The sequence below is a fragment of the Lipotes vexillifer genome, unplaced genomic scaffold (assembly GCF_000442215.2).
Source record: "Lipotes vexillifer unplaced genomic scaffold, Lipotes_vexillifer_v1.1 scaffold902, whole genome shotgun sequence".
NCBI lineage: Eukaryota > Metazoa > Chordata > Mammalia > Artiodactyla > Lipotidae > Lipotes > Lipotes vexillifer.
This window is the reverse complement of record NW_006794304.1, coordinates 25,991-98,079: the sequence shown is the minus strand read 5'-3', so window position 1 is coordinate 98,079 and position 72,089 is coordinate 25,991. Positions and strand designations below refer to the sequence as shown.

Genomic DNA, 72,089 nt, shown 5'->3' with positions numbered 1-72,089 from the left:
GGTCATTATTCCCTATCTTTCCATTTATATGTTGTTTGTTGTTAAAAAGAGGGATCCTTGTTTGAAAAACTTTGAGAGAATTGTTGGACTTCACCCTTTTGTTTTTGTCCTACAGGAATTAGATTTTGTTCTTTGTGTGTATGTTTGCATTTTATCTTGTGTGTAAGTGTGCCAGCTGTGGGAAATTCAAATTTGTTTCCCAGATGCAGCCCCTTGAGGTGCATTCTTCAGAATTGGAGAATTTCATTTATAAGCCAGTGATATATAAAAAGATGATTTTACCTTGTAATATGGCCTAGCGGTAATACTCCTAAGATTCAGGGGAAAAAGTGACCCACAAGTAGATTCCTGAACTATGCGACTTATGCAATTACAGCTGTTTTACAATAGAGAGGGAAGTAGGTAAAATTTATAAACTAATAAGTTTTATATTAAAATATCTGATTGATGATTAAATTTTAAGATGAGGCTATGAGATCTCTGTCTGGATATATGTATGTCTCAAAATGATTATGTGTCTTTGGATAATATTGTTGAGGTTAATTTGTAAATGAGCTCTATTTAATTAGCTTAAAGAAAAGTAAGTGTTTACAAATCAATCATTTTAAAATACAACTGAAGAGACCTTCAAGATGGCAGAGGAGTAAGACTTGGAGATCACCTTCCTCCCCACAAATACATCAGAAATACACCTACAAGTGGAACAAATCCTAGAGAACACCTACCTAGTGCTGGCAGAAAACCTCAGATTTCCCAAAAGGCAAGAAACTCCCCACGTACCTGGGTAGGGCAAAAAGAAAAAAGAAAAAACAGAGACAAAAGAATAGGGATGGGACCTGCACTTCTGGGAGGGAGCTGTGAAGGAGGAAAAGTTTCCAGACACTAGGAAGCCCCTTCACTGGCAGAGTCGGCGGGTGGCGGGGAGAAAACTTCAGAGCCACGGAGGAGAAAGCAGCAATAGGGGTACAGAGGGCAAAGCAGAGAGATTCCCACACAGAGGATCAGCACCAACCAGCACTCACCAGCCTGAGAGGCTTGTCTACTCACCCACTGGGGCGGGTGGAGGCTAGGAGCTGAGGCTCGGGCTTTGGAGATCAGATCCCAGGCAAAGGACTGGGGTTGGCTGCATGAACACAGCCTGAAGGGGGCTAGTGCACCACAACTAGCCAGGAGGGAGTCTGGGGAAAAATCTGGAACTGCCTAAGAGACAAGAGACCATTATTTCAGGGTGCTCGAGGAGAGGGGATTCAGAGCACCCCGTAAACAAGCTCGAGAGATGGGCGCCAGCTGCAGCTATCAGCGCGGACACAGAGATGGGCATGAGACACTAAGGCTGCTACTGCAGCCACTAAGAAGCCTGTGTGCAAGCACATGTCACTATCCACACTTCCCCTCCGGGGAGTCTGTGAAGCCTGCCATGGCCAGGGTCCCGTGATCCAGGGACAACATCCCCAGGAAAACACACGGCGTGCCTCAGGCTGTTGCAACGTCACACTGGCCTCTGCCGCTGCAGGCTTGCCCCGCATTCCGTACCCCTCCCTCCCCTCAACCTGAGTGAACTAGAGCCCCTGAATCAGCTGCTTCTTTAACCCCGTCCTGTCTGAGTGAAGAACAGATGGCCTCAGGAAATCGACATGCAGAGGCGGGGCCAAATCCAAAGCTGAACCCCAGGAGCAGGACGAACAAAGAAGAGAAAGGGAAATTTCTCCCAGCAGCCTCAGGAGCAGCGGATTAAATCTCCACAATCAACTTGATGTACCCAGAAACTCTGGAATACTTAAATAGACAATGAATCATCCCAAAATTGAGGCAGTGGACGTATGGAGCAACTGTAGACTTGGGGTTTGCTTTCTGCATCCAATTTGTCTCTGATTTTATTTTTATCTAGTTTAGTATTTAAAGTTTATTATCATTGGTAGATTTGCTTATTGATTTGGTTGCTCTCGTCATTTTTAAAATATATATAGATATGTAATTTTTTCCTTTTTCTACATTTGTGAATGGGTATATGTATGTTTTTTGTGTGATTTTGTCATATAGCTTTGCTTTAACCATTTGTCCTGGGGTTCTGTCTGTCTGTTTTTGATTATTTTTTAACTATTAAAATTTTTTAAATTTTAAATAATTTTTTCTATTTTAATAACTTTATTTCATTTTCTCTTTCTTTCTTTCTTTCTTTCTTTCTTTCTTCTTTTTTTCTCCCTTTTGTTTTGAGCCATGTTGCAGACAGGGTCTCAGTGCTCCAGTCGTATGTCAGGTCTGTGCTTCTGAAGTGAGAGAGCTGAGTTCAGGACATTGGTCCACCAGAGACCTCCCGGCTCCATGTAATATCAAATGGTGAAAGATCTCCCTGAGATCTCCATCTCAATGCTAAGACCCAGCTCCACTCAATGACCAGCAAGCTGCCATGATGGACACAGTAACTTGCTGTTATGGAAATTGAGACTGTGATTAAAAATCTTCCAACAAACAAAAGCCCAGGACCAGATGGCTTCACAGGCGAATTCTAGCAAACATTTAGAGAAGAGCTAACACCTATCCTTCTCAAATTCTTCCAAAATATAGCAGAGGAGGAACACTCCCAAACTCAGTCTATGAGGTCACCACCACCCTGATACCAAAACCAGACAAAGATGTCACAAAGAAATAAAACTACAGGCCAATGTCACTGATGAACATAGATGCAAAAATCCTCAACAAAATACTAGCAACAGAATCCAACAGCACATTAAAAGGATCATACACCATGATCAAGTGGGGCTTGTCCCAGGAATTCAAGGATTCTTCAATTTATGCAAATCAATCAATGTGATAAGCCATACTAATAAATTGAAGGAGAAAAACCATATGATCATTTCAATAGGTGCAGAAAAGCTTCGACAAAATTCAACACCCATTTATGATAAAAACCCTCCAGAAAGTAGACATAGAGGGAAATTATCTCAACATAATAAAGGCCATATATGACAAACCCACAGCAAACATCATTCTCAGTGGTGAAAAAATGAAACCATTTCCTCTAAGATCAGGAACAAGGCAAGGTGATTCAGTCTCACCACTATTATTCAAAATAATTTTGGAAGTTTTAGCCACAGCAATCAGAGAAGAAAAAGAAATAAATGAATCCAAGTTGGAAAAGAAGAAGTAAAGCTGCCACTGTTTGCAGATGACATGATACTATCTATACATAGAGAATCCTAATGATGCTACCAGAAAACTTCTAGAGCGAATGAATGAATTTGGTAAAGTAGCAGGATACAAAATTAATGCATAGAAATCTCTTGCATTCCTATACACTAATGATGAATATCTGAAAGAGAAATTAAGGAAAAACTCCCATTTACCATTGCAACAAAAAGAATAAAATACCTAGGAATAAACCTACTTAAGGAGACAAAAGACCTTTATGCAGAAAACTATAAGACAGTGATGAAAGAAATCAAAGATGATACAAACAGATGGAGAGATATACCATGTTCTTGGTTTGGAATAATCAACATGGTGAAAATGACTATACTACCCAATGCAGTCTACAGATTCAATGCAATCCCTATCAAACTACGAATGGCATTCTACACAGAACTGGAAAAAAATTTTTCACAATTTTTGTGGAAACACAAAAGACCTGAATAGCCAAAGCAATCTTGAGAAAGAAAAATGGAGCTGGAAAAATCAGGCTCCCAGATTTCAGACTATACTACAAAGCTAGAGTAATCAAGACAGTATGGTACTGGCACAAAAACAGAAATATAGGTCAATGGAACAGGATAGAAAGCCCAGAGATAAAAACACACACATATGGTTACCTTATTTTTGATAAAGGAGGCAAGAATATAGAGTGGAGCAAGACAGCTTATTCAATAAGTGGTGCTGGGAAAACTGGACAGTTACATGTAAAAGAATGAAATTAGATCACTCCCTAACACCATACACAAAAATAAACTCAAAATGTATTAAAGACCTAAATGTAAGGCCAGACACTATAAAGCTCTTAGAGGAAAATATAGGCAGAATACTCTATGACATAAATCACAGCAAGATCCTTTTGACCCACCTCCTAGAAAAATGGAAATAAAAACAAAAATAAACAATTGGGACTCAATCAATCTTAAAAGCTTTTGCACAGCAAAGGAAAACATAAAGAAGATGAAAAGACAACCCTCAGAATGGGAGAAAATATTTGCAAATGAAGCAAATGAGAAAGGATTAACCTCCAAAATTTCCAAGCAGCTCATGCAACTCAATATCAAAAGAACAAACAACCCAATCCAAAAATGGGCAGAAGACCTAAATAGACATTTTTTCACAGAAGATATACAGATGGCCAACAACAGCACATGAAAGAAGGCTCAACACCACTAATCATTAGAGAAATACAAATCAAAACTACAATGAGGTATCACCTCACACCAGTCAGAATGGCCATCATAGAAAAATCTACAAACAGTAAATGCTGGAGAGGGTGTGGAGCAAAGGGAACCCTCTTGCACTGTTGGTGGGAATGTAAATTGATTCAGCCACTATGGAGAACAATATGGAGGTTCCTTAAAAAACTAAAACTAGAACTACCATATGACCCAGCAATCCCACTACTGGACATATACCCTGAGAAAACCATAATTTAAAAAGAGTCATGTACCAAAATGTTCATTGCAGCTCTATTTACAATAGCCAGGACATGGAAGCAACCTAAGTGTCCATCAACAGATGAATGGATAAAGAAGATGTGCACATATATACAATGCAATATTACTCATCCATGAAAGGAAATGAAATTGCATTATTTGTAGTGAGGTGGATGGACCTAGAGTCTGTCATACACAGAGTGAAGTAAGTCAGAAAGAGAAAAACAAATATTGTATGCTAACACATATATATGGAATCTAAAAAAAAAAATTGTTCTGAAGAGCCTACGGGCAGGACAGGAATACAGATGCAGATGTAGAGAATGGACTTGAGGACACGGGGGTGGGAAGGGTAAGCTGGGAGCAAGTGAGAGAGTGGCATGGACATATATACACTACGAAATGTAAAATAGATAGTTAGTGGGAAGCAGCCGCATAGCACAGGGAGATCAGCTCAGTGCTTTGTGACCACCTAGAAGTTTGGGATAGGGAGGGTGGGAGGGAGACGCAAGAAGGAGATCTTATGGGGATATATGTATATGTATAGCTGATTCACTTTGTTATAAAGCGGAAACTAACATGCCATTGTAAAGCAATTATACTCCAATAAAGATGTTAAAAAAGTTTTTTAATAAATAAGTAAATAAAATACAACAGAAAATAATCCAAATGACTTTCAGCTTCACGTGATCTGGGAAATATTCAGTATTTAACTAATATTTGGTATTAAATTTTGGTTAAGTTTATTAATTAATACAGACATGTCTTTAGAGTCATCAACATTAAGTATAATACATTTTTACTGTACCTAGCTATGCTGAAAGTCAATAGTTCATGTTATATTTATTACAAAATTTGTCAGCAAGAAAATTACCTTGATATGATGATATTGCTATAACTAATGAAAAAGAGATAAATGGTAAAGATGTCTTACATGAAATCTTTAGAAATAATTATGTTTTAGTTTTTCTAGATTCTTAGTAACTTGAAACTTTAGGGTTTTGCTAAGTTAACTTCAATAAGAATTCATTGATAGTCTAGTTCATTTTAATTAGGATAAAATACTAGAACATTGTTTGCTAGAGAAGCCCTTTTATTAAGAGAAAAAAACTTAAAGATATTTGGGTTTATTAGGTACATGTCTTGTACCACATTAAAAATTATGCTATAAAAATGTGTGTTTTTATAGGTTATGGTAAATGTTGTTAAGTTCTTTGTTATTCAGGAAATATTGGTATGACATACAGTTCACAATTGCTTGTTTCTTGATTTTCATTTGAGATTAAGGTTTTTAAGGGTTAAAAATGGTAATATATGTAATTCAAGCTACTAAAAATGACAAAGGAAGAATTTCAGTGTGTAAAGAATGTAGGAAATAGGTTGTCAGTGATATAAAATATGAAGACTAGATATACATTTGTTGGAGAAAAAGGAGAATAATTTTTTCTTAGAGTTGGTTATTTCTGAGTGGAAAAATGGGACAAATTAATATGGATTCAGAAAACTATGAAAAATTGTAGAAAAAGAACCTTGAAAACAGAGTTTTGTACATGGTCAGGATTGATTAAGATTTTAGTGAATTTAATTAGTTAAATGAATTTTCTTATTAACAGTAAACTAAGGCTGGAATCTGGTTCTCTCTCTCTGTTAAGAGAACAAAGTTTCCTTAGAATGCTGCTTTTGATAACAGGCTAAATCTAGCTAACTTTAGGATGCTTTGCAGGGCCCCTGAAGCATCTCAGAAAAATATTAAACTAACTAGGATTATTTGGTAGATTGGATTACAGGGAAAGCATTGTCAAATAAAAGGTGACGTTAAGCCTTCTTATGTTATGTCTATATAAATATATATTATAGGTGTTCCAGAAGTTATATGAAGTTCCTGGAAATCATATATGTCCTAACATAAAATGTTATCTGTCATCAAGACTGAGGCTCACTCTAAAGGGAACTGAACCCGAGTATTAAGGAAATGTCCTAGCTGACTTTCATGTAAAGGCAACAACAACAGAATCTATAAAGATTATGGCACATATAGATAAAGTCCATTCTACTTCTACAAAAAATTAACCCCTCATGTCAGACTTTTGCCATCCTGATATACTTGTGTCATGGCAACAGTCTGCTCCTAAATCAGAGAAATTAAGATGGATAAACAGTAGTTGTGGATTAAATAATCAGAGCTATGGGAAACCCAATACAGCCAATTGGCTCTTCCCGGCTCCCTGGAAAACCCTTTTTCTATTTGGTGGGTTAAAGCCTTCCCTTCATGTAACGCTGATGCTCTCACAATGAAAAAAAGAAATGGTTAAAAATGTATTTTCTACTTGGGGTATACTTTCTACAATCTCCGGTGATCGAGGCACCCACTTCACTGGACAAAACATACAAGCCTTAAAAAAATCCCACAAACTTGTTGAAATTATCACTGTCACTATCATTCTCAGTCATCAGGCAAGGTCAATAAAACTAATGGAAAAAATGGACTCAAACAGAACAAAAATTAATTACATGGGACTAAATGAACTGAAAAATATGATTATAATTTTTATGACTTTTTGTCTGACATATTACTGGCTTTCAATCTTTCTTTTTCAGATGTAAGGAAACCTTTCCCCTTAAGCTGATTATGATTTATAACAATTTGGTAAATTATACTTTATAAATTGAAATATTTATCTTTTCTCTATACCTGATCCCTCCAGAAATTAGAAACTCTCAGGTTCCCAGAAGCCTAATCAGATGAATAAGGAAGGCCACCTCTTAACAAGTTCAAGAATCTCAAGGGAGTTCCCTGGTGGCCTAGTATTTAGGATTCAGTGCTGTCACTGCTGTGGCATATATATGTGTGTGTGTTTATGTGTGTGTGTGTGTGTGTGTGCGTGTGTGCGTGTAAAATCTCAAGCTATTTTGGGGACCTTGAGAAGAGAAGAATTCACCCAAATCTATAGATATTGCAGGCAGAATCTGTGACAGCCCTTGGTGTGGCTTTACTGGCCTTGAGATTCCTTCTAAAAGTTCAGTCTGAGATTCCTTATGAAAAGTTTAAGCACAGCCAATTTTTTAAAAGCCTATGTGATCAATGAGTCAGACTTATTTTACAAATAAATTAATCTTAATTTGACTATATTTGGTAAAAATGAGGGTAATTTTAGAGAGAAAAAGATTGTGTTTTGTTATATATTAAATTCTAGTTTTGTTAAATGACATCAGTATTTACTGTCTAAAACTCATTTCCCAAATAGCTCTTTGTTGCTATGTTATATTATTGTAAAGCTTAATTGAGTTATTAAGAAGATATTCTAAGCTTGTTTCTGATCACTGTAATCTATTTTTGGATGAAGATCAGATGCCCCACGATCTATAACCAGGGGATTATGCATACCGGAAAAAGCATCATTTAAAGGACTATCTCCAAACTAGATGGAAGACTACTTATCAGGTATTCTTAAGTGCATATCATGGACAAAGAAACTGAAGTGAATTAACTCAAATTCATATTTCTTACTTAAGAAAGGCCTCTGCATTGGACTGGTCTATAGAAAGGACAGCTGACTCCAAACAATATTAATACCAGAATGAGAAGAAGACAACAGCAGTGGTAGGCAGTTGAACCACACTGGACCTGTAAGGCCTATCATACAAATCTAATGGAACTGTTTACCAAATGTTTGTCTCCCTATCAACATCGAAAGTTACTGCTTTACTTTTAACCACACTGTTGCCCTCAGTGTTTAAGATAGGAATATAATTCTCTAATTGAGCTTTCACAGAGTATAACAACTCATGATGTGTAAAACTGCTGGATTAAACCTATTGCTGAAAGCACATGTACAATGCTTATGTGACAATTGGTTTTTTGTGACAATTATTGATAAAATGTATAACCTATAAAATGCTTCTCCATTAACATACCTCTCAGCCTGTTCTCAATATCTGATTAGTTTCCCTCAATGTGCATAACTAGGCAAATATAAAGGAGGCCTAGCACCTAGGGACATGATCTAACCCTGGGGCAGGCAGCTGAACCACCCCAGCATCAAGGGACAGATATTCTAATTACCAATACTTTCTATTGAAAGATTTACCATCAAAAGTTGAAAATAATGAAAGAAATTTTTACATATTGAGGTATGTGGAGGTCATTCTGGCTTTAGGCTAACCAGAACAGCCTGTCTGTGGGCTATTAAATATACATTGTATATCTGCTTTAGCCATTAAGGAAACATACATTAAAAAAATCAGAATGGAGTAACTGTGGTTCAGACATCCAAAATGGAGATAGGTGACCATTGTGGACCTGGGCTCAGACACATTCCTATGTTACTGAGAACTTGTTTTCTAAACTTTACTAGACTTAAGGACATCACCAGCTGTTCTCAAGACAATATCTACTAACAGCTGCCAACTGCAACCTTATGGTTTCAAGGTCTCCTTGTAACTATGAAATCTTTTCTCACTTTAGAAATAGTGTTGGCAAATTAGACAGCTCAAGCTATAGCCTCCCAGCAAAAGGCACTTGTTTCTTTACTCAGAATAATATTAGCTAATAAAATTGCTTTAAATTATATTTTGGTCAAAAAAAGGGAGACATGTATAGTGGCCAATAGTTACTGTTATGTATAATTGGTACCCCTGGAAAAGTTAAAACCCAAATATAGAACAATTCAAAAATCTACTTGATTACTGAATGTATGTAAAGAGGAAACACTCTAAAGCTTATTTTCCTGGTTGCCATCTAAAGTAGGAGGACTCTTTTGAAAAATACTATAAGAGTATAGTTTGATCATTATCCTCATTGTAATATGTCTATTAATATTCAAATGTTTGTCCAGGTGCTATAACAAAATAATCAGAGATGGAAGTACTGTTTTCATAATACAAAATATTGATGCTGAGCTTGGAACTACAGACTATTTCCAATTCTGTGTCCAGTTCCCAAATTAGGCAGGACTATGCCCCATTTCAGCAGGAAGTAGTCAGAACAGTCATCACCCACTTCCCTGAAACAGGAAGTAGCCAGAGTGGTCATCATCCCATTCCCTCAAAGAGTTGGGGAAAATTGAAACAGAAATGGAAACTAAAACTGAGTTCCTCTGCCAAGTTTATGATTAACCTCTCAATCCAAAACTTTATTGCCTTTCTTGTTCTGCATCTGTTCTCCCTCAAGATTGAGGAGTATCTAAGGAAAGGGAGGAATTGTAACTGAGCAGGTCTCTATGGGGCCTTTCCTGAACATACCACCCCCCATGTCCTCTGCCTGCATTTTGTCTGTAGAAAAACTTAGTCAAAGAATAAATTCAATCAGAGAAGTGAGAAAATGAAGAAAGAAGGAAAACAGTTTGGTTTAGTAACCTAGGATAAAGAGAAAGTCTTAAATATTTCCAGACAGAGAAATTACAGAACAAGAATTAAAATAGCATACTTTTGTATGCAAGCCTAAATGCTACTCACACATAAAAAAGAATAAAATTTTGCCATTTGCAACAACATGGATGAACCTGGAGGATATTGTGCTAAGTGAAATAAGACAGAGAAAGATAAATACTGGATGTTATCATTTATATGTGGAATCTAAAAAATAAAACAAATGAATGAATATAACAAAACAAAAAAATTCACAGGCATAGAGAACAGACTGGTGTTTACCAGAGGGGAGAGGGAGGTGGGGAGAGGTGGGATGGGGTGCTTATTGAGAAATACAAATGTGTAAAACAGATAGTCTACAGGGATTTATTGTACAGCACAGGGAAATATAGTCATCATTTTATGGTGACTTTCAATGGAGTATAATCTATAAAAATGTTGAGTTGCTATGATGTACACCTGAAACTAGTATGATGTTGTAAATCAACTATACTTCAACTTAAAAAAATAGATTAAAATAAATATTTCCAAAAAGAGGGGCAATTTATGGAACTCAAGATATACTGATGAGCAAAGAAAGCAGTAATTGTAAATTCTGAAACTGCTGAGAATAAAATTTCTAACATAAATATTACTAGGAGAGGATTCATAAAACAGGAAATGATTTTTTAAAGTAATAAAGGAATACAATTCCAGCTTATTTCAATGAAATGAAGAGATTGAGAGAAATAAATGCTAATATTTCATCTTGCTGGGAGTTAGGGATATCAACACTAATTAATTCTCATTACTGATAGAAAAATATAGATTTGTATGTTCCTTAAAATGCCATGTGTAACCACTAATAGAACAGATTAGTTTCAAAAGTTAGCCCAGTCTGTTAAGACATTGAGACATTGGTGAAAGAACTTGGCAGTAGAACAACTGACTTCTGGCTAACCAGTTTGTGGATATGAGGCTAGGTAGCTCCACCAAATAGAAATTAGAAGAAAACACTGCAGTGAGCAGGACAAGAGACACCATCATGAAACTGTTAACTGGCCAAGTTAATTAGAATGAAAAGAAACATAACCATCCTTCTGACCAATTTTACTTGTATTCTAAACTTTTTAAATATAGGAATGTAAATGCTATGTTGTTAGGTGCCTAAAGTTTTATGATCACTATATCTTTTAAGTATATTGTATATATTTTTTATCATCATGCATTTTATCATTCAAACAACATACTACAATGTGCTTATTGCACAAAGCTCATATTAAAAAGGAAATTTAGAAATTATGTTGGAGGCTTGGTGACACCCAGGGTCTAGAAAATTTAATGTAAATTTGAGGACTTGGAACTAGGTGATGCACAAGATGATGCACAATCTACCATTTTCCAAGGAGAGGTGAAACTAATTATTTAAAATGTCTAATAGTAATATTGAGAGTTGGGGGTATTCAGTCAAATCTGCACACTTAAGATAAAAATTGAAAATAGTGTAAATTGAGTTTCAGGTACCCAAGTTGTTCTCTACTCAAGGGAACAGATGTAGGAGACTCCAAAAGTTCTTTTCTTAATTGTGTGAATACATACATTTTTCACATATGTATACACAATGAAACATTACTACATTCAAGATAATGAACAGATCCATTACTGCCAAAAGTGTTTTTGTAACCACTAATCTGCTTTCTATCCCTATAGATGTCTCATTTTCTAAAAATTTTTATAACTGGAATTTAGAGTATGTTTTGTGTCTGACTTCTTTCACTTGGCATAATTATGCTGATTCATCTATGTAGTCATGTTTCATGTGTATTAATGGTTCATTCCTTTTCACTGCTGAGTAGTATTGTATTCAATGAGTATAACACAATTTATTTATTCATTCTCTTGTTGAGAGACATTGGGGTTGTTTCCAGTCTTTGGCTATTACAAATAAAGTTGTACTGAACATTCATCTACAAGACTTTGTACAGCCATATGCTTTCATTTTCTTTAATAAATACCCAGAAGTGGAATAGCTGAATTTTATGGTAGGTGTAGCTTAACTTTTTAAGAAATTGTCACTGTTTTCTAAGTGGTTGTCCATTGTCTTAAGTCCATTCAGGCTGCTATAAAAAAAATACCATAAACTAGGCAGCTTATAAACACCAAAAACTTACTTCTTACAGTTTTGGACGCTGGGAAATCCAAGATCAAAGAGTCAACAGATTCGGTGTCTGGTGGGGGCAAAATTCCTGGTTCATAGATGGCTGTCTTTTTTCTGTGTTCTCACATAGTAGAAGGGTGGTGGAAGCTCTCTGGGACCTCTTTTTATTTCTTTTAGATTTTATTTACTTTTTAATTCAGATATAATTGACATATGACATTATATTAGTTTTTCTAATAGATCTTTATTGGAGTATAATTGCTTCACAGTACTGTGTTAGTTTCTGTTGCACAACAGAGCAAATCAGCCATATGCATATGCATGTCCCCATATCTCCTCCCTCTTGAGCCTCCCTCCCATCTTCCCTATCCCACCCTATCTAGGTCATGACAAAGCACCAAGCCGATTTCCCTGTGCTGTGCCGCTGCTTCCCACCAGCCAACTATTTTACATTCTGTAGTATATATATGTTGATGCTACTCTCAGTTTGCCCCAGCTTTGCCTTCCCACTCCATGTCCTCAAGTCCATTTCCTATGTCTACCTCTTTATTCCTGCCCTTTAACTAGGTTCATCAGTACCTTTTTTTTAGATTCCATATATATGCATTAGTATATGGTATTTGTTTTTCTCTTTCTGACTTACTTCATTCTGTGAAGTACAAATAACTCACTACAAATAACTCAATTTCATTTCTTTTTATGGCTGAGTAATATTCCATTGTATATATGTGCCATTTATGCATTCATCTGTTGATGCACATTTTGTTTGCTTCCATGTCCTGGCTATTGCAAATAGTGTTGCAATGAACATTGTGGTACATGACTCTTTTTGAATTATGGTTTTCTCAGGGTATATGCTCAGTAGTGGGATTGCTGGGTCATATGGTAGTTCTATTTTTACTTTTTTAAGGAACACCAATACTGTTTTCCATAGTGGTTGTATCAATTTACATTCCCACAAAGAGTACAAGAGGGTTCCTTTTCACCACACCCTTTTCAGCATTTATTGTTTCTAGATTTTTTAATAGTGGCCATTCTGACCAGCTTGAGGTGATACCTCATTGTGATTTTGATTTGCATTTCTCTAATAATAGTGATGTTGAGCATCTTTTATGTGTCTCTTGGCCATCTGTATGTCTTCCTTGGTGAAACGTCTATTTAGGTCTTCCACTCATTTTTTAACTGGATTGTTTGTTTTTTTGATATTGAGCTCCATGAGCTGTTTGTATATTTTGGAGATTAATCCTTTGTCTATTGTTTTTTTTTTTTTTTTTTTTTTTTTTTTTTGCGGTACGTGAGCCTCTCACTGTTGTGGCCTCTCCCGCTGCAGAGCACAGGCTCCAGACGCGCAGGCTCCAGACACACAGGCTCAGTGGCCATGGCTCACAGGCCCAGCCGCTCCGTGGCACGTGGGATCCTCCCGGACCCGGGCACGAACCCGTGTCCCCCGCATCAGCAGGCAGACTCCCAACCACTGCGCCACCAGGGAAGCCCCTGTCTATTGTTTGATTTGCAAATATTTTCTCCCATTCTGAGGGCTGTCTTTTTCTCTTGTTTATGGTTTCCTTTTCTGTGCAAAAGCTTTTAAGTTCAATTAAGTTCCATTTGTTTATTTTTATTTCTGTTACTCTAGTAAGTGTGTCAAAAGAGATCTTGTTGTGGTTTATGTCAAAGAGTGTTTTTCCTAAGTTTTCCTTTAAGAGTTTTATAGTGTCTGGTCTTACATTTAAGTCTTTAATCCATTTGGAGTTTATTTTTGTGTATGGTGTTAGGTAGTGTTCTAATTTCATTCTTTTACATGTAGCTGTCCAGTTTTCCCAGCACAACTTATTGAACAAGCTGTCTTTTCTCCATTTTATGTTCTTGCCTCCTTTGTCATAAATTAGTTCCCATATGTGGGTGGGTTTATCTCTGGGCATTCTATCTTGTACCATTGATCTATATTTCTGTTTTTGTACCAGTACCATACTGTCTTGATTACTATAGCTTTGTGGTATAGTTTGAAGTCAGGGAGCCTGATTCCTCCAACTCCGTTTTTCTTTCTCAAGATTGCTTTGGCTATTCGGAGATCTTTTGCGTTTCCATACGAATTGCAAAAATTTTTGTTCTAATTCTGTGAAGAATACCATTGGTAGCTTGATAGGGATTGCATTGAATCTTTAGATTGCTTTGGGTAGTATAGTCATTTTCACAATATTGATTCTTCCAATCCAAAAACATGGTAATTTCTCTACCTGTTTATGTCATTTTTGATTTCTGTCATCAGTGTTTTATAGTTCTCTGAGTATAAGCCTTTCACCTCCTTAGGCAGGTTTATGCTGAGGTATTTTATTCTTTTTGTTGTGATGGTAAATGGGATTGTTTCCTTAATTTCTCTTTCTAATTTTTCATTGTTGATGTATAGGAATGCCGGAGATTTCTGTGCATTAATTTTGTATCCTGTAATCTTACCAAATTAATTGATTAATTCTAGAAGTTTTCTGGTGGCATCTTTAGGATTTTGTATGTATAGGACCATGTCATCAGCAAACAGTGGCAGTTTTACTTCTTCTTTTCTGATTTGTATTCCTTTTATTTCATTTTCTTCTCTGATTGCTGTGGCTAGGACTTCCAAAGCTATGTTGAATAAGAGTGGTGAGAGTGGACATACTTGTCTTGTTCTTAATCTTAGCGGAAATGCTTTCAGTTTTTCACCATTAAGTATGATGCTTCCTGTGGGTTTGTCATATATGGCCTATATTATGTTGAGATAGGTTCCCTCTATGCCCATTTTCTGGAGAGTTTTTATCATAAATGGGTGTTGAATTTTGTCAAAAGCTTTTTCTGCATCTATTGTGATGATCATATGGTTTTAATTCCTTAATTTGTTAATGTGGTATATCACATTGATTGATTTGTGTTTATTGAAGAATCCTTGCATCTCTGGGATAAATCCTACCTGATCATGCTGTATGATCCTTTTAATGTGTCGTTGGATTCTGTTTGTTAGTATTTTGTTCACCAGTGCATCTATGTTCATCAGTGATATTGGTCTATAATTTTCTTTTTTGTGTGATACCTTTTTCTGGTTTTGGTATCAGGGTGATGGTGGCTTCAAAGAATGAATTTGGGAGTGTTTGTCCCTCTGCAAATTTTTGGAAGACTTTGAGAAGGATCGGTGTTAGGACTTCTCTAAATGTTTGATAGAATTCAGCTATAAAGTCTTCCAATCCTGGACTTTTGTTTGTTGGAAGATTTTTAATTATGGTTTCAGTTTCATTACTTGTGATAGGTCTGTTTATATTTTCTAATTCTTCCTGGTTCAGTCTTGGAAAGTTGTACCTTTCCAAGAATTTGCCCATTTCTTTGTAGTTGTCCATTTTATTGGCATAGAGTTGTTTTGTAGTAGTCTCTTATAATCCTTTGTATTTCTGAAGTGTCAGTTGTGATTTCTCCCTTTTCATTTCTAATTTTATTGATTTGCACCCTCTCCATTTTTTTCTTGATGAGTCTGGCTAATGGTTTATCAATTTTGTTTGTCTTCTCAAATAACCAGCTTTTAGTTTTATTGATCTTTGCTATTGTTTTCTTTGTTTCTATTTCATTTATTTCTACTCCAATCTTTAAGATTTCTTTCCTGCTACTGACTATGGGTGTTCTTTGTTCTTCATTCTCTCATTGTTTTAAGTGTAGGGTTAGATTGTTTATTTGAGATTTTTCTCGTTTCTTGAGGTGAGATTGTATTGCTATAAACTTCCTTCTTAGACCTGCTTTTGCTGCATCCCATAGGTTTTGGATCATCATGCTTTCATTGTCATTTGTTTCTATGTATTTTTAAATTTCTTCTTTGATTTCTTCAGTGATCTCTTGGTTATTTAGTAGTGCACTGTTTAGTCTCCAGGTATTTGTGTTTTTTACAGTTTTTTTCCTGTAATTGATTTCCAATCTCATAGCATTGTAGTCAGAAAAGATCCTTGATAGGATTTCAATTTTCTTAAATTTACTGAGCCTTGATTTGTTACCCAAGATCTGATCTATCCTGGAGAATGTTCCATGTGCACTTGAGAAGAAAGTGTATTCTGCCACTTTGGGGTGGAATGTTGTATAAATATCAATTAGATTTATCTGGTGTATTGTGTCATTTAAAGCTTGTGGCTCCTTATTTATTTTTTGTTTGGATGATCTGTCCATTGCTGTAAGTGGGGTGTTAAAGTCCCCTACTATTATTGTCTTACTGTCGATTTCTCCTTTCATGGTTGTTAGCATTTGCCTTATGTTTTGAGGTGTTCCTATGTTGGGTGCATAAACATTTATTATTGTTATAATTTCTTGGATTGATCCCTTGATCCTTATATAGTGTCCCTTCTTATCTCTTGTAAGAATCTTTATTTTAAAGTCTATTTAGTCTGATACAAGTATTGCTACTCCAGCTTTCTTTTGATTTACACTTGCATGTCATATCTTTTTCCATCCCTTCACTTTTAGTCTGTATGTGTCCCTAGGTTTGAAGTGGATCTCTTGTAGAAAGCATATATATGAACCTTGTTTTTGTATCTATTCAGCCAGGCTGTGTCTTTTGGTTGGGGCATTTAATCTATTTACATTCAAGGTTATTATCGATATGTATATTACTATTACCATTTTCTTAATTGTTTTGATTTGTTTTTGTGGGTCTTTTTCTTTTCTTGTGTTTCCCACTTAGAGAAGTTTCTTTAGCATTTGTTGTAAGGTTGGTTTGGTTATGCTGAATTCTCTTAGCTTTTGTTTGTCTGAAAAGCTTTTGACTTCTCCATTGAATCTGAATGAGATCCTTGCTGGTAGAGTAATCTTGGTTGTACGTTTTTTCTCTTTCATCACTTCAAATATATCCTGCCAATCCCTTCTTGCTTGCAGAGTTTCCACTGAAAAATCAGCTGATAACCTTATGGGGATTCCTTTGCATGTTATTTTTTGTTTTTCCCTTGCTGCTTTTAATATTTTTTCTTTGAATTTAATTTTTGCTATTTGATTAATATGTGCCTTGGTGTGTTTTTCCTAGGGTTTATCCTGTATGGGACTCTCTGTGATTCCTGGGCTTGATTAACTATTTCCTTTCCCAACTAAGGGAAGTTTTCAACTATAATCTCTGCAAATATTTTCTTAGACTCTTTCTTTTTCTCTTCTCCTTCTGGGACCCCTACAATTAGAATGTTGGTGTGTTTAGTGTTGTCCCAGAGGTCTCTGAGATTGTCTTCAATTCTTTTCATTCTTTTTTTCTTTATTCTGTCCCTCGGCAGTTATTTCCAACATTTTGTCTTTCAGCTCACTTATTCGTTTTTCTGCATCAGTTATTCTGTTATTGATTACTTCTAGTGTATTTTTCATTTCAGTTGTTGTGTTGTTCATCTCTGTTTGTTTCTTCTTTAGTTCTTCTAGATCTTTGTTAAACATTTCTTGTATTTTCTCAATCCATGCCTCCATTCTATTTCCAAGATTCTGGATCATCTTTACTATCATTACTCTGAATTCTTTTCAGGTAGATTGTCTATTTCCTCTTCATTTATTTGGTCTTGTAGTTTTTTACCTTGCTTCTTCATCTGTGATATGTTTTTTGCTGACTTTTTTTTTTTTTTTAAATGAGTGGGATTGTGTTCCTGTCTTACTGGTTTTTCAGCCTGAGGCTTCCAAAACTGTGGTTTGTAAGCTATTGGGTAGAGCTGGGTCTTGGTGCTGAGATGAGAAACTCTGTGAGACCTCATCCTGATGAATATTCCCTGGAGTCTGAGGTTCTCTGTTAGTCTAATGGTTCAGACTCAGAGCTCCCACCACAGGAGCTTTGGCTGGACCCTGGGCTCGTGAACCAAGATCCTGCAAGCTCCCTTAGGTGGCAAAAATAAATAAATAAATAACAAAGGAAAAACTAAAATTAGACTAGGAAACTAACAGACATGTTAGGAAGAATATAAAAATTAAAATATAGATGAATTGACAACTGGATGGTACATCAGTACCACAATAGTAAAAAAGGAGGAGGAGGGAAAAGAAAAAAAATAAGGGGGAGGGATGGAAAGGCCTTGGCCGTGTTGGGCAGGACCAATTCTCAAGATCCACAGGGCTTGAAAAGGCCCTGGGGGCTGTGGGGTGTGGGGCTTAGGCTCAAGGAGCAGAAGAGACCCTGGTGTGCCCCCCGCCCCTGGTCTCAGAGGGCAGGGGACCTCACCTGGGAGCCCAGCAGGTTTCTTGGGCTCTAGTGGGTGGGGAAAATTCCCTCCTTCCCTCTCCTTCTCCTCTGCTCTGGAAGGTCCCCTCCCACCTGCCTTTCCTGATCTCCCTGGTCTCAAGGGTGCCAATCCTGCCTGGCTTCCACTTCTCTTACCCCTTCAGTCACCCTACATCCTACCAGTTCACTTTGGGGTTCCTTCCTCCTCTTTGGGCATCAGAGTCTCCCACCAGTGGCCAGCAGGTGCCCTAGTTGTAGGGAGATGCTAACTCCACATCTTCCCATACCATCATCTTGACTCTGTCTCTCTGAGACCCCTTTTATAAGGGCACTAATTCCTTTTATGAGGGCTCCAGCCTCATGATCAAATCATTTTCCATGGCCCCCACCTCCTAATACTGTCACATTGGGGGTCAGGTTTCAACATATGAATTTTAGGGGGACACAAACATTCAGTTTATAGCAACCATTTAACATACATACACACCAGAAATGTATAAAAATTCTAGTTCCTCCATAACCTTGCCAACATTTGGTATGGTGAGTGTATTAGTCAACGTTCTTTAGAGAAACAGAATCAATAGAATATATACATATATAACTAGAATGAGACTTATTATAAGGAATTGACTCGTGATTATGGAAGCTGTAAAGTCCCACAGTCTGCTGTCTGAAAGCTGGAGGAAAACTGTTGGTGTAAATTCCAGTCTGAGTCTGAAGGCCTGAGAACCAAGAACACTGATGGTGTAAATCCCAGTCCAAGGGCAAAAGACAAATGTCTTAGCTCAAGCAGTCAGACAGAGAGAGCCAGTTCAACCTTCCTCTACCTTTTTGTTCTATTCAGGCCCTCAACAGATTGGGTCATGCCCACTGACAATGGGGAGAGCAATCTACTTTACTCAGTCCACCAATTCAAATGCTAATCTCTTCCAGAAACACCCTTACAATACACTCAGAAATAATGTGTAACCAGATATCTGGGTATCCCATGGTCCAGTCAAGTTGACACATAAAATTAACCATCACAGTGAGTCTTTTTAATTTTAAAGGATATTTAAATGTATCTCATTGTAGTTTTAATTCAATTTCCCTAAAGATTAATGAAGTTGAGCATCTTTTCATTTGCTTAGTTGCCAGCCTTATATCTTCTTCGATGAAGTGTCTATTTAAACTTTTGTCCATTTATTTTATTGGGTTGTTTGTTTTCCTATTATTTAGTTTTGAGATCACTGTATTTTCTGGATATAAGTCCTTTGACAGATACATAGTTTGCAAAAAATTCCTCTCTGTGGCTTTCCTTTTCATTCTCTTAACAGTGTCTTTTGAAAAGCAGAAGTTCTTAATTTTGGTCAGGTCGGATTTATCAATTTATTCTTCTGTGGATTGTGATTTTTGTGGTGTGTCTAAGAAATCTTCATCTGCCACAAAATTAAAAATATTTGACAAATATGTTCTCTTATGTTTTCTTCTAGAAGTTTTTTAATTTTAGGTTTTACCTTTAGATCACGGTCTATTTTGAATGGAGTTTTAAAATATGGTACGATGTATGAATCAAAGTTATTTTTCTATTTTTTTCCTTTCCTTTCTCTCTCTCTCTCTCTCTCTCTCTCTCTCTCTCTTTTTGGCTGCATTGGGTCTTCATTGCTGCACACAGGCTTTCTCTAATTGCTGTGGGTGGGAGCTACTCTTCATTGCAGTGCACAGGCTTCTCACTGTGGTGGCTTCTCTTGTATCAGAGCATGGGCTTCAGTAGTTGCAGCATGTGGGCCCTAGAGCATGTGGGTTTGAGTAGTTGTGGTGCATGGGCTCAGAAGTTGTGGCACACAGGCTCTGGAGTGCAGGCTTGGTAGTTTTGGTGCACAGGCTTAGTTGCTTCACAGCATGTGAGATCTTCCCAGACCAGGGATTGAACCCATTTCCCCCGCACTGGCAAGCAGATTCTTAACCACTGCACCACCAGGGAAGTCCCTCCTTACTTTTCTTTCTTTCTATTTCTTTTTCTTCCCTCCTTTCTTTATCTTCTTTTTCATATGGATATTCAATTATTCTAAAATCATTTGTGGGAAAGACTGCCCTTTATGAACTTCATTTCTTCTGTGCTTTCATCAAAATCCATTTGTCCATATATGTGTGAGTCAGTTTCTGGACTCTCTATTCTATTCCATTGATCTGTTTGTCTATCTTTAAACCCATACTACACTATTCAACTCTAAATTCATAATTATTATTGGTAGCTCTCCAATTTTGATTTTCTTTTTCATAGTTGTTTTGCCTATTTAGGTTTTTTGCATTTCCATTTTAGAATCAGCTTGTAAATTTCTGTTAAAAATCCTGCTGGTTATGAATAATTATACAACTACAAATTAGACAACTTAGAAGAAACGGATAAATTCCTAGAAACATACAATGTACATACATACATACATTCTTTCTTCATCATGAAGAAATAGGAAGTCTGAACAGACAAATAGTGAATAAGAAGATTGAATTAGTAATCAACAACCTTCCAACACATAAAACCCCAGGACCAGATGACTTCACTGGTGAATTCTTCCAAGCATTAAAAGAAGAATTAATATCAATCCTCAATCTCTTCCAAAACATAGAAGAAGAGAGAATACTTCCAAACTCATTTTACAAAGTCAGTATTACCCTGATACCAAAACCAGACAAGGGCACCAGAAGAAAAGAAAATTACAGACCAATATCTCAGATGAACATAGATGCAAAATTCCTCAACAAAATTTTAGAAAACCAATTCAACAATACATTAAAAAGATCATACACCATGATCAGGTGGGATTTGTCCCTGGAATTCAAGGATGGCTTAACATCTGCAAATCAGTCAGTGTGATACATCACATTAATAGAGTGAAAAGTAAAAATAATATGATAATTTCAGTAGATGAAAAAAATTTTGGAAAAATTATCATTAATTCATGATAAAAATTCTCTAAAAAATGGGTATAGAGGGAATGTACCTTAACATTATAGAGGCCATATATGACAAGCCCACTGCTAGTGTCATACTCAACAGTAAAAACATAAGTTCCTCTAAAATCAGGAACAAGACAAGAATGTCCACTCTCACCACTTTTATTCAATGTAGTACTAGAAAACTTAATACTAGCCAGAGTATTTAGACAAGAAAAAGAAATAAAGGCATTCCAATTGAAAAGTAAAAAGTAAAGTTCTCTCTGTTTGCACATGACATAATATATGTAGAAAACCCTAAAGGCTTCACCAAAAAACTCTTAGAAGTAATAAGCAAATTCAGTAAAGATGCAGGGTACAAAACCAATATACACAAATCATTTGCACTTATATACACTAGTAAACTATCAGAAAGAGAAATTAAGAAAACAATCTCATTTACAATTGAATCAAAAAGAATAAAATATCTAGGAATAAATTTAATGAAGGAGGTGAAAGGTCTGTACACAAAAACTATAAGACATTGATGAAAGAAAGTGAAGAAGACACAAATTAATGAAAATGTAGTCCATGCCCATGAATTAGGAGAATGAATAGTTAAAATGCCCATACCATCCAAAGCAAACAATAGAGTCAATGCAATCCCTACGAAAATGCCAATGGCATTTTCACAGAAATAGAAAAAACAATATAAAATTTATATGAAACCAAAAAACACTCTGAATAGCCAAAGCAATTCTTTTTTTTTTAACTATTTCATAGCATTTATTTATTTATTTATTTATTTAACATCTTTACTGGGGTATAATTGCTTTACAACGGTGTGTTAGTTTCTGCTTTATAACAGAGTGAATCAGTTATACATATACATATGTTCCCATATCTCTTCCCTCTTTGTCTCCCTCCCTCCCACCCTCCCTATAGCCAAAGCAATTCTGAGAAAGAAAAGCAAATCTGAGACATTACAAGTCCTGTTTTCAAACTATATTACAAAGCTATAGTAATCAAAATAGTATGATATTGGCATAAAAACAGACACATAGATTAATAGAACAGAATAAAGAGCTTAGAAATAAACTTTATGGCCAATTACTTTGTAACAAAGGAGCCAAGAATGTGCAATGAAGAAAGGATAGTCTCTTCAATAAATTGTATTGGGAAAACTCAATATTCACATGCAAAAAAATGAAACTGGACCCCTGTATTACACCATACCCAAAAATCAACTCAGAATGGATTAAAATGTAAAACCTGAAACCATAAAACTCCTAGAAAAAAGCATAGGCAGTAAGCTTCTTGACAGCAGTCTTGGCAATGATTGCTTGGATTTGACACCAAAAGCAAAGGCAACAAAAGAAAAAACATTAAAAAGTTGGACTCATCAAACTAAAAATCTGCACAGTGAAGGAAATCATCAACAAAATGCAAAGACAGCCTAAGGAATTCGAGAAAGTGTTTGCAAAACACATATATTGTAAGGGATTAGTATCCAAAACATGTAAAGAACTCATATGAGTCAATAGCAAAAAACCCCCAAACAATCCAATTTAAAAATAGGCAGAGGTACTAACTAGAAATTTATCCAAAAATGGCATACAAAAGGCAAACAGGTACATGAAAATGTGCTTAACCATATCTGGTATTTTCACAGTAAGAATCTTTGCTGCAAGCGGTTTCATCACAGCAGTTTTGTTGCCCAACTAGTTAGCCATAAGACAATTTTGCCACAAAAGAAAAAAATAAAACAAATCAAATAAAAGACAGACATAAAAAAGGACATAATGAGACATGAAAAATCAATAACAAAAGATTTTATTGTGAAACAAATGAACCTGTCTATGAAACAGAAACAGACTCACAGACATAGAGAACAGACTTGTGGTTGGCAAAGGAGAGGGGGAGTGGGAGAGGGCTGAATTGGGAGTTCAGGGTTAGCAAATGCAAACTATTATATGTAGAATGGATAAAAAACAAGGTCCTACTGTATAGCACAGGGAACTATATTCAATATCCTGAGAAAAACCACATGGAAAAGAACACAAAAAGAATTATAGGTTTTGTGATGAGAGAGGAATAGTGGTAGTTCAGAGTACAGATCTCGAGATACACCAGAAATACATCTGCACGTGGGACAACTCCTACAGAACACCCACTGAACACTGGCAGAAGACCTCAGACCTCCCAAAAGGCAAGAAAGTCCCGATGTACCTGGATAGGGTAAAAGAAAAAAGAATAAACAGAGACAAAAGGATAGGGACAGGACCTGCACCAGTGGGAGGGAGCTGTGAAGGAGGAAAGGTTTCCACACACTAGGAAGCCCCTTCACAGGTGGAGACTGCGGGTGGTGAGGGGGAAAGCTTCGGAGCCGCGGAGGAGAGCACAGCAACAGGGGTGCGGAGGGCAAAGTGGAGAGATTTCCGCACAGAGGATCAGTGCCGACCGGCACTCACCAGCCCGAGAGGCTTGTCTGCTTACCCGCCGTGGCGGGCAGGGCTGAGAGCTGAGGCTTGGGCTTCCGTCAGAGCGCAGGGAGAGGACTGGGGTTGGCAACGTGAACACAGCCTGTAGGGGGTTAGTGCACCACGGTCACCCGGGAGGGAGACAGGGAAAAAGTCTGGAGCTGCCGAAGAGGCAAGAGACCTTTTCTTCCCTCTTTGTTTCCTGGTGCGCGAGGAGAGGGGATTAAGAGCACTGCTTAAAGGAGCTCCAGAGATGGGCGCGAGCCGCGGCTATCAGCGCGGACCACAGAGACGGGCATGAGACGCTAAGGCTGCTGCTGCTGCCACCAAGAAGCCTGTGTGCGAGCACAGGTCACTCTCCACACCTCTCTTCCAGGGAGCCTGTGCAGCCCGCCACTGCCAGGGTCCCGGGATCCATGGACAACTTCCCCGGGAGAACGCGCGGCGCACCTCCGGCTGGTGCAACGTCACGCCAGCCTCTGCCACTGCAGACTTGCCCCGCATCCGTGCCCCTCCCTCCCCCCGGCCTGAGTGAGCCAGAGTCCCCGAAGCAGGTGCTCCTTTAAACCCGTCCTGTATGAGCGAAGAACAGACGCCCTCCAGTGACCTACACGCAGAGGCGGGGCGAAATCCAAAGCTGAGCCCCGAGAGCTGTGAGAACAAAGAAGAGAAAGGGAAATCTCTCCCGGCAGCCTCAGAAGCAGTGGATTAAAGCTGCACAATCAACTTGATGTACCCTGCATCTGTGGAATACCTGATTAGACAACGAATCATCCCAAATTGAGGAGCTGGACTTTGAGAGCAAGATTTAGGATTTTTTCCCCTTTTCCTCTTTTTGTGAGTGTGTAAGTGTATGCTTCTGTGTGAGATTTTGTCTGTATAGCTTTGCTTCCACCATTTGTCCTAGGGTCCTATCCGTCCGCTTTTTAATTTTTTTTTAAAAAACAGGTTTTTTTCTTAATAATTATTTTTTATTTTAATAACTTTATTTTATCTTTATTTTATTTTATCTTCATTCTTTCTTTCTTTCCTTCCTTCCCTCCTTCCTTCCCTCCCTCCATCCTTCCTCCCTCCCTCTTTCCTTTCCTTCCTTCTTTCTTTCTTTCTTTCTTTCTTTCTTTCTTTCTTTCTTTCTTTCTTTCTTCTTTCTTTCTTTCTTTCTTTCTTTCTTTCTTTCTTTCTTTCTTTCTTTCTTTCTTTCCTTCTACTTTTTCTCCTTTTATTCTGAGCCGTGTGGATGAAAGACGCTTGGTGCTGCAGCCAGGAGTCAGTGCTGTGCCTCTGAGGTGGGAGAGCCAAATTCAGGACACTGGTCGACAAGAGTACTCCCAGCTCCACGTAATATCAAATGGCGAAAATCTCCCAGAGATCTCCATCTCAATACCAACACCCAGCTTCATTCAAAGACCAGCAAGCTACAGTGCTGGACACCCTATGCCAAACAACGACCAAGACAGGAACACAGCACCAACCATTAGCAGAGAGGCTTCCTAAAACCATAATAAGTCCACAGACACCACAAAACACACCACCAAACGTGGACTTCCCCACCAGAAAGACAAGATCCAGCCTCATCCACCAGAACACAGGGACTAGACCCCTCCACCAGGAAGCCTACACAACCCACTGAACCAACTTTAGCCACTGGGGACAGACACCAATAACAACGGGAACTACAAACGTGCAGCCTGCAAAAAGGAGACCCCAAACACAGTAAGATAAGCAAAATGAGAAGACAGAAAAATACACAGCAGATGAAGGAGCAAGGTAAAAACCCACCAGACGTAACAAATGAAGAGGAAATAGGCAGTCTACCTGAAAAAGAATTCAGAATAATAATAGTAAAGATGATCCAAAATCTTGGAAATAGAATACAGAAAATGCAGGAAACATTTAACAAGGACCTAGAAGAACTAAAGAGGAAACAAGCAAACGATTAACAACACAATAAATGAAATTAACAATACTCTAGAAGGGATCAACAGCAGAATAACTGAGGCAGAAGAACAGATAAGTGATCTGGAAGATAAAATAGTGGAAATAACTGCTGCAGAGCAGAATAAAGAAAAAAGAATGAAAAGAACTGAAGACAGTCTCAAAGACCTCTGGGACAACATTAAACGCACCAACATTCGAATTATAGGGATCCCAGAAGAAGAAGAGAAAAAGAAAGGGACTGAGAAAATATTTGAAGAGATTATAGTTGAAAACTTCCCTAATGTGGGAAAGGAAATAGTTAATCAAGTCCAGGAAGCACAGAGAGTCCCATACAGGATAAATCCAAGGAGAAATATGCCAAGACACATATTAATCAAACTGTCAAAAATTAAATACAAAGAAAACATATTAAAAGCAGCAAAAGAAAAGCAACAAATAACGCACAAGGGAGTCCACATAAGGTTAACAGCTGATTTTTCAGCAGAAACTCTGCAAGCCAGAAGGGACTGGCAGGACATATTTAAAGTGATGAAGGAGAAAAACCTGCAACCAAGATTACTCTACCCATCTAGGACCTCATTCAGATTTGATGGAGAAATTAAAACCTTTACAAACAAGCAAAAGCTGAGAGAGTTCAGCACCACCAAACCAGCTCTACAACAACTGCTATAGGAACTTCTCTAGGCAAGAAACAAAAGAGAAGGAAAAGACCTACAATAATAAACCCAAAACAATTAAGAAAATGGGAAAAGGAACATACATATCGATAAGTACGTTAAATGTAAATGGACTAAATACTCTCACCAAAAGACACAGATTGGCTGAATGGATACAAAAACAAGACCCATATATTTGCTGTCTACAAGAGACCCACTTCAGACCTAGAGACACATAGTGACTGAAAGTAAGGGGATGGAAAAAGTTATTTCATGCAAATGGAAACCAAAAGAACGCTGAAGTAGCAATTCTCATATCAGACAAAATGGACTTAAAAATAAAGACTATTAGAAGAGACAAAGAAGGGCATTACATAATGATCAAGGGATCATTCCAAGAAGAAGATATAACAATTGTAAATATTTATGCACCCAACATAGGAGCACCTCAATACATAAGGCAAATACTAACAGCCATAAAAGCGGAAATCAACAGTAACACATTCATAGTAGGGGACTTTAACACCCCACTTTCACCAATAGACAGATCATCCAAAATGAAAATAAATAAGGAAACACAAGTTTTAAATGATACATTAAACAAGATGGACTTAATTGATATTTATAGGACACTCCATCCAAAAACAACAGAATACACATTTTTCTCAAGTGCTCATGGAACATTCTCCAGGATAGATTATATCTTGGGTCACAAATCAAGCCTTGGTAAATTTAAGAAAGTTGAAATTGTATCAAGTATCTTTTCCGACCACAACACTATGAGACTACATATCAATTACAGGAAAAGATCTGTAAAAAATACAAACACATGGAGGCTAAACAATACACTACTTAATAAAGAAGTGATCACTGAGGAAATCAAAAAATACCTAGAAACAAATGACAATGGAGACACGATGACCCAAAACCTATGGGATGCAGCAAAACCAGTTCTAAGAGGGAAGTTTACAGCAATAAAATCCTACCTTAAGAAACAGGAAACATCTCGAATAAACAACCTAACCTTGCACCTAAATCAATTAGAGAAAGAAGAACAAAAAGCCCCCAAAGTTAGCAGAAGGAAAGAAATCATAAAAATCAGATCAGAAATAAATAAAAAAGAAATGAAGGGAACGATAGCAAAGATCAACAAAACTAAAAGCTGGTTCTTTGAGAAGATAAACAAAATTGATAAATCATTAGCCACACTCATCAAAAAAAAGGGAGAAGACTCAAATCAATAGAATTAGAAATGAAAAAGGAGAAGTAACAACTGACATTGCAGAAATACAAAAGATCATGAGAGATTACTACAAGCAACTCTATGCCAATAAATTGGAAAACCTGGAAGAAATGGACCAATTCTTAGAAATACACAACCTGCCAAGACTGAATCAGGAAGAAATAGAAAATATGAACAGACAAATCACAAGCACTGAAATTGAAACTGATTAAAAATCTTCCAACAAACAAAAACCCAGAACCAGATGGCTTCACAGGAGAATTCTATCAAACATTTAGAGAAGAGCTAACACCTATCCTTCTCAAACTCTTCCAAAATACAGCAGTGGGAGGAACACTCCCAAACTCATTCTACGAGGCCACCATCACCCTGATACCAAAACCAGAGAAGGATGTCACAAAGAAAGAAAACTACAGGCCAATATCACTGATGAACATAGATGCAAAAATCCTCAACAAAATACTAGTAAACAGAATCCAACAGCACATTAAAAGGATCATACACCATTACCAAGTGGGGTTTATTCCAAGAATGCAAGGATTCTTCAATATACACAAATCAATCAACGTGATACACCATATCAAAGTGAAGGAGAAAAACCACATGATCATCTCAATAGATGCAGAGAAAGCTTTCGACAAAATTCAACACCCAATAAAAACCCTGCAGAAAGTAGGCATACAGGGAACTTTCCTCAACATAATAAAGGCCATATGTGACAAACCCACAGCCAACATCATCCTCAATGGTGAAAAACTGAAAGCATTTCCACTAAGGTCAGGAATAAGACAAGGTTGTCCACCCTCACCACTCTTATTCAACATAGTTTTAGAAGTTTTAGCCACAGCAATCAGAGAAAAAAAGGAAATAAAAGGAATCCAAATCGGAAAAGAAGAAGTAAAGCTGTCACTGTTTGCAGATGACATGATACTCTACATAGAGAATCCTAAAGATGCTACCAGAAAACTACTAGAGCTAATCAATGAATTTGGTAAAGTAGCAAGATAAAAAATTAATGCACAGAAATCTCTGGCATTCCTATACACTAATGAGGAAAAATCTGAAAGTGAAATCAAGAAAACACTCCCATTTACCATTGCAACAAAAAGAATAAAATATCTCCGAATCAACCTACCTAAGGAGACAAAAGACCTGTATGGAGAAAATTATGAGACACTGATGAAATAAATTAAATATGATACAAATAGATGGAGAGATATACCATGTTCTTGGATTGGAAGAATCAACATTGTGAAAATAACTCTACTACCCAAAGCAATCTATAGATTCAATGCAATCCCTATCAAACTACCACTGGCATTTTTCACAGAACTAGAACAAAAAATTTCACAATTTGTATGAAAACACAAAAGACCCCGAATAGCCAAAGCAATCTTGAGAACGAAAATTGGAGTTGGAGGAATCAGGCTCCCTGACTCCAGACTATACTACAAAGCTACAGTAATTAAGACACTATGGTACTGGCACAAAAACAGAAAGATAGGTCAGTGGAACAGGATAGAAAGCCCAGAGATAAACCCACGCACATATGGTCACCTTATCTTTGACAAAAGAGGCAGGAATGTACAGTGGAGAAAAGACAATCTCTTCAATAAGTGGTGCTGGGAAATCTGGACAGCAACATGTAAAAGTATGAGATTAGATCACTCCCTAACACCATACACAAAAATAAGCTCAAAATGGATTAAAGACCTAAATGTAAGGCCAGAAACTATCAAACTCTTAGAGGAAAATATAGGCAGGACACTCTATGACATAAATCACAACAAGATCCTTTTTGACCCACCTCGTAGAGAAATGGAAATAAAAACAAAAATAAACAAAAGGGACCTAATGAAACTTCAAACCTTTTGAGGACACTCTATGACATAAATCACAACAAGATCCTTTTTGACCCACCTCGTAGAGAAATGGAAATAAAAACAAAAATAAACAAAAGGGACCTAATGAAACTTCAAACCTTTTGCAGAGCAAAGGAAACCATAAAGAAGATGAAAAGACAACCCTCAGAATGGGAGAAAATATTTGCAAATGAATCAACTGACAAAGGATTAATCTCCAAAATTTATAGGCAGCTCATGCAGCTCAATAACAAAAAAATAAACAACCCAATCCAAAAATGGGCAGAAGACCTAAATAGACATTTCTCCAAAGAAGATATACAGACTGCCAACAAACACATGAAAGAATGCTCAACATCATTAATCATTAGAGAAATGCAAATCAAAACTACAATGAGATATCATCTCACACCAGTCAGAATGGCCATCATCAAAAAATCTAGAAACAATAAATGCTGGAGAGGGTGTGGAGAAAAGGGAACACTCTTGCACTGCTGGTGGGAATGTGAATTGGTTCAGCCACTATGGAGAACAGTATGGAGGTTCCTTAAAAAACTACAAATAGAACTACCATATGACCCAGCAATCCCACTACTAGGTATATACCCTGAGGAAACCAGAATTCAGAAAGAGTCATGTACCAAAATGTTCATTGCAGCTCTATTTACAATAGCCCGGAGATGGAAACAACCTAAGTGCCCGTCGTCGGATGAATGGATAAAGAAGATGTGGCACATATATACAATGGAATATTACTCAGCCATAAAAAGAAACGAAATTGAGCTATTTGTAATGAGGTGGATAGAATGGAATAGGATAGAAAGCCCAGAGATAAACCCACGCACATATGGACACCTTATCTTTGATAAAGGTGGCAGGAACGTACAGTGGAGAAAGGACAGCCTCTTCAATAAGTGGTGCTGGGAAAATTGGACAGGTACATGTAAAAGTATGAGATTAGATCACTCCCTAACACCATACACAAAAATAAGCTCAAAATGGATTAAAGACCTAAATGTAAGGCCAGAAACTATCAAACTCTTAGAGGAAAACATAGGCAGAACACTCTATGACATAAATCACAGCAAGATCCTTCTTGACCCATCTCCTAGAGTAATGGCGATAAAAACAAAAATAAACAAATGGGACCTAATGAAACTTCAAAGCTTTTGCACAGCAAAGGAAACCATAAACAAGACCAAAAGACAACCCTCAGAATGGGAGAAAATATTTGCAAATGAATCAACTGACAAAGGATTAATCTCTAAAATTTACAGGCAGCTCATGCAGCTTAATAACAAAAAAAATAAACAACCCAATCCAAAAATGGGCAGAAGACCTAAATAGACATTTCTCCAAAAAGATATGCAGACTGCCAACAAACACATGAAAGAATGCTCAACATCACTAATCATTAGAGAAATGCAAATCAAAACTACAATGAGATATCATCTCACACCAGTCAGAATGGCCATCATCAAAAAATCTAGGGACAATAAATGCTGGAGAGGGTGTGGAGAAAAGGGAACCCTCTTGCACTCGTGTTGGGAATGTAAATTGATACAGCCACTATGGAAAACAGTATGGAGTTTCCTTAAAAAACTACAAATAGAACTACCATATGACCCAGCAATCCCACTACTGGGCATATACCCTGAGAAAACCATAATTCAAAAAGAGTCATGGACAAAAGTGTTCATTGCAGCTCTATGTACAATAGCCAGGACATGGAAACAACCTAGTGTCCATCATCAGATGAATGGATAAAGGAGATGTGGCACATATATACAATGGAATATTACTCAGCCATAAAAACAAATGAAGTTGAGCTATTTGTAATGAGTTGGATGGACCTAGAGTCTGTCATATAGAGTGAAGTAAGTCAGAAAGAGAAAGACAAATACCGTATGCTAACACATATATACGGAATTTAAGGAAAAAAATGTCATGAAGAACCTAGCGGTCAGACATCCTACTAGAGAATGGACTTGAGGATATGGGGAGGGGGAAGGGTAAGCTGTGACAAAGTGAGAGAGTGGTATGGACATATATACACTACCAAACGTAAAATAGTTAGCTAGTGGGAAGCAGCCGCATAGCACAGGGAGATCAGCTCAGTGCTTTGTGACCGCCTAGAGGGGTGGGATAGGGAGGGTCACAGGGAGGGAGATGCAAGAGGGAAGAGATATGGGAACATATGTATATGTATAACTGATTCACTTTGTTATAAAGCAGAAACTAACACACCATTGTAAAGCAGTTATACTCCGATGAAGATGTAAAAGAAAAAAAGAAAAAAAAAGAATTATATATATATATATATATATATATAATTATATATATATAATTTTGCTGTACAGCAGAAATTAACACAACATTGTAAATCAACTACACTTCAATTAAAAATATTTTATTGTGGAAAATAAAAGTACAAAAATATTTGAAAACATTTTAAATGTGTAGATTCATGATTGTAGCTGTATTCAGGTATATCTTAATCAGAAGGATGATACTTCCTTTCTCAAGGTCAGTCATTAAGGATTCAGGATCCAATGTTGGGTCCAATGTAAGTTGTTTATAATATAAGAAAGTCTGCTGTAAATCTCTTCAGATTTCCCTAGAAGTAAAATGAACAGATAAGGAATGTTGTTATCTCTTATCAATGCATATAACCTATACAACTGGTAGAACACATCTGGACTACATTTAAATGTTCCATCACATGCCCAGTCCTCATATTTCACCAAATCATCTAAGCCAGATTCTGTGCCAAATGCAAAATTATACATCACATTCTCCACTCTCAAGTAGAAAAAATTTCCACTATTTTCAAGAAACTTATACTCATCAGGAATCTTGTAATTTGCCAGGGGTAGGTAAAGTTTGATTCTTCTGTTGTCTCCAACATCTAATATTGCTTGACACATTTGGTAAAGATGAGATTAGAGAACAAGTGGATGTATCTATATCAGGTAAATAATTGATAATTGATGCTCTTGAAGACAGTTGTGAATTACTAACCACCTCTTTTATATTTGCTATAGCTTGGTAAACTTTTCGTTTTGATGGAGGGAGGGATGACTGTGCTCACCAAAGTATTTTTCAATTTTAGTTTTTGCCACAGGTTTTCTCTGGATAGTATAGTAATCATCACAGTGATTATGAAGAATTAGGCTATAGTAGGGTCTACATGTTTGTAATTATTACTTGTTTAATATAATTACAGCATTTTATTATATGTATTTAGAGAAATTTATTTACTAAATAAAACAAGTGTCTTACAATGTTCAAAAACGAAAAAAAACCTACTGGGATTTTGAGTGGGATTTTGTTGAATCTATAGATCAATCTGGGGAGAACTAACATCTTAACAATATTGAATCTTCCAACACATCAACAGGCATTCCTTCCCACTTATTTCTAATTTCCAGTGTCTTTTGTCAGATTTTTCCTTAAGCTTTCATCAAATTTATCTGTACATATTTCATATTTTTGATCCCCTCTTTACTTCAGTTTGAATAGTTTTTATTGTCTTGACGTTCACTGACCCTTTCCTCTACAGTGCTTATTCTGATATTAAGTCCATCTAATTAAATTTGTTTCATATATCTTTACACTTTAGAATTTCCAATTGGTCTTCGTTGGAATTTTGATTTCTCTCTGGAAACAGGCCATCTTTTCAAAGTTTCAACACACTTTCCTGTAAATTCTTCAAAATATTTACAGCAGTTGTTTTAAAGTCTTTACCTGTTATTTCTCAAACCTGCTCATCTGTAGTTTATTTCTATTGATTTAGCTTTCTCCTGATTATGAATCACATTTTCTTGCTTCTTAACAATTCTCATAATTTTTATTGTATTCAAATAGTTGTATAAAAGAAAATATATTGTTAAGTATAATGCTTTTTTTTTGTTTTACTTTATTTATTTCCCTAGGAATGCAATCCCTTCCCTCTGCCTGGCATTTTGAGTGAGAAGGTGATCATTAATACTCTCCTTAGAATTATATTGAGCTGGGATAGTGTCATAGCTTTAATTAGATTGAGTTCACTTACAATTAGCCTAACCCCCAACCTCCTTCACCACCACTGCCTTTCAGATCTTATTAATATTTGAAGTGGGAAGGGGTTAGGCTGTAGTTGCATTATTTTTGGTTCACTGTTACATTAAAACTCCAACTACATGTGTCATACAATCTGCCTCTGTTTTCCAGATCCTTCTCAGTGCCACTTTCTCAGCAAAATTCTGGAGGGCATGGGAAATGTTGGACAAAAATAATTTGTTTTTGTACTGGAGGCTTTTCCAGATTCCAGCTTGTCCTGCCATCCCACAGGGTCACCTAAGTTTTATCTAATCTGTCTGTCCTCTCAAAGTTTCTGTCTGTGGCAGACTCTCTCTTCTATTTGTCTGTACCCCAGACTGGCCTCCTGCCACAGATCTCAAGCTATTTGGCTCTTTACTCATCTACAAAGGGCACATCAAGAGAAGTCTCAAAAGCTAGTCTCTTCTTGATAAAAAAAAAATACACTATTGTGTGGCAGGTTAAGGCTGAAAGACAGAGATAAGACACTGGTTCAAGCTTAAGAGAACATAAGTCCTTGAGTAAGATACCGATATAGGAGTTCTTGTCTATGGCCATACCACCCTGAATGTGCCCTATCTCATCCAATAAAGGAGTTCTAAAGACATACACATGAGACCAAGCAAGAGATTTAAGTGCAAGAGACAAACATTTTTTCAGAGAATGAAGAAGGGAAAAAGTATACAAAGTCAGGTTTCCAGCAGCCCTTGCCAACTTCATAGTCTTTCTTCCTTCTCTGTACAACTAATACAAGACAGATGTGTGGTTTTGCAAATGTATTAATTACATATTTCAGGAAGATATTCTTGCTAAAACTGTGAAAGTAATATGGTTTTATCTTGTGAAAGGAAAAAATAAAATTGGGAAATTTTATTTTTCTTTTAATCCTTCTTTGGTCTCAGCTTCCCAGTTCACTATATCTACATAAAGGCACTCAACTATTCAATACTGAATAAGTATATATGGAGAATGATGAGCAGGATTGTTTTATGAATGACTCCAGATGCTCAGGACCCCTAGAAATGAGCTAGCTGGCCGAGGGAAAGGCTGCATAAAATCTTACTTCCCCAGGTCTCAGTTTTCCCAGCACTCCCCAAAACATCTGGGTGCAAGTTCAAACTGCTTGGCATCTGGTCCCAAATATTTACTCACATTACCAATCTCCAACACAACCCACACAGACAAGGTCCTTGTTATACTTCTAACAGGGATTGGCTGGGAGCATAACTAGAGAAGTATCCTAGAAGTATACTAGAGAACAGTCCTGTGTTACATCTAGCTCAATCATAACATAATTATACAAATTATACATATTATTTATGTATATACATATATACATTACAATGTATAATATAATTTATATATTATCTGATAATATACATTATATTACTATTACATATAATATAATTATTATACAGTATAAGTAATTTTACAGTTATATACAATTATAAAATTGTATAATAGCATTATAAATAATTATTATTACATGCAACTATAATTATGTAATATTAACTGCTACCATTTATTAAGCTCCTATAGTGTTAACACATTCTTCCTATTCATAATCCCTACCACCTTTCTCCTAATAATGTTAACTTACTCTTCAGACCTGACTCAGCTTGGTTGTCAGTTCCTTCAGGAAGCCTTCCCCACACTGTCCTAGTCTGGGTTAGAACTCCCCGCTGCTCTCTCAGTTCCCATTATTTTCTCTTCGGCAACACTTATCACACTATATTGCCTGTTAATATTGATCTCCCCAACAAGAATATGAGGTCCATGAAAGGAGGGTGATCAATTGCTTTGTTGTTCCTTATATTGCCAGTGCCCAGAAGAGTGTCTGACACATAGAAGGCATTCAATAAATATTTGTTGAAAAAATAATTATACAATAGAAAGAAAAAAAAACTAGCATGTCCTTCATCAGCTAACTCACTTCCTTTCTTCAATGCCGTCTATAAAAAGGGGCATGAAAACAGAAGTGAGACTGATTCTCCACTGGAAGAGAGCCATACTTTTGCACAGAAGTTTATACTCTGGAAGAAGATGGCTTTTCACCACCTATGGATCTTGCTCCTTTGTCTACAAACCTGTGAGTTCTGACCCTTGCTGATCCCCTCCTAATTTTCTGTTGTTTTAGAAATGTCCCTTAAGGAAGACATTGAAATGCCCTTTTGATCTGCTTTAACAGAAACACCCTGGGTCTCAAAAGGGATCCAACTGACTGGAGAGAGACCTAAAATCCAAACCTAACTGTTTTTCAGCTTTAGAGTTTATATTTCCAAATTTTATTTGTATTCAGTCTCTAAAGATCTGAGACAAACCCTTCTGCTCAGAAGAGTCAGCATATGGTAGACCTGCCCAGAAAACTAACAGAGGAACAGATAATCCAAAACCTTGAAAAACTTAAAAGCAATTTTTTTTTGGTGTTAGAATGTGTTATATAGATTTTAACAGAGATAGACCCTTCTCAATTATTTCATTGCTTCAGCAGATTAGAGAGATGCATGACTATAATTATCATTGTAAAAACTTCATTGCTATAAGACCCCTTTATTTTCAAAGCAAATTCAGACCTATTGTCTGTTTCTGTCCTCCAATAACCCTAAAATAAATGGAGAAGAGATTATTATCCATGTTCTACAAATAAGTTAGTTCTCAGTAAAGAAACAGAGAAGTTGAACTGAAAATTCTGTTTTTCTAACTTATGGCTTAACAGTAAAGTATAAAGATTAAATGAATATTGGTTGTTGTTAGTACAAAGAAAACTACGTAACATCAACATAGTTCTAGGAGTGCTTTGTCATTGCATATATTATCTCACTGAATCCTAACAATTGCCTTATTTATGTAAAAACTGACTATATTTGGCATTTCTAAATCTACTTATAGTTTCTCTTACCAGCTTTGGAAATGCATTAGCAAATTCCTGGCATGAGTTAGAACACAGAGAATCTAGTGGGTTAGGATTTCTTGAAAAGGTAGAATCCATGCACCTTGGTCTCTCTGGTTCCCTTAACCATTTAAAACTGTGGCTCATTTAATGTGAGCTTCATAGAGATTGTATCCACTGGGCCGGTCAAGTTTTTAGAGCCTATGTTAGTCATCCTGACATACAAGTAGAAAATGCAAGTAGGTGGGGAAAAAAGTTGGATAGAACCTAAGTGTAAATCTAGGAATGTCCCCAAACTTCCAAAGAAGGGCTGGACAGGGTGGTACTTGATACCACTTAACTTGGAAAGCATTTTACAATATTTATGCTCACATTCTTATGTGATACACACTAAAATCATTTAAATAAGCAAGATAGATATTATTAATTCCATTATGCAAAAAAAGTGTAATCTAAGATTCAAGTTAAACGATTCACCTGAAATTTCACAACCTGAAATTGGTAGAGCTGGAAATGGACATTTGTTCTGTTAAACCCAGGGCTATAGTTCTTTCTGCTGCACACTTTTCTGACCTCTTCACTCATTCAGTTTCCACGTCCTTGATACTCTTCAAAGGGCAAAACATACTACGAAGAAAGGCAGCTCTAAGATAGACTTGCCTTATCTACTGAAACTGAAATCGAAGTTGTCAAATCAGCTAGCAGTGAATCATTCATCCATTAGTTTTAGGACTTTGGGAAAGTTATATAAACTCCACCTGTTGTCAGGAAGGGGACTATTTCCCCTCTTCCCCCTCTTGAGTTCTTGTGGCTGGACTAATAATAAAATTGACACAAGACAGATTATAGGAGAAAAGAGACAAAATTTAATTTGTGCGCACAGAAGTCTCATAGAAATTAGACATAACAAGTGGCCAACACAAACAGCTTTTATACTTTTTAGACAAAGAAAAAATACACTTGTGAAGAATCAACAGGACAAAGAGAACTTAGGCTTTGGGTGCTCAATCAGTGAAGAATGTAAACAGAGTTTGGGCTTGAAGTAGTAAATTAAAGTAACAAGATTTGTTTATATAAGCTTCTTGCCCCAAATTCCCTGTCTCTGGTGATAAGGATGTCCTTGTACCTCCAGATATAGGGAGTGCACCTTTCACATGGGAGATTTATTTTCTGCTTTCAGGGGGACAGAGAAGAGTCAGAGTTTCCCTCTTGCATTGGCTGCTTCTTAAGGAACTTCAATTCAAAATAATCAACATTGAGAGTTACCTGGTGGCCTAATGGTTAGAATTCCGGGCTTTCACTGTCATGGCCTGGGTTCAATCCCTGGTAGAGGAACTGAGATCCCTGCAAGTGGCACGGCCAAAAAGTAATAATAATAATCAATATGCCATTCTGGCATATTTGGGGACAGCCCATCCTGGACCCCAAAAATCTTATTTAGATTTCAAAATGGGAGAACTATTATTACAATAGGATTGTTTTGAGAACAAAAATGATAATCCATGTACAACACTTGGCACAGTATCTGAATATAGTAGGTGCTTAACAAATATTAGCTAATGCTGTTGTTTTTCACACTTGTTTTTCACATGGTTTTAGGAGGAGCCAGGGCTTTCTTGCACTGAGATCCTGGGCGAGACCCCTCTGTTCAGGATGATCCAAGGAATATGAGCAGATGAAAAGGTGGTGGGAATTTGAGCTTAGGTGTGGGATTTTGGGGTTCCATAAGAGAAAACCAGGGATGCAATATTAATTTTGTCAGGGATCCATAAATGAGGGGTGGGGACTTGTTTTTATAGCAGTAAAACTATAAGTACTTTCAGGTACAATTTGCCTTTGCTGAATGGATCTGTTTACCTTTTAAAGTTTATTCCACTAACATTTTATGAATCAAAAATATACCTGAAATCCCTCCTGCTGCTATTCCTGGCAAAGGTGGTCCCTTATGTTTAGCACTGGGCTTAGACATCAACACTGACTTTACTTACTTCCCTGGAATTCAGAGCAGTGGAATCAGCTGAAATGCAGTGGGAAAAGGAGGTTGGAAATCCAATTTTCCCTTGAAATCACTGAAATAAGAGGAGTCTGAGTGTGCAAAGCTCATGACCATTCCATGTTGGAAAAGTTTTCTCTAAGAACCAAGACTCACAGTCTTATGCTCTATAATCTCAACTTCCTCATCATGACCTGTGAACACTGTGACTCTGTCCCTCCAAGTATTCTACTAGCTACCTACCCTTTGGGGTAGAAAACAAGAATCCACCACTTTTGCTTCATGCCCCTCTATGTGTTCTTTCTCACACTCCTTTAGTTCTTCCTTTTCTCCACACCTTTCTCACTTGTCTTTCTTCAGCCCCTCCACTTGCTCCCTTATCCTCTCTCCTGTCAATAATAGTAATAATTAACCATTTATGAAGCAATCACTACATGTCTGGCATTACTCTAGGTAGCGTACGTTTGTTATTTTGTCTAATCCTCACAACAACTTATGAGATGGATACTATTAATATCCCAATTTACAGATGAAGACATTAACACAGAAAATCAGAAGTCATTTAGCCAAAAAGTGGGGGAAGTATGATTTGAACTCCAGTGTCTTTGGGCTTAACCACTGAGCAGTGCTGCCTTCACCCACTTTGATGCTGAAGTGGAATTGTCCCTGAGATTGATGGTTATCCCACTTTGGGATTTATCATGAATGGTGATTTATTCCCAACAAGAAAGGATTATTCAGCAGAAGCTGGGCCTATCTCTCTACCTACCTACAGAGGAGGATGGGGGTTAGAGGCCAGACCTTTGCCAATAACAGAAGTTTAGGCAGGCCAGCAAGGCAGAATATCCAAGGAAATGACCATATCCAGACATGGTTCAGGTATCATTCACATGAACATGGTTATGTGTTGACTTGAATTTTCTTTTTCGAAACAAACAAGGGTCCACTATCAACAAGGTCTTGATGTCTTGTTGAATGTAGAGCACGTCATGGTGTGTTCCAGCAGATGATACTTAAAAGTACAAGAGAAGTGAGTGGGCCCCTCTGAATATCTGTTCCTGGATAAGTAGGCCCCAACCATCATCCTGGGGGTTACAGAGAGGACTTCATGCCTGGAGAAGGGTCCTGGCAAGAGTCATTTTGTCACTAGTCCAAAGTCCTAATAAAGAGGGGCCTTCAAGATAAAGACCAAGCCTTTGTCCTAAACGAAAGCGATTTGAGCAGACTACTACCATAGACACTCAGAAAGGGCTTAAAAGCAAAAGCCCAAACTAACACACCATTGTAAAGCAATTATACTCCAATAAAGTTGTTAAAAAAAAAACTACTATGTATAAAACAGACAAGCAAAAGGGTGTAATGTATAGCACAGGAGAATATAGCTATTATTTTCTAATAATTTTAAATGGAGTATAATCAATACAAATATTGAAAAAAATAAATAAATAAAGCAAATCATTGTAAAGATTCCATGATACAGAGCTTAGCACAAATGTCTGGCACATAGTAAGTGTTAATAAATATTGGCTATTGTTCAAAAAAAAAAAGCAAAAGCCCAGTTATAGACAAGAAAAGATATATTAAGTATGGGGAAAACTAGGTGTCAGGACATTAGCTTAAAAATCCAGTCTCCAAGTAGAGGCTCGAAGCTGCATACTTGTGACAAAACAGGACTCCAGTAGAGGGGGTAGTGACCCACCACACCAACCCAATCCACAAAGCAGCCCTAGAGATCAATATGGTGACCACAAAGCAGCCAGAGTGCCTTCACAATAGGAGCCCAAAAGTCAGTGCTAGGCCACTTGGGCTACTCAAGTATTTTCTAAATCAAACCTTTCTTCTCTTGAGCCTAAGACAAGGATGAATCTGTAAGTTTGGGGGTATATAAACATCTACGTGGAAGTTGGAAAAGAAAGAGGTGTGAACAATCAATTGGGGAGCTGATGTTAGTAGAGGTATGTACCCACATTTCCTTTGTTATATTCGATTTTTGATTATATGCTTACAGAGCTGAGTAGTGATAAAACAATGGGTGGTCAGGACCCCATCTGTGTGAGAATCTGTGTGTGTGTGTGTGTGTGTGTGTGTTTTGCAGAAGTGGATTCAAGTCGACCCAAATCTCAGTAAAGATAATATAAAGTAAAAAAAAAAAAAAACAGCAGAAAATAGCATACTATTGTATGGGGTTGGTAGGTTCCTTTTTTTTAAAACCTCATAACCAAGGACTTTCCATCCTCATGGAGAATAACACAAAACTTCTGGCTGCTAACACTTTGTTCCCTCTTTGTCTGCTACTTCACTTCACTCAGAATAACTGGTTACAACCACCTCTCTTCTGGGTGCCATTGGGTGGTGCTACGTCTGGTCACCCTTCCAGGCCTGGAATATTCAGGCAGGCAGTGAATGGGAGGAGAGGAGGGGAAGGGTAGCTGGAGTCAAAAAAAGGACAAGAAATACTGACTTGAAGAAAAATAAAGAAGTGAGGGGGTTTGGATCACTATTAAGCAAGAGTCTACCCTTCCTTATTTCCACTCCCATGAATAGCTTCATGTTGACCTTCTCTAACATCTCCCCAATACTGCAGCTCTTCTTTTGGAACACATAAAAGTTGCCTGGGGGTATTACCTTAATCTCTGTAATAATGCTTTCATTTTACATAACAAACGCATATGAGACCTAGTATATGCAAAGTACTTTTCCAAAAGGTTTACAAATAGTAACTTGTTTAACTCTCATAACGCTTCTATTAAGTAAGTGCTACTATTAGTCTATTGGCTTCATTTAGAAGCTGATAAAACTGAGACACAGAGAGGTGGTTAAATTTCCCAAAGTCTCATGGCTAGAACCTGGCAGAAGCAGGATTCAAGCTCAGGCAGTCTGGATCTTCATCACTAAGTCATGGTGCCTGACACAGGGGCAGAAAGCGTGCTCTTCATGGCAAGACTCCATTTGGGGGTTCTAGCTTCTTCTCTGTTGATACATACATCTGAGAGCACTCTAGTGTCATTTTTTTTGGAATTTTTGAATTTTATTTTATATTTTTATACAGCAGGTTCTTATTAGTCATCAATTTTATACACATCAGTGTATACATGTCAATCCCAGTAGCCCAATTCAGCACACCACCATCCCCAAACCCCCGCGGCTTACCCCTCTTGGTGTCCATACGTTTGTTCTCTACATCTGTGTCTCAACTTCTGCCCTGCAAACTGGTTCATCTGCACCATTTTTCTAGGTTTCACGTACATGTGTTAATATATGATATTTGTTTTTCTCTTTCTGACTTACTTCACTCTGTATGACAGCCTCTAGATCCAGCCACATCTCAACAAATGACTCAATTTCGTTCCTTTTTATGGCTGAGTAATATTCCATCGTATATACATACCACAACTTCTTTATCCATTCACCTGTCGATGGACATTTAGGTTGCTTCCATGACCTGGCTATTGTAAATAGTGCTGCAATGAACATTAGGGTGCATGTGTCTTTTGGAGTTATGGTTTTCTCTGGGTATATGCCCAGTAGTGGGATTGCTGGATCATATGGTAATTCTATTTTTAGTTTTTTAAGGAACCTCCATATTGTTCTCCATAGTGGCTGTATCAATTTACATTCCCACCAATAGTGCAAGAGGGTTCCCTTTTCTCCACACCCTCTCCAGCACTTGTTGTTTGTAGATTTTCTGATGATGCCCATTCTAACTGGTGTGAAGTGATACTTCATTGTAGTTTTGATTTCCATTTCTCTAATAATTAGTGATGTTGAGCAGCTTTTCATGTGCTTCTTGGCCATCTGTATGTCTTCTTTGGAGAAATGTCTATTTAGGTCTTCTGCCCATTTTTGGATTGGGTTGTTTGTTTCTTTAATATTGAGCTGCATGAGCTGTTTATATATTTTGGAGATTAATCCTTTGTCCATTAATTCTTTTGCAAATATTTTCTCCCATTCTGAGGGCTGTCTTTTTGTCTTGTTTATGGTTTCCTTTGCTGTGCAAAAGCTTTTAAGTTTCATTATGTCCCATTTGTTTATTTTTGTTTTTATTTCCATTTCTCTAGGAGGAGGGTCAAAAGGATCTTGCTGTGATTTATGTCAAATAATGTTCTTCCTATGTTTTTCTCTAAGAGTTTTATAGTGTCCTGTCTTACATTTAGGTCTCTAATCCATTTTGAGTTTATTTTTTGTATGGTGTTAGGGAGTGTTCTAATTTCATTCTTTTCCATGTAGCTGTCCAGTTTTCCCAGCACCACTTATTGAAGAGACTGTCTTTTCTCCATTTTATATTCTTGCCTCCTTTGCAATAGATTAGTTGACCATAGGCTTGTGTGTTTATCTCTGGGCTTTCTATCTTGTTCCATTGATCTATATTTCTGTTTTTGTGCCAGTACCATATTGTCTTGATTATTGTAGCTTTGTAGTATAGTCTGAAGTCAGGGAGTCTGATTTCCCCTGCTCCATTTTTCTCCCTCAAGACTGCTTTTGCTATTCAGGGTCTTTTTTGTCTCCATACAAATTTTAAGATTTTTTGTTCTAGTTCTGTAAAAATTGCCATTGGTAATTCGATAGGGATTGCATTGAATCTGTAGATTGCTTTGGGTAGTAGAGTCATTTTCACAATATTGATTCTTCCAATCCAAGAACATGGTATATCTCTCCATCTGTTGGTATCATCTTTAATTTCTTTCATCAGTATCTTATAGTTTTCTGCATACAGGTCTTTTGTCTCCATAGGTAGGTTTATTCCTAGGTATTTTATTCTTTTTGTTGCAATGGTAAATGGGAGTGTTTCTGTAATTTCTCTTTCAGAATTTTCATCATTAGCATATAGGAATGCAAGAGTTCTAATTTCTCTTGTGGTCAGAAATGATGCTAGATATGATTTCAATTTCCTTAAATTTACTGAGGCTTGATTTGTGACCCAAGATGTGATCTATCCTGGAGAATGTTCCGTGCGCACTTGAGAAGACAGTGTAATCTGTTGTTTTTGGATGGAATGTCCTATAAATATCAATTAAATCTATCTGGTCTATTGTGTCATTTAAAACTTCTGTTTCCTTATTTATTTTCATTCTGGATGATCTGTCCATTGGTGCAAGTGAGGTGTAAAAGTCCCCCACTCTTATTGTGTTACTGTCGATTTCCTCTTTTATAGATGTTAGCAATTGCCTTATGTATTGAGGTGCTCCTATGTTGGGTGCATATATATTTATAATTGTTATATATTCTTGGATTGATCCCTTGATCATTATGTAATGTCCTTCCTTGTCTCTTGTAGCATTCTTTATTTTAAAGTCTATTTTTTCTGATATGAGTATTGCTACTCCAGCTTTCTTTTGATTTCCATTTGCATGGAATATCTTTTTCCATCCCCTCACTTTCAATCTGTATGTGTCCCTAGGTCTGAAGTGGGTCTCTTGTAGACAGCATATATATGGGTCTTGTTTTTGTTTCCATTCAGCAAGCCTGTGTCTTTTGGATGGAGCATTTAATCCATGCACATTTAAGGTAATTATCGATGTGTATGTTCCTATAATCATTTTCTTAATTCTTTTGCATTTGTTTTCGTAGGTCCTTTTCTTCCTTGTGTTTCCCACTTAGAGAAGTTCCTTTAGCATTTGTTGTAGAGCTGGTTTGGTGGTGCTGAATTCTCTTAGCTTTTGCTTCTCTGTAAAGCTTTTGATTTCTCCGTCGAATCTGAATGAGATCCTTGCTGGGTAGAGTAATCTTGGTTGTAGGTTCTTCCCTTTCATCACTTTAAGTATATCATGCCACTCCCTTCTGGCTTGTAGAGTTTCTGCTGAGAAATCAGCTGTTTACCTTATGGGAGTTCCCTTGTATATTATTTGTCATCTTTCCCTTGCTGCTTTCAATAATTTTTCTTTGTCTTTAATTTTTGCCAATTTGATTACTATGTGTCTTGGCATGTTTCTCCTTGGGTTTATCCTGCATGGCACTCACTACTCTTCCTGGACTTTGGTGCCTATTTCCTTCCCCATGTTAGGGAAGTTTTTGACTATAATCTCTTCAAATATTTTCTCTTGTCCTTTCTCTCTCTCTTCTCCTTCTGGGACCCCTATAATTCGAATGTTGGTGCATTTAATGTTGTCCCAAAGGTCTCTTAGGCTGTCTTCATTTCTTTTCATTCTTTTTTCTTTATTCTGTTCCGCAGCAGTGAATTCCACCATTCCATTTTCCAGGTCACTTATCCGTTCTTCTGACTCAGTTTTTCTGCTATTGATTCCTTCTAGTGTAGTTTTCATTTCAGTTATTGTATTGTTCATCTCTGTTTGATTGTTCTTTAATTTTTCTAGGTCTCTGTTAAACATTTCTTGCATCTTCTCGATCTTTGCCTCCATTCTTTTTCCGAGATCCTCGATCATCTTCACTATCATTATTCTGAATTCTTTTTCTAGAAGGTTGCCTATCTCCACTTCATTTAGTTGTTTTTCTGGGGTTTTATCTTGTTCATTCATCTGTACATAACCCTCTGCCTTTTCATCTTGTCTATCTTTCTGTGAATGTTGTTCTTGTTCCACAGGCTGCAGGATTGTAGTTCTTCTTGCTTCTTCTGTCTGACTTCTGGTGGATGAGTCTATCTAAGAGGAATGTGTAAGTTTCTTGATGGGAGGGGCTGGTGGTGGGTAGAGCTGCGTAGTGTCATTTAATCTTCATAATTCCTCAAAGTGGTAGAGGAATTTTATTTCATTTACCATCTAGAATCCTGAGATTTAGCAGGTAAGTTACTTAGTCATGGTCATTTAGCTGGTTGGCAACAGAGCCCTGACTAGAACATGTTTCTTGATCCCTAGTTCAGGACACTTTTACTAACCATGCTATGAAACCCCAGCCTCTGGACCTATGCAATTTTTGTTGTTGTTGTTAACAACATGAGAATATTGGAATGGAAAGCAGTTACAGTTAGCCAACTTCTCCTTCTTATTAATCAGTTTACACCATGGACCTTCCACACCAAGACCCAGAGACCAGTAGAGTTATCTCTTGCCCTCACTCTCTCTTGCTCTGAGTTTTCTACCTTGCTTTTTATTGCTAGAAAAAGGGTAACTGGGTCAGTAGCCAAAAAAGTATTCAGTCTTTCAACAAATATTTAATAATCATCCATTAATTGTTAGGGAAATACTAGTGACCAAAACAGACAAGGACTGCATGACAATTATATTCTCATGGGGGTGCAAAGTGGGGAAGACAATAATTAAATATGCACATACAATGCTTTAGTAGTCAAAACTGCTATGAGGAAAAATAAAGTAAGGCAAGGCAATAGGGAGTGATGGGAAGGAGACTGCTACTTAAACATGGTGTTTAAGAAAGCTCTCTCTGATGAGATGACATTGGAGCAGAGTTTCACAGTAAGGGAGTGCTAGAAACAGTGTAGAAAAGGAGGACAGTAAGTACAAAGTCTCTAAGGCAACAGCAGCTGGTTTGAAGAATGAGGAAGTCAGTGTGGTTGGAGTGAGTAGGGGAGAGAAGGGTAGGAGATGAGGCAGGAGAGCAGGGGCAGACCAGACAGGATCTAGTAGATGGTGGCAAAGTATATGAAAGGAGACTAGGGAGCCCCTCAAAACCCCAAATGTATACTGTCTTTGTTTTTAATAGACTCTAAGGAGAACTATGAAGTTTAAGTCTAAACACCCTTTTTGTTGTCATCAATATTTGATATTTCAAAATCTCTTTAGATTCCACCCAACACTTCTTAGTAAGTTTCCCTTGCTCAGCTATGAAGAATTTCCCTCTATTCAGTTAATGTTCTCCTGCCCCATCAATATTTCTAACCCAGATGAAGTTTCTGATTCTTTATTTTTTCCAAACATATTTCTTATTCTCATATTCTCTATTGCCTTCTTCCAGTTAATCAGTCAGTGATTTTTGGCAGCTACTTTATCATGAAATTTACATTTGTGAAGTCCACCCATTCACATGTGTTCATCCAGGGGAACAGGAGTTATCACCTAATACACTAAAGATATATTAGGCTGGAAAATGTGCCCAGCTTCCCTTCCAGGAGGGGAAATCCAGCTCCAGTGAGTAGCCTGTCCACAGTACTCTCTGTCTAAGCTGGTGTCATCCTGCCCCTCCGGTCCCCTCTTCACCATAGCTACCTAGGGGTCACAGCGAACATATTTTCCCATCCAAGCCCACATCCCAGGGTTCCAGCCTTTTCTTGCCTTTGCTTCTCCTCTAGAAGTAGTGCCTTTCTCCTACCCACCCCTGCTGTAGTCTGGCTATGGGAGTCAGGATATCACACACAGTGGGAGATGTTATAAATGTGGGTCATCTCTTCTTCGTTAGGCTCCCAAGCCTGATCAGCAGTACCTTCATCCACTTAATCAATCTCTTGTTAACTCCCTGAGGTGGTCCCTAGAGCAGCATTTCAAAATTTTTACATTCATCAAAATAATAATAGCAACTACCATTTTTATGTGCCAGGCATTGTGCTAAGTGCTCTATCTTTATAATTGCATTGAATAATTATCCACATTTTAAAGGTGAGGAACCTGAAGATCAGAGAATTTCAATAATTTTCTCAAGATAACATATGTAGGTTCAAATATACCTAGATTCAAAACGTGTGTCCCTAACCTTTATACTTCCTAACTAGTCCCACTCTTGCCTCTTCTTATCTCCTACATTACTGAAGAGATGAAGGCCATCAACCATGACTGTCTACTATTTTATCTTCTCTACTCCAAAATGTCCACTACGTATTAAGCACCTTCCATGTGCCCTCACAACAATTCCTTGAGGCAGGCATTATTATATCCTATCTTGTAGTTAAGTAATATAAGGGCCTCAGTAAATGTCAGGGATTGAACTTGAACACAGGTCCATCTGGCTTAAACCTATGTTTCCTCCAACTCAGAAAGCAGCCTTTCTTCTATCACTACTCCCAACAGGACCTTAAAATACCTATATGCTTTAACTCTCCTTTCCTTTTTATCTTCCACTTCAGATGAAGGCATTACCCTCCTCTGATTGAAAACCTATACCTTTCTCTGCCCACCATTTCCATTGCATCTTTTGTTCCACACAAGCATTAGTGACCAGTGTATCCTGCACTGTGCTAGGTGCTTGGGATTTGAAGGCAAGGTCCATGGATTCAAGTGATTCACAGTGTCCAGAAACAGACACATGGATTCATGACTACCAGCCAGTGTGGCAAGTACTATTAGAGAGAAACACCAAACTCCATGAGCACGTAACCTAGAGCAGACATGATCAGGGAAATCTCTATCTTCTCTCCCTCCTTACCACCCTTCCCCCACCAATACCTTCTATTTTAAAACAAAATCAAATAGTAGTTTTTCTTGACCCTCTAGCTATTATTCTATCTAATAGAATTTCTTTCACTATTAAGCTTTTCCACTTCTTTACCACATATTCTATTCTCAATCCTCTGTACTCTGGGCTCCATTTGAATCATCTTAACTTGCACTACATTCTCAAGGGCCATCAATAACCTCTTAATGGACAAATCTAGGGATCATTTTCAGTCTTTATCTTACTTGAAGACTCTGAATCATTAGACATCAGTTACAGCCCCCTTCTGGAGATTTTTTGTCCTCCTGGATTTCATGATATTGTCCACTATTGGTTCCTCTCTTGCCACTCCTACCACTTGGTCTATTCAGTTTCTTTTGATAGTGCCTCTTTTAGAACTGTGAGGACTGTTCACAAGGCTCAGCCTTGGACTTCAGCCAACTCTTCGTGAGTGACCCTCTTCTTCAATCATCTCCTCTCCATAGATGATTCCTAAACCACTTGAATTTCAGTTTGATGGCAAATGACAGAGAAAAAAAAAAAAAAAAAAAAAGAATTCCCTAAAGAAGAAAAAAGATTATTTCTTGCTCATGTAAAATGTCTGGAGTTGGCAGTTCAGTTGGTAAAATAGTTCACAAGGTCATCAGGAATCCACACTTTTTCAATCTTCCTGGGCCACAATTCTCAGTACTTGGCTTCCTCTTCTTGATCCAAAATGTCCAAGATCCAGTTGTCATGGCATTCCAGCCTGCAAGAGACAAGGAAGAGATGAAGAAAACAAAGCATCCTCTTCTTAAAGATATAAAAGTTGATACAATACTTTCAGTTTCATCCTATGGGCCTGAACTTAGTCACATGACCAAACTGAACTAGCAGAAGGCTGGGCAATGTAGTTTTTTTTTTTTAACATCTTTATTGAAGTATAATTGATTAACAATGGTGTGTTAGTTTCTGCTTTATAACAAATTGAATCAGCTATACATATATATATAACACCATATCTCTTCCTTCTTGCATCTCCCTCCCTCCCACCCTCCCTATCCCACCCTTCTAGGTGGTCACAAAGCACCGAGCTGATCTCCCTGTGTTATGCGGCTGCTTCCCACTAGCTATCGGTTTTACATTTGATAGTGTATATATGTCCATGCCACTATCTCACTTTGTCCCAGCTTACCCTTCCCCCTCCCCATGTCCTCAAGTCCATTCTCTAGTAGGCCTGCGTCTTTATTCCCGTCCTGCCCCTAGGTTCTTCATGACCTTTTTTTTTTTTTTTTAGATTCCATATATATATGTTACTAAGAATGGAGATGAAAACAAATATTGGAAAACAACTAGCAGATTCTGTCACAGCCCCTCAAATAATACTTTGAATCCATTAACTTTTCTTATCTTCCATCCTTCCAACTCCTTATTTAGATGGTCCACCATCATCTCACGTTCAGTATTTCTGACACTAAACTTGTCTTCTCCTTTTGACTTCTTTCAAGCTTAATCAATATCCAGTAGCTATTAGTTTTCCACTGACATGAAGTAGACACTCAAAATATATTGGTGAATTCTGTGACATGCCTCCTTATTCCTTGCCTTTATTTTGTGTTCTCTGTCAAATTCAGCCCTTCCTTTCCATTCTCATCATCATCCCCCGATTCATGCCCAGATGGCTACAATAGCCTATGAAATGGTTTCTTAAGCCCAGCTTCTCTTTCCTCTTATTCTTCCTACATGTTATTACCATATTACTATGACCCTAAAACATCATTTAATTTTTATTCTCAAAAACTTTAATAGCTCCCCTCTGCCTGTGGTGTAGACTTCAAACTCAGGGCTGTCCCAAATCTAAACAATTTATATCTCCAGCCTTATTGCTCTCTACTCTGTTATGCAAATCTATACTTATTCAACCTATATCACACATTCTCCTGCTTCTAAACTTTTATTCAGAACCTGAGGACCCAAGACACCCATCCTTTCCCTTTCTATCCAATAAAATTCTATTCACTCTTCAAGGTCTTCCTCAAATTCTATTTCCTCCAGGAAGTTTTCTCTAACAACTGCAGATCAAAGTGATCTCTCCCTTCCTTGAAATCCTACTGCAATTATTGTCTCTACCATTTGCTTAAATTTATCATTTACCACTTAATATTGTAAAGGAGAGTTATGTGTGTCTGTGTGTGTGTCACATTTCCCTAAGCGTATATGAAATTTCTAAAAAAGACAGGGAACTTGTCTTGGTCTTAGACTTGCATAGTGCATTTCATAGTAAGTCCTTAAGACATTTTTGTGCCACAAATTCTCTCTGAAATTGAGTTTTCTTAAGGTCTCCTCCAGCACTAATATAATGTTTGAGTCCCCTCAACACCTAGAAAAATAAATATTAGGGTTGCTTGATATGGAGATTCTTTTTTTAAAAGACTGAAGTCTTTAAGAGAAGAATAAAGGCCACCAAGTGGAGTGGTGCTGAAAACTCTCTCCCTCTGTGCTTTACCTGAATTAGCCCTTAATAATGGCTCTTCATACATTCTTCAGTATGGCCCTGGTGTCATGAAGGCCATCATAGAGAGGGACTAAGGAAGCCCTAAAGTGCATGTCCTAATTGTTAAGGTGAGGATGAGAATGAGAATAATTACTAACATTTATTTTGGCTTGATGGTTACCAAAGTTTCTACTCATATGATTTTCTGATCACTAATTAGACAGGCAATTTTATAGTTATTATTTCCATTCTGTGGATGAAAATACTGAGACTCAGAAAAGTCTTCTGGCTTTATTAAGTTTGCCCAGCTCATAAGTAGAAGTACTAGCACCTATGTCTTCAGCCTCCTTATCTTTCCACTGCATGCTATGGTTTTGCAGCTGCCTCAGACCTCAGATGGAATGTCCAAAGGTGCATATTACGTTTGTGCAAGCCCTACACCTTTTCTCAGCAAACCCAGGAATCTCATCCCCAACACCACAGCACAAAATAGCAACAGGGCTTCCGCTAGCTTAGCGTATCTGCCACCCCCACTGCCTTATCCTTTGATGCCCCAGCATCGCTTCCTGAATGACTTGCTGCAGAAGACAAGACATACTTCAAAAACGACACCACACACCAATCATTTTGTGACCACACAATTGTGTTCCTATTAAGAAGGCCTCACCCTTAGCAAACTTCCCACCACTTCCTGGGGTTTGATAAGAGAATTATGAGTCTATGGAACCCACACCATTTCCATCTTCTCACACTGAACCTGAATCCAAAGAACAGAATGGAAATTAGGCACAAGGACCTGATTAAAAAAAAAAGCCTTATGAGACATGGGAGATCTGGCACCAGGACCAGCCATATAATTTGTGGAACCCAGTAGAACATGAAAATATGGGGTCCCTTGTTCAAATAATATTAAGAAGTTCAAAGTGACATGACAGCATTAAATCAAGTTCAGGTCCTTCTGAGCTCAAGGCTCTGTACGACTGCACAGGTCACACGTCCATATCTGGCATATCCAAGAATTCAGGAAGGGACACTCTAAGTGCCTTTCTACCCGAACTTATCAGCCCAGTGGAAGAGTTTTTCTGGGGAGAATTAATGTTCAAGGAATGGATTTTAATAAACTCTGACTCCTGTCACTGAAGGCAGGCTTAGTCTCTCCTGTTCCCCTAGTGGTTTGTTCCTTTTGCTTTTACCATTTAGTACTCATCATATTGTATTATTGTTCACTTGAATGCTCATGTGTCTTATTCTCTGGGCTGTGAGCTCCTCAGGGCTGCCACCATGTTCTATTCATCCCTGAGTCCCTAACACAGCATCTGACACTTAATTAGCACTTAATAAATGTTTGTAGATAGGGATCATTTGTGTCAATCTTTCCCTCAGGGCCCTATTATGTCTCATTCTGTACTTAGCCCACCCCAACTAAGTCACCAGTCGTTGCCTGGGATATTCCTCCTAAGGGAAAATCTTGGATGTTCTGAAAGGAAAGAGGTTTATATTAGAAGTCCCTGGCTCATTAAGGAGTTACTGTGTTGGAGAGTGGGGGTGGCCATAGTGAGACAGCACCATCAGGTTAAGAAATATCTTTGCTTTTCTGACACTTCAAAATGACTTGTATTCTCAATGACCTTTATTCTTGACCTCTTTTCTGTTTTTAATTAATTAATTTTTATTTTTGGCTGTGTTGGGTCTTCATTGCTGCACATGTGCTTTCTCTAGTTGTGGCGAGCGGAGGCTGTACTTCGTTGTGGTGCACAGGCTTCTCATTGTGGTGGCTTCTCTTTGTTGTGGAGCACGGGCTCTAGGAATGCGGGCTTCTGTAGTTGTGGCACATGGGCTCAGTAGTTGTGGCACACGGACTTAGTTGCTCCATGACATGTGGGATCTTCCCGGACCAGGGCTCGGACCTGTGTCCCCTGCATTGGCAGGCAGATTCCTAACCACTGCCACCAGGGAAGCCCTATTCTTGCCCTCTTTATGCCAAGCCTGGATAAACTTTAGGGTCAGCCTGAACTCACTTACATGGGAAACTTTTGTTCTGCTCTTCGGGGCTTACATGCAACCAGTACGCATCAGAATGGCCCTGTTACGCTTTATGGCTGAAGCCCTACTTGATTGGTCAGGGCCTGTACTTATTGGTTATTAAACATTTTGAATATCATACATGCTGGCTTAACACACTATTTCACACTATATAGCTCAGTGAGAATAACAAAGTGATGAAAGAATAGAAGGAAGAGGAGAAAAAACACTCTATAATTATACTGCCTTTCATTTTACAAACTACGTATTAAATCAATTTATCTTCATAAGGTAATAGAGGAGAAGAGAAAAAATAAACATTTCATTTTTTTCCATGTTAGATTTTAAAAGCATTCATCCTTCAGCTTTTACCTGAAAGTATTCCTGGATTCCCAGAACAAATCAAGTTCCCTTCTTATTCTCTCTCAAAGTACCATAACACTTAATACCATTTGCACTTATCCAATCAAACCAGTTCTCTTCATTTAACTGTTAAGTTCCAGAGAGCAGGAACTATGTCTATTTTTACTCACCATTGTACCCCCATCTCCTTACATCATGATTTAAGGAGTAGATGCTCAACAAACTTTTGTATTATAATTAAATTAATAAATACTGGCCATAGTATCTGGAACAAAGCTGACCTTGAATAAATACATTCATTCATTCATAAAAGTATAAATGAATAAACGAACTTTGCTTACTTCAGAAGTTGCTCCAAAAGATCCTAGGCAACATATAAGTTACTTCCATTTATTAACTCATTCCACAAATATTTACTAAGCACCCACTATGTGTCAAGTACTTGTCTAAAGACTGGGGATATAGCAATGAACAAAAAAGACCCCCCAAAATCACCAGCTTGGGGAATATTTACTCCAGAGCCTCTAAAGCACTCTCTCCCTATATATTCTAGGAATAGAGACATACATGTAGCTCTTTATTTGCAAAGACCACAGTAGCCATCGTAGGCTCTTGTCCCAGCTCTTGGACCACTTGGCAATATGACTTGGGAAAGAAAGAACATTTAATATCTCAGACCTCATGGAAGTTTATGGCCTTCATCTCTCAAATTCCATCTAGCTCTCAAAGTCTATACGCCTAGATAAATAAATTTTAATGAAAAGGATTACCTAAAATTCACTGGGAAACTTAGTTTTTGAAAGAGAATCCTTTAGAATACTTAGCCATCATATTAAATATATTTAAAGCAGAATGCCCCCACACACACGAAAAAGAAATCATCAAGAAACTGGATGAGCTGCTCCTTGGGGAGATTCAAGCCTGGGGAAACAGGGAATTCTAAAAGGTACAACAGTCAAATGGTTATGATTTTCTATTTATGTCCTCAGGTCTGGAAGCAGCTGAAAGTGACACAGACATCTTCATGGTGAATGGGATTCTGGAGGAGTCAGTTACTTTCCCCTTAAATATCCAACAATCACAGAAAGTTATCAGCATTTCTTGGAATTCCAAAACATCTGTCGCTTTTGTAACACCAGGAAACTCAGGAGCAGCACCCACAATTTCCATAACCCACCAAAATTACCATAAACGAATAAATGTCTCAGGTCAGAACTATAACCTGGAGCTGAGAAATCTGAGGTTGGAAGACTCAGGGATCTACAAAGCCGACATAAATGTAAAGACCTCTGAAATGATCACCACCACCACCAGGTGCTACAATCTTCAAGTCTATCGTAAGTTGTGGGAAGACAGAGGGCTTGTTTTTTTTATTTTTACTTTGTAATTTGCTGTCTAAAGAACACTTTTATTTCTGACAGCTGGGTTCCCTAAATCTTTTTATACTTATAAATACTTACATAAATATATCAGTACTTAAGAGGATGTGGCTTTGCTTGCTTTTAGCTATGTACTCTTCCTGTGGACCTTGTTTCTCTTTTCTATAAAATGTAAATAATCATACTCTTTACTTCCCATAGTTATTGTGAAGATCAAGTAAGACAGTGTATGCAAAGTACTTTTTAAAAACCTTTTTATTTTGAAATAATTATAGATGCATAGAAAGGTGTAAAGAAATGTATAGGGAGGGCCTGTGGGCATTTCACCCCCACCTCTCCCAATGGTAACATCTTACATAACTAGAGTACAATATCAAAACCAGGAAATAGACATTGGTACAATCTGTAGAGCTTATTTATTGAATAGATTTCACCAGTTATATAGGCACTTATTTATGTGTATATGTGTAGCTCTGTACAATTTATTCACGTAATAGCCTTATGTAAACACTACCATAATCAAGATACTTAACTGTACCGATGTCACAAGATTCCTTCATCCCTTTATAGTCACTCATTGCCACCCCCTTTCCCCTCCCAAACTCCTGGAAGACATTAACCCATTCTTCATATCTAAAATTATGTTACTTCACAAATGTTACATAGATAGAATCATGCAGTATGCAAGCTTTGGAGATTGGCTTTTTTCATTCAGCATAATTTCTTTGAGCCATCCTAATTATTGCAAGTATCAATAGGTTATATATTTTTATTGTTGGATAGTATTTCATGGTACAGATGTACTACTTTGTTTAACCATTCACCTATTGAGGGATATATTAGTTGTTTCTAGTTTGGGCATTATTACAAATAAAGCTGCTATGAATATCTGTGTACAAGTTTCTGCATGAAGTAAGTTTTTGTTTCTTTAAGATAAATGTTCAAGAATGAAATCATATGGTAAGTCCATTTTTCTTTCTTTAAATGGTTTATTGTGATAAAATATACATAACATTTAACATGTTAATCATTTTTAAGTGTAACATTCAGTGGCATTAAGTACGTTTACATTGTTGTGCAATCATCACCACTCTTCAACTCCAGAAATTTTTTTCCCCTTTTAGATAGATTCTATTTTTTAGAGCAGTTCAAGGTTCATACAAAAGTTTAGTAAAAAGTACGGAGTTCCCATATGCACCCTGCCTCCTATGACAAACATAGCCTCCTACATTATCTACATCCCCCACCAGAGTGATATATTTATTACAATTAATAATGTACATTGATACATCATTAGCAACCAAAGTCCACAGTTTACATTAGGGTTCACTCTTGGTGTTATACATTCTATGGGTAATGACAAATATATAATGACATTTATCCACCATGACAGTATCATTCAGAATAGTTTCACTGCCCTAAAATCCCTCTGTGTTCTGCTTATTCATCCCTCCCCTCAAGCCCTGGCAACCACTGATCTTACTGTATCCACGGTTTTGTCTTTTTCAGAGTGTCATGTAGTTGGAATCACACAGTATGTAACCCTTTCAGGTTGGCTTCGTACACTTAGTAATATGCATTTAAGTTATCTTCGTATTTTTTCATGGCTTCATAGCTCTCTCCAGAAATTTTGAGTCATTTTTATTGTTAAAAGGATTGCCAAATTATTTTGCATTCCCACCAAAAATGTACGAGTGATCAGTATCTCCACATCCTCACAGCATTTAGTGTTGTCACTGCTATTTTGGTCATTCTGATGAGTGAGTAGTATATTTCATTTTGGTTTTTAATTTTAATTTCTCCAGTAGCTAATGCAAAATGCCTTTAAAAGGTAAAATATTAGTACTGTTATCATCACTAAAATTACCGCAATTCACTAGGAGATGTGTGTGGTGTGATACGCAATGCTACTCAAAGTGTGGTCTGTGTGATGGCAGCATCAGCATCACCTGGGAACTTATTGGAAATGCAAATTCTCAGGCCACAGTCCTTACCATTGGTGGTGAAGCCCAGGAATCTGTGTTTTAACATTCTCTCTGAACTATTCCTATGTGTGCTGAAGTTTGAGAAGTGCTAATCTAGAACTGCCCTGTCCAATATGGTAGTCAGTAGCTACATGTAGCTATTAAGTATTTGAAATGTGGTGAGTACAAATTGAAATGTGCTCTAAGTGTAAAATACACACTAGATTTAGCATCAGTAAAGAAACCCATAAAATATCTCATTAATCAATTTTATATTGGTTCCAGGTTAAGATAACATTTTGGATATATTGAGTTAAATAAAATACATTATTACATCACCTGTTTATTTTCACTACTTTTAATGTGGCTATTAGAAAAATTTAAATTACATAAGTGATTAACATTTTATTTCAGCACTAATTTCTAGCATAGAGAATATTTGAGCCATGTTTCAAGGATTTTACTGTCCATCTGCCCCACAGCAGAAAAACACGGAAATGCGACTAATAGATAAAATTTAGGTACACAGTTAATCCACTAAAGTTCAAGCTCCATAAAGGCAGAGACTGGTATATGATACACTTCATGTTCCCAGCTCCTACTTTGCCAGGCACATAGTGGGTGCTGCAGAAGTATTTGTTGAATGGAAAAATGAATTAATCATAATAGTCCCAGGTCCTAATACAGTGCCTGGCAATTGTAAGTGCTCAATTAATATAGCATAATTCAATCGGGTTGCATCTGGATAGGACACATACTATAAAGAACATTAATGTTAGAATTAGAACCCTTGCCAACTGTGTGACCCTGGCAAAGTTGTTTACCTTGTCTGGGCCTAAATTTCCTTATCTATAGAATATAGATTGTAATAGGTGGGATTAATTGAGATAGTGTTAGTTGAGCTCTTAGTACAGTGCAAGCCTTAAAGTAGATGCTCAATAACTAGCTGTTGTTATTAATTTTTTAACTCTTGTCCCCTTTTTAGATTCTAGTTAGGAAGAACTTCCTAGATGAAGAAGGCTCTGAACTGGGCATGAGCGACAGAGTCAAAGAACCAAACCCAAGTGTGGACACTTCAGAGAATATCTGACTCATTCAAGAACTTTGGCTGAGAAAATATAGAGGGCATTCAATTTTATGATGTTTGTTTTCATCCCGTTATATGTTTAGTTTTACCCACTCAGTCTTTAGGGAGTGTTAAACCATCTGCAATTAGGGCAGACTCCTGTAAAATCTTAGAGAAAGCCCATACAACAAAATCTGCACTTTTTGGGTAGTTAGCTGAGAAGAGAAAGAGAAAGAAACTGACATTTAATGGACACTATCTATTTGTATAGCATTCTACCACCTAACTTTTTAAAATACATAAAGATTATACATATTTAGGCAATATATGCACAAACAGAGCAAAAGATAATACAATGAAATGCAACTTTTCCTTTTCAGAGGCAGTCACTATTGCCAGCTTATTTTGCTTCTTCAGTAGAAAATTAAAGTACATATAAGCATAGATAGATTGATGCTAGATAGATTAGATAGATAGATAGATGATAGATGGATAGTAGAGTGGTCTTTATATATAATAGCTCATCTAATCCTCACAACCACCCTAGCTAGAGAAAATTGTTGTCCCCGTGTTGTAACTGAGAAAACCAAAGCTCAGTGCAGCTGGATACCTTCTCCACCATTCCATAGTTAGAGAACAGTAGAGCCTGGATTCTGAATCTAGTCTCCAATGGCTTCTCCACACTTTTACTTGGGAGGATGAAGGCCTGTCAGATACAACCCTGACCTTCTCTGCCCATCAGCTTTGTGTAGGTAACATCTCTGTTCCTGCAGAGAAAAATGAGATGGAATCCTATTCTTCACTACTATCCCCCACCTTTACACCCACAACAAAAAAAGTCTTTTTAAAAATAAGTGAACAACAAGCAGAGACTTAAACACTGTGGTAAATCAAGTTTCTACGGAAACACACACACACCATTTGGTTCCTTTTTCACTATACATATCTGTATCTATCACTGTTATAGCTAATCAAGGTCTTTACTCCAAACTTGTTTAGAAGCTCTTAGGCAAGTTATCACTAATTCTGATTTGGAATCGTTCCCTCTAAGAGTCTCTTAGGACCAGAGTATCTGGTTAGGTTGGAATCAAAGACTTTACAGCTCTTAGTTCCCATGTTCTACTCCCTCACAGGTACAGACAAATGGTTCCTATATTTACAGTGCTGAATTTATTGCCTTTACAGACTTCACATTAATTAGAAAGTTATGTGCCAGTTCCTTCCTCTATTTCCTCCCTCACATGGAAATAGTGGGAGGAGCAAACCAGATTGCAGCAGTTTTGACAAGAATGAACTAAACTTATCAGCTCTGAATGTGGTCCTTTTCTTATCTCCTGGTAAAAGGTTTTTCCTTTCCTTCTACCAGCTCCAGATCTAGATATTGCCTCAACTTATATATAATTGGGTTTTTGGTAACCCTTTACTACCTACAACTTTTATCATTTACTTTTTCTTTGCTTTAGTAAAAACATTTTTTAAATGAACTTTTATTTTTTATTATTATTTTTTAAACATCTTTATTGGAGTATAATTGCTTCACAATGGTGTGTTAGTTTCTGCGTTATAACAAAGTGAATCAGCTATACATATACATACATCCCCATATCTCCTCAATCTTGCGGCTTTCTCCCACCCTCCCTATCCCACCCCTCTAGGTGGTCACAAAGCACCGAGCTGATCTCCCTGTGCTATGCGGCTGCTCCCCACTAGCTGTCTATTTTATGTTTGGTTGTGTATATATGTCCATGCCACTCTCTCACTTTGTCACAGCTTACCCTTCCCCCTGCCCATATCCTCAAGTCCATTCTCTAGTAGGTCTGTGTCTTTATTCCCGTCTTACCCCTAGGTTCTTCATGACATTATTTTTACTTAGTTTCCATATATATGTGTTAGCATACGGTATTTGTCTTTCTCTTTCTGACTTACTTCGCTCTGTATGACAGACTCTAGGTCCATCCACTTCACTACAAATAACTCAATTTCGTTTCTTTTTATGGCTGAGTAATATTCCATTGTATATATGTGCCACATCTTTATCCATTCATCTGTCGATGGACACTTCGGTTGCTTCCATGTCCTGGTTATTGCAAATAGAGCTGCAATGAACATTGTGGTACATGACACTTTTTGAATTATGGTTTTCTCAGGGAATATGCTCAGTAGTGGGATTGCTGGGTTGTATGGTAGTCCTATTTTTAGTTTTTTGAGGAACCTCCATACTATTCTCCATAGCGGCTGTATCAATTTAAATTCCCACCAACAATGCAAGAGGGTTCCTTTTCTCCACACACTCTCCAGCATTTATTGTTTGTAGATTTTTTGTTGATGGCTATTCTGTCTGGAGTGAGGTGATACCTCATTGTAGTTTTGATTTGCATTTCTCTAATGATTAGTGATGTTGAGCATTCTTTCACGTGTTTGTTGGCAATCTGTGTATCTTCTTTGGAGAAATGTCTCTTCAGGTCTTCTTCCCATTTTTGGATTGGGTTGTTTGTTATTTTGATATTGAGTTGCATGAGCTGCTTATAAATTTTGGAGGTTAATCCTTTGTCAGTTGCTTCATTTGCAAATATTTTCTCCCATTCTGAGGGTTGTCGTTTCATCTTGTTTTGCTGTGCAAAATCTTTTAAGTTTCATTAGGTCCCAATAGTTTATTTTTGTTTTTATTTCCATTTCTCTAGGAGGTGGGTCAAAAGGACCTTGCTGTGATTTATGTCATAGGTTGTTCTGCCTATGCTTTCCTCTAAAGTTTTATAATGTCTGTCCTTACATTTAGATCTTTAATCCATTTTGAGTTATTTTTGTGTATGGAATTAGGGAGTGCTCTAATTTCATTCTTTTACATGTAGCTGTCCAGTTTTCCCAGCACCACTTATTGAAGAGGCTGTCTTTTCTCTACTGTATATTCTTGCCTCCTTTATCAAAGTTAAGTTGACCATATGTGCATTGGTTTATGTCTGGGCTTACTATCCTGTTCCATTGATCTATATTTCTGTTTCTGTGCAAGTACCATACTGTCTTAATCACTGTAGCTTTGTAGTGTAGTCTGAAGTCTGGGAGACTGATTCCTCCAGTTCCATTTTTCTTTTCTGAAGATTGCTTTGGCTATTCAGGTCTTTTGTGTTTCAATACAAATTTTGAAAATCTTTTTCTAGTTCTGTGAAAAATGCCATTTGTAATTTGATAGGGATTGCATTGAATCTGTAGATTACGTTGGGTAGTAGAGTCATTTTCACAATGTTGATTCTTCCAATCCAAGAATATGGTATATCTCTCCATATGTTTGGGTTTTTTTTTGTTTTTTTGTGGTTTTTTTTGCAGTTCGCGGGCTTCTCACTGTTGTGGCCTTTCCCATTGCAGAGCACAGGCTCCAGACGCGCAGGCTCAGTGGCCATGGTTCACGGGCCCAGCCGCTCTGCGGCATGTGGGATCTTCCCAGACCGGGGCACGAATCCATGTCCCCTGAATCGGCAGGTGGACTCTCAACCACTGCACCACCAGGGAAGCCCTCTCCATCTGTTTGAATCATCTTTAATTTCTTTCATCAGTGTCTTATACTTTTCTGCATACAGGTCTTTTGTCTCCTTAGGTAGGTATATTCCTAGGTATTTTATTCTTACTTTTGCAATGGTAAATGTGAGTGTTTCCTTAATTTCTCTTTCAGATTTTTCATCATTAGTGTATAGGAATGCAAGAGATTTCTGTGCATTAATATTGTATCCTGCTACTTTACCAAATTCATTGATTAGCTCTAGTAGTTTTCTGGTGGCATCTCTAGGATTCTCTATGTATAGTATCATGTCATCTGCAAACAATGACAGCTTTACTCTTCTTTTCCGATTTGGATTCCTTTTATTTCTTTTTCTTCTCTGATTGTTGTGGCTAAAACTTCCAAAACTATGTTGAATAATAGTGGTGAGAGTGGACAACCTTGTCTTCTTCCCATTCTTAGAGGAAATGGTTTCAGTTTTTCACCATTGAGAACTATGTTGGCTGTGGGTTTGTCATATATGACCTTTATTATGTTGAGGTAAGTTCCCTCCATGCTTACTTTCTGGAGGGCTTTTATTGTAAATGGGTGTTGAATTTTGTCAAAAGCTTTTTCTACTTCTATTGAAATGATCATATGGTTTTTCTCCTTCTATTTGTTAATATGATTTATCACATTGATTGATTTGCATATATTGAAAATCCTTGCATTCCTGGGATAAACCCCACTTCATCATGGTGTATGATCATTCTAATGTGCTGTTGGATTCTGTTTGCTAGTATTTTATTGAGGATTTTTGCAACTGTGTTCATCAGTGATATTGGCCTGTAGTTTTATTTCTTTGTGACGTCTTTGGTTTTGGTATCAGGGTGATGGTGGCCTTGCAAAATGAGTTCATCAGTGTTCCTCCTTCTGCTATATTTTGGAAGAGTTTGAGGAGGATAGGTGTTAGCTCTTCTCTAAATGTTTGATAGAATTTTCCTGTGAAGCCATCTGGTTCTGGGCTTTTGTTTGTTGCAATATTTTTAATCACAGTCTCAATTTCAGTGCTTGTGATTCATTTGTTTATACTTTCTATTTCTTCCTGGATCAGTCTGGGGTGGTTGTGCTTCTAAGAATTTGTCCCTTTCTTCCTGGTTGTCCATTTTATTGGCATAAAATTGCTTGTAGTAATCTCTCATGATCCTTTGTATTTCTTCAGTGTCAGTTATTACTTATTTTTCATTTCTAATTCTATTCATTTGAGTCTTCCCTCTTTTTTTCCTGAATGAGTCTGGCTAATGGTTTATCAATTTTGTTTACCTTCTCAAAGGCCCAGCTTTTAGTTTTACTGATCTTTGCTATTATTTCCTTCATTTCTTTATCATTTATTTCTGATCTGATCTTAATGATTTCTTTCCTTCTGCTAACTTTAGAGTTTTTTTGCTCTTCTTTCTCTAATTGCTGTATGTGTAAGGTTAGGTTGTTTATTTGAGATGTTTCTTGTTTCTTCAGGTAGGATTGTATTGCTATAAACTTCCTTCATAACACTGCTTTTGCTGCATTCCATAAGTTTTGGGTTATCGTGTTTTCATTGTCATTTGTTTCTAGGTATTTTTTGATTTCCTCTTTGATTTTTTTCAGTGATCTCTTGGTTATTAAGTAGTGCATTGTTTAGCCTCCATGTGTTTGTATTTTTTACAGATTGTTTCTTTTAATTGATATCTAGTCTCATAGTGTTGTGGTCGGAAAAGACACTTGATATGATTTCAATTTTCTTGAATTTACCAAGGCTTGATTTGTGACCCAAGATGTGATCTATCTTGGAGGATGTTCCCTGAGCACATGAGAAGAAAGTGAAATCTGCTGTTTGGGGAAGGCATGTCCTATAAATATCAATTAAGTTCATCTTGTTTAATGTATCATTTAAAGCTTGTGTTTCCTTATTTATTTTCATTTTATATGATCGGTCCATTGGTGAAAGTGGGGTGTTAAAGTCCCCTACTATGATTGTGTTACTGTTGATTTCCCCTTTTATGGCTGTTAGCAGTTGCCTTACATATTGAGGTGCACCTATGTTGGGTGCATAAATATTTACAATTGTTATATCTTCTTCTTGGATTGATCCCTTGATCATTATGTAGTGTCCTTCTTTGTCTCTTGTAATATTCTTTATTTTAAAGTCTATTTTGTCTGATATGAGAATTGCTACTCCAGCTTTCTTTTGATATCCATTTTCATGGAATATCTTTCCATCCCCTCTCTTTCAATGCATATGTATCCCTAGGTCTGAAGTGGGTCTCTTGTGGACAGCATATATAAGGGTCTTGTTTTTGTATGCATTCAGCCAGTCTATGACTTTTTGTTGGAGCATTGAATCCATTTACATTTAAGATAATTATCCATATGTATGTTCCTCTTACCAGTTTCTTAATTGTTTTTGGGTTTGTTATTGTACGTCTTTTCCTTCTCTCGCGTTTCCTGCTTAATGAAGTTCCTTTAGCATTTGTTGTAAAGCTGGCTTGGTGGTGCTGAACTATCTTAGCTTTTGCCTGTCTGTAAAGCTTTAAATTTCTCTGTTGAATCTGAATGAGATCCTTGCTGGGTAGAGTAATCTTGGTTGTAGGTCTTTCCCTTTCATTACTTTAAATATGTCCTGCCAATCCCTTCTGGCTTGCAGAGTTTCTGCTGAAAGATCAGCTGTTAACCTTGTGGAGATTCCCTTGTATGTTATTTGTTGTTTCTGCTGCTTGTAATATTTTTTTCTTTGTATTTAATTTTTGATAGTTTGATTAGTATGTGTCTTGGCATGTTTCTCCTTGGATTTATCCTGTATGGGACTCTCTGCGCTTCCTGGACTTGATTGATTATTTCCTTTCCTGTATTAGGAAACTTTTCAACTATAATCTCTTCAAATATTTTCTCAGTCCCTTTCTTTTTCTCTTCTTATTCTGGGACCCCTATAATTCACATGTTGGTGCCTTTAATGTTGTCCCAGAGGTCTCTGAGACTGTACTCAATTCTTTTCTTTCTTTTTTTTTATTCTGCTCTGAAGTAGTTATTTCCACTATTTTACCTTCCTCGTCACTTATCCATTCTTCTGTCTCAGTTATTCTGCTATTGATTCCTTCTAGAGAATTTTTAATGTCATTTATAGTGTTGTTCAACATTGTTTGTTTGCTGTTTAGTTCTTCTAGGTCCTTGTTAAATGTTTCTTGTATTTTCTCCATTCTTTTTCCAGGATTTTGGATCATCTTTACTATCATTATTTTGAATTGTTTTTCAGGGAGACTGCCTATTTCCTCTTCATTTGTTTCGTCTGGTGGGTTTTTACCTTGCTCCTTCATCTGCTGTGTGTTTTTCTGCCTTCTCATTTTGCTTCACTTACTGTGTTTGGGGTCTCCTTTTCACAGGCTGCAGGTTCGTAGCTCCCATTGTTTTTGGTGTCTGTCCCCAGTGGCTAAGGTTGGTTCAGTGGGTTGTGTAGGTTTCCTAGTGGAGGGGACTAGTGCCTGTGTTCTGATGGATGAGGCTGGATCTTGTCTTTCTGGTGGGCACGACCGCATCTGGTGGTGTGATTTGCAGTGCCTGTGACCTTATTATGATTTTAGGCAGCCTCTCTGCTAATGGGTGGGGTTGTGTTCCTGTCTTGGTAGTTGTTTGGCATAGGGTGTCCAGCACTGTAGCTTTCTCATCATTGAGTGGAGTGGGTCTTAGCATTGAGATGGGGATCTCTGGGAGAGCCTTCGCAGTTTGATACTACATGGAGCAGGGAAGTCTCTGGTGGACCCATGTCCTGAACTCAGCTCTCCCACCTCAGAGGCACAGACCTGACACTCAGCCAGAGCATCAAGACCCTGTCAGCCTCATGGCTCAGAAGAAAAGGGAGAAATAAAGGAAGAATGAAAAAATAAAATAAAGTTATTAATATAAAAAATAATTATTAACAATAGAAAAAATTTTTAAAGTAATAAAAAAAGAAAAGAAAAAGAGAGAAAGAAGAGAGCAACCAAACCAAAAAACAAATCCACCAATGATAACAAGAACTAAAATCTATACTAAAAAAGAAAAAAAGAAAAGAAAGAAACTGGACAGACAGAACCCTAGGTCAAAGCTATACAGACAAGATCACACCAAGAATCATACACATACACACTCACAAAAAGAGGAAAAGGAAAATAATACATATATCTTTTGAGAAGTCTGAGGTCTTCTGCCAACGTTCAATAGGTAGGTGTTCTGTAGGAGTTGTTCCACATGTAGATGTATTTCTGATGTATTTGTGGGGAAGAAGGTGATCTCCGCGTCTTACTCCTCCTCCATCTTGAAGGTCTCACCCCTTTCAAATGCTTTGTTGAACATTTATATCCCTAGCCAACATATGGTTGCAACTGATGAAGGAACCAACATGAGGAGTGGATAAACACAACCAACATATATATTGGTTGATATTTTCATTTAAGTTCAGTAATAAGAAAAAAGTGATTGAACAAGGACATATATATTGGAACTTCACTTGTTCATCAATGACGTGAGCAACTTCTTTGCTGAACTGGATAGTGGTTTTCAAATACTGGAAGAACATTTCCAATTTTTTGTGTGCTATTCACAATATAATGGCTACAGACAGGATGCATTGTTATTTTAATCTGCTTCAGTACCCTCTCCTCCATTGCTTTCTTAAGTCTAGTGTGACAATCAAGAAAACAATAAGTCAAGCCATAGTTTGCAGCATTTGCCAATTTCTTTGGTGTAAATACTCCCACTTTGGCTGATTTTAAGACCTGCAGAGTTGGGAAGACTTTGTATTGATACATCATTACAAGGGATAGATACAATAGATGTAAATAACCTCTAGAGCATAGATTATAGTAAATTGTCCAAAAAAAATTAGAAAGTGTTGAGTTTTGAAGAGTTATTAGATTTGTTTTTAATATAATTTATTTCATTGTAAGTTTTTAACATCCATCATGAAAATTTCTGAAAATTTAACAGTTGGCTCACACAAGCTGGTATGGGCCAGCTCCAGCTTACCACTGGTTCATGTGTTTTCTCCTCATAGGTCGGCTTGGGAAGCCAAAAATTACTCAGAGCCTAATGACATCTGTGAATAGCACCTGCAATGTCACACTGACATGCTCTGTTGAGAAAGAAGAAAAGAATGTGACATACAGTTGGAGTCCACTGGGGGAAGAAGGCAATGTTCTTCAAGTCTTCCAGACCCCTGACAGCCAAGAGCTGACTTACACGTGTACAGCATGGAACCCTGTCAGCAACAATTCTGACTCCATCTCTGCCCAGCAGCTCTGTGCAGGTAACCATCTCTGTCCATCTCTCCTGGAGTCTCAGAAATCACTCTAACCTGCTGCAAGGCCTGAATCGGCCCTAGTTCTCCAGGGAAAGGTGCCTCCCTTATGCCAGGGCTGGACTCAGGGGAATTCTCTTCCCAAGAAGCCCTGGAAAAGAATCCAAAGCCTTCTGGGTGATGCCGGGCATTTCAGGGTGTTCTGAGGCAGCCCCCGCTCAGCTCCCCAATTAAGTTTCTGATCTTGACCTTTAATAGCAGGAAGTACAGTTTCCCTTGGAGCTCTGGGACCCCCTTCTATCCATATTGAGTGTCCTTCAGGGGAGTGCCCCTGAATGTGGACAAGCTTGCCCAGCCTCTAAGGCCTATTTCCTGAGAGTCAAGTCTCACCACATCTTCTATTTCCAGACATCGCAATGGGCCTCCATACTCACCGCACTGGGCTGCTGAGTGGGCTGGCTGTGCTCTCTCTGCTTCTAATCATTCTACCTTCAGTGATTTTGTTCATTTTGCACAAAAGAGGACAAGGTAAAATTTTCTCAGAAGTTAAAATGTGGAAATGCACCTGCCTTCTTCCTTATTCCTGGGACTGAAGTCATTTATCCAAGGTGGGGTGGAAATATCCTTTCTTCCAGGGAATTAGTCTTCCTAAAATCCCCAGCCCCTCACCTTACCATCTCCCAGAAAGATGGTCCCGAGGACTATATAACATTACCCTGAATGGTCTTCAAAATATGTTACTGGGATCACCAAGATGTGGTGAGCCCAGAACTTGGGTTCGAGTTTAGCACTGCCATTAACAAGCAGTGCTTCATGGGATGCATGTCTTTACCTCTCTGACTCAGTGTTCTCACATATGAAATGAAGTTTGGACTAGGTCTCCAAGGTCACTTCCAATTCCATCAAAACTGTGACCTTTGAAATGTCATTGAGGGACATGTACTAATTTTATATTCCATGGTTGTCACTAGATCCCTTTGGGTTCCTCTGGATCATTCTGCAATTGTAACCATTCTCAATTCAGAAAACCTGATCTGGGGCCCTAGGGGATCATTTTACCCTCCTATTCCTCCTAACTCCGTGTCCACCCAAAATCTTGCTTTCCCACCAATCGTAATAACAAGCCTGTATGTAGCGAGGCTCTACATCTGATTCCATATTCCTGACTCTCCTTTGTGTCTGATTCCTCAGGTTCCTACTTGAAGACCTTCAGTAGGAACCCTGGTAAGTTTTCAGCCACGAGTTTCCCTGTATGATGGAAGAGATGCATTCACAGCACAGTGATTAAGCCTAAGCTTGTACTTTGCAGGCAGTCTGGGATGAAGGTGCCAGCTTGACCATTTATCAACTACCAGTTATTTTATCACTGTCTCAGTTTTCTCAGTTGTAAAATATGCATAAAAATAGGATGTGCTGCATATACTTATTAAACAGATTTAATGAATTACACATATAAAATGCTTGGCCCAGTGTCTGGTACCTCGTAAGTACTCAGTCAGTGTTAGATACTATACTTACAATTGACCAACCTGGGCTTGGCACAGAATGAGGCATTCTGGGGGCAGAGAGTTTGTGACATGAACTGTAACTCAAATGGCCTCATGATGGGGAGAAATCACACAACCTGCTGTAATATCACTCAGCTCAGGCTTGTTGTCTGAAGATATGTTGGTGTCCTGGAATATGAAGGCCCCAAATTCTGGCTATCTCTTTTCAACTTGACCCTCAAATATTCCATGTTAGGAGCAAAGAAAAGCAATACACTGGGAGGAATGCCCATGAATTCTTAAAAGTAGGGACTTATCTCTCTTGTCTGCTGCTCCGTGACCTCATACATAGCTTGGCATGTGGAGAGAGCTTAACAAATCTTTGACTCTGTGAATCAGTCAAGCAACAAATATTTGTGGAGCATCTACTACAGGCCTAACATTGAGGTGGTAAAAGAAAGGTGTGCACCAGAAGAGGCCAACACAGTGTATAACTAGAGAGAATCATTCTAGTCGAAAAATTAAGACCCTCACATGAAAAGAAAACTAGCCATGCAAGGCAGTGGATGCTAAGTGCCAGAGACAGTAAGACCCTTGTTGGAAAAGCTACCTTCAGTGCCCACACAGGGATTGGGTAGAATCTCTTTACCCTAATGTGGGCTTTGGAGCAGAAAAGAATTCCCACTGGGCTCTGGGTGAAACCTGAGCCAGGTGTCTCCCATACCACATGCCATCCCTAGAAAAGGAAAAGACAGTCAAGGATCCAAGCATCCATCTCAAGAGGATGGGAGTCATTTAACCTCTTGGGGTTTTATTTCTTCATCTGAAAAAGAGAACATTAGAATAGATCACCTCGAAAAATTCATCCACATTTCACATACTGTGGTTCTATGTTTGTTTGTGACACAGATGCTGCCTCAAAGAAAACAATATACACATACATCACAGTTCCAAGAGACACCCAGACAGCAGAGCTCAGGATCTATGATGAAATCCCCCAGCCCAAGGTGAGGTGGTGCTACTTGTGGGTCTCCACCACAGGCCCCCAGGACAGGGAGTCATGGGCAGCAGGCACAGCCAAGAGCCTGACGGGGTCCAACCAGGAAATACCAGGTCAGGGAAATGATGTCATGAGTCTTTCTGTGAGGACAAGAATGTGGTCAAGTGTCACCCCATGACAGCCTCCCGGGGTTGAAGCCTCATGCTTTCACATGAGGGCCTCACTCCAGGTTAGATGAGAGTCATGACTAAGAGCAAAGCACCTTCTATAGGGGACCCACAACAGGGGAGTCCCTGATGTGAAGTGAGAGCTGTTATGTGGCCACTGACAGGTGAAGAAGTTGCTAATGGGGGTTCAAGGACACAGAACTGAGAGAGGGCCCCTTGAACTTGACTTCTTGGTCTGGCTGTAGCAACAGCTTGCTTTCCTCAGCCTGCTTCACTCTGTTCCACAGCCTCCCTTCTCGCCTGCCTTTTACCTGCCTGTCTCTCCCTCACGTCCACCCTGAACCAGGCTTCTACATGGTATTGCCTTTCTCTGTGCCCCCACCAGCCTGCTCTCCTAAAGTCTCCAAGGAGTGAAAGGGAAACTGAGGTCTGCCCAGACAATCCAACCTTGTACTTGGACTGACAGGTCAGCCGGGTCCATAGAGCCCATGGAAAGCTAAAATTCTGACTAAGCAAGACTCAGTCTGACCCCTCCTCTTGGCTCCTGAATATTTTTCCCAATGGCTGCCAACTGTCCCATGCTCACCCCCACCAGAACCCGATCCTCTCCAAAGCTGGATGGAACCAAAGTTGAAGCTGGAGAGGAGGCCACCTAGTGAAAGTGCAACCAGGGAGGGCTGATGGGCAGAAACAGAAGTAAGAAGGGGGACTCATAAGATTTTGCCTGGGCTCCCTCACTGAGGGAAGATGGGTGTTTTACAGGTGCTCCCCACCAAGGAGGAGCCAGTGAACACGATTTATTCCATAGTGCAGTACTCTGATAAGGTAAAGACTTTCTGATTTTTAGCCCTGTTGTCCTGTCTATTCCAACCTTTCTGCTGTATCTTGTCCATCCAACCAGGAGTCAGCTGGTTCCCCTGGGACTCTATGCTTCTCAGGATTAATTGCTGAGGGCCTTGGTCTCATTCCACACATGCACACAGCCTTACTCCCCAGGTCCATGACCATCCACAAGCTGACCTCCTTGATGTTGATCCCACACTTTGTATGCAGGAGACCCTAGGCCTCTGAACTACAGTGTGGAAACTCCAGCCTCTATAACATCCAAGGCCATTGCTAGCTCATGGTGTGGAAATTAGAAAGCAGGTGTCCCCCACCTTCCCCCTACCCTGGGCAGACACAGGTCCACACCAAGTGCACAGTAGAACACAGGGGTAAGTAGAACACAGGCTGAACCCCAGTTCCCATTTGCTCCCTCAGCAGACCCTCACAGTGTGCAACATGCCCAACAGTTTGTAGCGCTCTAGTGACACTCATATTCCCTGTGCCTCAGTGTCCTTCTCTCAATTATGCAAACAGAGAAGGTAAGTCCTGATCTTTGACAGGACTTTCAGTTTGGGGAATCTGGTGAGGAGTTGATACAGTCTGAGGGTTCTGATTTCTGCTACAGTAAGGACAGCTCTGGGGTATCTGGGTGAATCAAATATTTTGGAAGTGTTTTTGTTTAATAGCTGAGCTAATAGGTAGGAAGGTAATCATGAAAGATAAATTTGAACCCGGAAGTTTTGGAAGAAAGGGATAATAATGATAACAAATGAAGAGTGAGAAGAAATATCGGGATACAAAAATGGAATGCAAATGAATCCATGAATAAGAATTAAGAGCTGATTCTATGAGGCATCTATGAGTTGGCCAAGTAGGAAGGTCGTAAGGGAACTCAATGCACAGGTCAGTTTGAATGTAAAGATAAGCCAAGTGTCCAGGAGAACAAGATAAAAGGACCTTGACTTCCTCAGTGATCAGGAGATGAAAGGAGGGAGAAGGAAAAGAAGGAGGTGAGTGAGGAAAGAGGAGGAGGAGGGAAAAGGAAGGAGAAGCAGGAAGCGGGAAGCAAGGTGTCCACATGTTTGAACCAGGATTGGAAGGAGAGTGGGAGGAAACAGAGAAGAAAATACAACTGGAAAAGACTAGACTTAAGGGATTAATCAGGAACTCTTGGATTGAGACATCTCAAAGTAAACCCTCTAGACAAGTTGGATGACAATTATTAATTTGGATAATGTGTAATTTAAAACCTAGGACTCTGCGAGCCAATGGGAGGGTTGTCTGCAGTATTCTAAGTAACTAGAGCATATGACACCAGTGGAGGTGACTCACCACTAAATATAGTCCAAGGTGCAGTTACTGGGATACAGAAGGAATGAAGGCTGAACTAGGAACATGGAACATGGGTAGCTTGAGCCTGGATGTTGCCTCAAGCCTATAATCAAAATCAGTGCAAATATCCACATTCTCTACTGCTACCTTTTCTAAGCTAAGAAGTTGATTACCTAAGGGCTTCCAAATTGGGTGGCTGGAACAGAGGTGAGGGACTCAGCAAAGGGCAAGGCCCTGTTACCCCAGTTTACCCCAGAACCAGGGAAATCTAAGGCATCGGTCTGTGCCATTTGCATGATTCTCGAGGGCTCCTTGTGGGACTGGAATTCCCTACCAGCACCTTTCAGTCAACATGTCCTCCTTCTCCCTTTTGTGCAGATGGGGAAAACCAACACTCAGGACAGCAAACCTCCTGGGACTTCAAGCTATGAAATTGTGATCTAGGCTCCCAGATGGAATTCTCCCCATGGAAACTGAGCTACAACCATATCTACTGGCAGATGCTCCAGACCTAGACTTGCTCTGCCCAGATCTTACCTGGAGATTGCAAATCACCAGATCCCAACACGTAAGCAAAGAAGAAAACACTTTGTTTCTGGGCATAGCTCATGCCTAGATAAGCAAATGGATGCATGCCCTTTCTGAAATCGCTCCCTTCCTGATGAATGACAAGGAAGGTCCTTTGGCACAGTGCCTCCCACCCTTTTTCACATCGCAGCACATGGAGAAAATATTTTTATGGCCCAATGGGGTAAACAGTCAAGATTGCTCATGGCTGGAGACTGTGTATGACCAGAGGTGATGACTCTTCCCAGCAACCCCATATGTGAAGGATCCACATTTTGCACACTGTCATCTGCCATGACACACCACTTAGGAGCCTCTTCTCACACTCAATATATGGGAGGAGCCCTGGTCCATGGCTTCCCCAAGTCCACACAGCACCTTGGGCAGATGAATCCCTCACTTGAGTACATGGCTTGGCGTGTAGAGTGTGGACTGCATTTCAGCCTCTGTTTGTCCCTTTGCCTGGGAAACTGTTCAGGGTACACCTGACTGGACCAGCCCAGCCCTATATAACTGTGTGGCATGGGAAGCCATCAGAGATGTGGCTCTCAGCTGTGCAGACACAGTCTCCCAAAAGAGTGTTGGAAAATGCTCTTTCTGTAGGAACTAGACTGCTGGGGCATTTTTCTTCAGGCTCCACTTCAGAAATCTCATAATATATTTTTTCTGGCCAAGTTTTCCTTCTATATCACTCTGTGATTGTTAATTTTATGTGTTAACTTGATTGGACCATGGGGTGCCCAGATATCTGGTTAAACATTATTCAGGCTGTGAGTGTGAGGGATGAGGTAAACATTTGAATTGGTAGACTGAGTAAAGCAGATTAATCTTCCCCTCCAGTGTGGGTGGGCATCACCAAATCCATTGAAAACCTGAATAGAACAAAAAGGCAGAGTAAGGGAAAATCCATTCTCTCTCTCTGCCTGTCTTTGAAATGGGACATCAGTCTTCTCCTGCCTTAGGACTTGCACATGGACTGGAATGTCCACGATCAGCTCTCCTGGTTCTCAGGCCTTTGGACTCAGACCGGAA

The 72,089-nt window shown here is 38.2% G+C and overlaps 1 protein-coding gene across 1 annotated transcript; it reads left to right on the top strand.

Moving 5' to 3' along the window:
• The first annotated feature begins 35,487 nt into the window (after positions 1-35,487).
• On the top strand, positions 35,488-70,934 carry CD84 (CD84 molecule). The gene is made up of 6 exons (XM_007467100.1): positions 35,488-35,568; positions 65,437-65,688; positions 66,088-66,207; positions 68,076-68,173; positions 69,096-69,158; positions 70,869-70,934. Exons 1-6 carry the CDS (start codon positions 35,523-35,525, stop codon positions 70,932-70,934), a joined length of 645 nt encoding a protein of 214 aa, XP_007467162.1. The 5' UTR covers positions 35,488-35,522.
• The last annotated feature ends 1,155 nt before the right edge of the window (positions 70,935-72,089 follow it).

Bases quoted from the DNA above. Each gene is read 5' to 3' on its own strand.
- CD84 (XM_007467100.1), top strand. From the start codon at position 35,523: ATGGCTTTTCACCACCTATGGATCTTGCTCCTTTGTCTACAAACCT. The intron at 65,689-66,087 runs GTAACCATCTCT...TTCTATTTCCAG, and splicing joins TGCCCAGCAGCTCTGTGCAG to ACATCGCAATGGGCCTCCAT. The intron at 68,174-69,095 runs GTGAGGTGGTGC...GGTGTTTTACAG, and splicing joins ATGAAATCCCCCAGCCCAAG to GTGCTCCCCACCAAGGAGGA.